Source organism: Rhea pennata, unplaced genomic scaffold, assembly GCF_028389875.1.
Source record: "Rhea pennata isolate bPtePen1 unplaced genomic scaffold, bPtePen1.pri scaffold_33, whole genome shotgun sequence".
NCBI classification, from domain to species: Eukaryota; Metazoa; Chordata; class Aves; order Rheiformes; family Rheidae; genus Rhea; species Rhea pennata.
This window is the reverse complement of record NW_026907680.1, coordinates 3484521-3554415: the sequence shown is the minus strand read 5'-3', so window position 1 is coordinate 3554415 and position 69895 is coordinate 3484521. Positions and strand designations below refer to the sequence as shown.

At 52.6% G+C, this 69895-nt stretch overlaps 1 protein-coding gene across 1 annotated transcript; it reads left to right on the top strand.

Annotated features, from left to right (window-relative positions):
- Nucleotides 1-43028: 43028 nt before the first annotated feature.
- On the top strand, nt 43029-58656 carry LOC134154727 (transmembrane protein 209-like). Its single transcript, XM_062601405.1, has 16 exons — nt 43029-43034; nt 45356-45488; nt 46693-46819; nt 46936-46994; nt 47732-47863; nt 48839-49077; nt 49489-49693; nt 50163-50338; nt 51292-51363; nt 52493-52589; nt 54153-54278; nt 54707-54804; nt 56804-56918; nt 57019-57116; nt 57937-58010; nt 58602-58656. The coding sequence occupies exons 1-16, from the start codon at nt 43029-43031 to the stop codon at nt 58654-58656; spliced, it is 1812 nt and encodes a 603-aa protein (XP_062457389.1).
- The last annotated feature ends 11239 nt before the right edge of the window (nt 58657-69895 follow it).

Genomic DNA, 69895 nt, shown 5'->3' with positions numbered 1-69895 from the left:
GGAAGAAAACACTTCAGAGCAGCATCACGGTGGCCGTTAAAACCGGAGTGGCGTGTAGATCCTTCAACAAACATTACAGGCCTACACAGTCAAGCCAAAGGCCATGCTTAGGCAATGTGTAGGAGAAACACAGAACGGCCTGCTTTGAAGATGGAAGGAAATCTTGGCACAAGTGAGCAGATTGTCAACACCCCATCAGGGCTGAGCTGCCTTGCCTCTAGTGCCTCATGCTACGCGAGCCACGGTGCTGCAGCCTTGGCTCCAATGCCCTGCCAAGGACCAACAAAGGAGAAGGTGCAAAGCCCAGCCAGGCATCAGCCACTCCATTACCTTCCTTGCTGCTGGCAACATCCAGTCCCTTTTTCTCTTCCCATCTGGGCTTCACAGCTCCCACAGATGGTCTTCGAGGGGCACGCTCAAGCACATACCTGTAAACCAGAAAAAGACACCACTCGCAAGGAAGGGCCCCGCGTGTCCTTTGTTGCTTCTGTGAATTCTGGGCGCACAGACACATGGCCCAGCTGCTAGGAAGAGCAGCCTTTCCCAAATGAGGAATATGCAGGACAGATCATCTCCTGCAGGACTCCCTCAGGAAGTGCAGGGACCCAGCATGCCTGCCTGCAGGCCCACAAGCTTCCTCCTCACACTGCTCCAGGCCTTCCCTCTACCCCTGGGGAGAGAGCTCCTTCTCAGCTTTCCAAAGCAAACCCTCCAGGTCAACCCTGCAGCCTGCCTGACAGCTCCTGAGCAGGCTCCTGTGCAGGCACATCAGACAAGACCCCTTTCCTCCAGCTTTCCACCCTCTTAGGAAATTCTAATCTAGACCTCCACAGCCCTTGCAATCCCTCCCAAGCTCAGGGCAGAGCATCTGCAAAGAACAGCCTCCATTCCTGGGCCACTAATGGAACAAAGGCCTTCCCAAGGTGGGAGCCAGCACAGAGCTCAGCAGAACCCCCACACAGAGCCCAAACAAAGCCAGGGCATGGCTGAAGGACATGGGGAACCAACTCCTCGGAAGACTTGCTCTGCAAGCACCTCCTGAGCAGCCTTCACTAGCTCTGGCAACACACCTCGACCAAACCTGCAGTGAGGAGCTGCTCCTTGGGTGAGCCAGGGGCTCAGGTGGAAAGGAGCAAACCAAAGTACTCACGTTGGAAAGACAATGAGAGAGCCAGAATGGATCAGGGAAGCCGCTGTTTGGGTGCTTGCGAGAACTGAATGCCTCATCTCTGGCATCTGCAAAGGGCAGAGACATGGGTGAGATGCTATGAAGAAAAGGACCTTGCTGCCCACAAGGGAAGACCAAATTTCCACTAATCAGAGAAGAAGCTGCCACTCAGAAAGAGGGAAACACCCCTCGCTCTTGCTCACAGCCACCCCACCTCCATTCTACAGACCAGCAGGTGCGGAATAATACAGGCAGATGGCCAGAAACACTGGCAGGCTTCTGTCAAGGGCAAGAGCCAAGAGGCTGATGCAGGAGAGCAGTTGTTGCGTAGTGGAGAAGTCAAGGGAGGCAAGCAGAGGCCTTCTGCACCAGAAAGCCCAGGCTGAATGACACTGGCTGGGACCTGGGCAAAGGCCCTGGCTTGCAATGACTTTGTCTGTGACACACCCCGAGAGTCTTCCGCAACTTGAGGAGCAGCTGTTGGACGCACTGCCCCACAATCCCAACATGGCCAGAGGAGGCCTGGAGACAAATGGGATCCTAACACAAAGACCCCAAGGAAAGGCTGACTTTCTGGAAGACTTCTGGAGGAAGCCTAGCAGGAAAGAACTCCCAGGACCCGGCAGTGGGGGAAAGCGGTTGCTTTGGACTTGGCCAGGCTTGCAAAGGGGTGAGAAGGAGAGCTGTGGAAAAAGGCAGACTTACATCCAGAAGAGCTTTGAGCAGCTGTGGGGAGGCATTCAGCCTGTGCAGAAAGCCTCTGTAAAACCGCATTGTCACCTCTTTGCCTTCGATGAGAAGCACGCCAATGCCCTTGAAAAGAAGGGCCACGTTCTTCCCATTGGCCAGGCAGCAAGACAGAAGGTACACGGTCTCCTCACGCAGGCCGCCACTGTTTTCCAAGGCACGGAGATGGCCACGGCTACGTGAGGATACTTGAGGGTCTCAGCTTTCTGCGCCCTAGGCAACAAGCAAAGAGCAGCACAGTCACGGACGGAGCCCTTCAGCAGGCTCCCACACAGTGCTGGGCGCCTGAAGGTCTTGCGGCAGCACAGAGCTGCAGAGCTCTCTGCTTTAACCCCCACAAAAGCCCCCACAGGAGGCTCCTGTCAGCCCTCCCTGGCCCAAATTCAAAGCACTCTGCAGCCTCCTGGGACAAGGCTACCGCAGGGCTTCCTTCCCTGCACAGACACCAAGAGCGAGCCCTGGCCACCTCCTGGGAGCGGGAGGCAGGAGGGCAGGCCGAGCAGAGCAGCAAGGGGGGCCCCAGCTGCCAGCAGAAGGCAGTGCACAGAGGAATGGTGCCGGCACTCAGGCCTTGCCAGCTTTGACGAGCCTTAGCTGTGCCATGTCACGCTGGCTCCAAAGGAGGAGGAAAACACATGGGGCTGCACAACAGCCTTCCAACTCTGCCTCTTAATCCATCGGTGTTAGGAAGCAATAGGAAGGACTTGTCCTTTTGAGCAGACGGCTGCTGTGGCATCAACAGGGAACGACATGGCAACTACATGGCACTGGAAGCATCAGCCACAAAAGCCACTCTGGAGCCATGCGTTCGAGCCAGTCCAAGAGAGACACACCGAGAGACTCTCCGTTGGATTCTGCATTATAATGTTGTGATAATCAAAACACCCTGAAGCTCTGCTCAGCACCTGGGGCAGCAAGTTTCGATTTCTAACAGCCCCTGGGAAACAGCAGAGAGCCACAGCCCCGCGATGTCCCCAGGGGAAGCCGAGGTTTCAGTCTGCCTTCTTACCAGCAACAGAGGCCTCCTCATGGCTGAGGCCATGAAGATCCACAAGGTTGCTTGAGAGGCGAAATGCAGGTCTCCGAACAGTCAGAGGACCGTTCTTGCCAGCAACGACTTGTTTTGAAACAACACTGAAGGTGCCAAGGGAATAATTCTCACATCCTGCAGCCAGAGAAGTGGAGAGAAGCCTTAGAAGCATGGGAGACAGACAAAGAGAGAGCTGTTTTCCAAGCATGGCCATGGTGCTAGGTGCCCTGCCCATGGCTGGCATGCAAAGGGGCAAGACAGGGACTTGTGGAAAGCTTGGCCGAAGCCCTGGAGAACTCCCTGAGAAGGCCATTCCCCATAGTTTCCTCCCCCTCCTCCTCAGCCTCCAAAGGCAATGTTGCCTCCCCTCCAGCACATGAACAAAAGGCTTTCCCAGAACGGCTCCCTTTCTGGCCTTGCACTCTGCAGGATCTCCAGAGAGGGCCCAGAAGCCTCCCACCCTTCCAGCAACCGCAGCTGCACTGCACATTGGCATCTCCCTTTTGGGAGAAGTCGGTCTGGGGCACAGCTGTCATTTGCAGCATGCTTCTGCAGGGGGGTTGCTTTTGCTTGGAGAGGAGGGGCAGGACTATTGCGGCCCATGGCCCCAAGGGGTCAGTGCTGCTGCCAGCATGGGTGTGGGGAAGGGAGGGAGAGGATGGCACACCCACCTTGTTCAGCACCAGCTTCTCCTGGATGTAGTTGGAGACACCCTCCCAGATGGGCACGGCCACTGCAAAGCAAGGCAAAGACACGTCATGCCCCCCTGCACCACAAGGCACCATCAGCGGAGGACCCTTGGGGCACCCCCAGCCTGCCCAGGCCCCCCGCAGCCCCCGGGCATCTACAGCCCATCTTGGCGCTCAGACTCTCGACAGCGATCCTGGGCAAGGAGGTCGCGAAGGCCTTACCCCGCGGGGGGATGATGGGCACCCGCTGCTCACGCTGCGTGGCACGGCCAGCGTCCCGGAGCTCCATGTCCGTGCCGGGCGCTCAGGCTTCGCTGCGCATCGGGAGGGGCCTGGCAAAGGCCTCCTGGCCGCTCGGCTGCTCCTGCTGCGCCTTCAGCGCAGCCCCGCGCTGCCCGGGTTCCCGTCGCCGGCTCCCGCTGGGGCTCGTCGGCTCCTGGCAGCACAGCTGTGCCCAGAGCAGCCCCAGCGCCTGTGCTGCGGTGGGCTGTGCGGACGAGTGGGGGAGGGGTGCGTGGGCTGGCGGGAGAGGGCAGCGGTGGCTGTGACCCAGCAGGATGTCCCCTGTGACTCCAGCCCATGTCACAGAGGGGACCGGACCCCCAGGGCCCACGGCCAGGGCTGGCCCTGCAGTGGGGAGGGGCTGCACGGGGCACTTGTGGGGCTGCCCTGACCCCCACGGTGGGAGGTCCTGGGGGCAGGGATAACCCCACTGGGGGACCGGCTGGGCTGGGCGCTGCGGCTGTGCTCAGAGCGGCCATGGCCCCATGTGGGAAACCTGGCTGCGAGGGGAGGGGGCATTGGGGCACTGCAGCAGCCTCCCCCCATGGCGACACAGCACAGGCTGCTGCTGCTGCTGCCCGCCTGGTGCAAGGAAGTGCTGAGAATGGACCGACGGCAGGGAAACCTCCAGCAAGGCCTTGGCAGGCAGCAAAGCCTGGCTCAGTGCCGAAGCAGAAGTTTCTTCATGCCAGGCGTGGGCAGCTGTGCATCCTGCACAGCCAGGGAATGTCCCCCAGAGCCCCCAGATGATGCCACACGTGGATCTGTGTCTCTCCACATTGCCCAGGGAGAGCTTGCAGGCGCTTGTGCATGCCCTGGATCACCTCTGGCACCTCCCGTGTCACCCAGTGTTTCCACGGCAGCAGCTGACTCCCACCTTCCACCACCTTGGACTGGAATGGGAGGGGGGACAAGGTGCTCGCACACTTCTGTGCACCTCTTTTGGGCACACGGCAGCTTAGGCAGGATGAATCCCACAACCGTCCTGGGGGTTAGTGGTGTGCATGGGATGGAGGTGTCTGCCCACCACCTGGAGGGCTTCTCCCCAGAGAAATGAGGGGCCCAGGCTGACTCAGCTCACTCACTGCTAGAAGCCTGGGGAAATGACTTCCCTGCTGGGTGCAGGGGCAGCTCCTCTGCCAGGAGCCGCAGTGCTGAGGGCACTGCCTGCCCGCGCTGAGCTGAGCTGAGACAAAACGGAGGGAAGCTCTGGACGCTCAGGAGGGAGGCCAGCAGCTGAGCGCTTCTTGTGGCAGAAATGGGCAGAGCCTTCCAGTGGGAAGTCTCTGGCTGCAGGGCAGTGCTGCTGAGCTGCTCGCGGGTCCTGGGAGACCTCGCGCAGGTGATGGTTGAGGCCATCTTTCCGGAGAGCTCTCTCGGTGGTGCAGCTGGTGCTTTAGGGCAGGGACTTGCTGCCACAGTGTCCGAGGGACAGGGCGGCACAGCTCCCTTCTGCCGGGGAGGGCGGCAGGGCTGTGCGAGCAGGGCGTGCGTGCAGCCAGGTGTGCCCAGGGCTGTGCCTGAGAGCGATGTCCTGGGAGGTCAGGGTGCCCAGGGCCGTGCCTCTGCCACCTGCGATGGTCAGCACTCAGCCTGCCTGGGCAACTGCCCGCAGGGCTGCAGGGAGAAGCCATGGGGGGAAGGAGCAGCCCAAAGAAGGGCAGAATCACAGCGCCCCAGATCGGGGCTGCGTGGGCAAGGCTGCTCAGAGCTGCTGCTCAGCCCCAGGAGCTTGCCCGGAGGAAAGTCAAGGTAGGGATGACTCCACAGGGAAGGAGCTTTCCCGAGTGTTGGCTTTCTGTTCCACGCTGTTGTTTTGAGGGAAGGGAAAAGGAGGTGCCAAGGCTGAGAAGAGCTGGAGACTGGGGAGGCTGCTGAGGGGTCAGCAGGTCTGCGAGGAAGCTCAGAAAGTGCTTTTGCCCCTGCTCTGCCCACGCACAGCAGCACCAGCAGCAGCTGCTCTGCTGGCCCCAGGAGGCTTTGTGCCAGCTGCTCCTTGGCACCTGCCAAGAGGTGGGTGCCCCGAGCAGTGCCCTGCTGCCGGGAGGGATCTCTGGGGCACAGCAAAGTGCCCCGGAGGTGGGCTGGGGTCTGTTGGCTAAGGCAGGCAATAGACGCAGGAGAGGGCATTTGGTGCCAGCAGGAAAAGCTACAGGCAGTGAAGCCATGGTGTGAGAAGGGGAGGAAGCTAGAGCAGAAACGTGGTGGGAGGGGGAATTCAGGAATGCAGCTCTCTTCCCCTCCAGTGCAGATGTTTTCCTCCCAGAAAACCCCACATGGCCTCTGCCAGCCCGCAGAGCCTCTGCCCACAGGCCCCAGGGCCAGGGCAGGAACTACCTTCTCTGCAGACAGACCTGTGACCAAGGAGAGGGTCTGACTCCAACGAGATGTTACTCCAGCCTAGGCCTCTCTTGCAAAGACTGAAGCAGCAGCAAGTAGGTGCAGAACAGCCAAGAATGCACTGATTGCCCCAACAGGGTCTTCTTCCAGCAGCCTGGGGCCTGGGAGCTTCTCAGCCAGAGGCAGGAGGACACAAAGCCTTTGCCCGCTTGGTCCTTCCAGAAGCACACCACCCACCTTGGGCTGAAAGCACACCGTCAATCTGTGGCAGGGTCAGATGCGGCGCCTTGCTTGGCTTCTCTCTTCCTCTCAAAGCACTTCTGCTGGGCTTCTTCTCACCTCTGCACGGCAAGGAGATGAGGCTTTCAGCGACCTCTCTCTTGCCTCTCCTTCCTGACAAGAGCTGTTCGCTCACAGCCTGCCCCGGTCTATGCAAAGTTCAGATGTGGTCATTTTCTCCCCAACAGGCCTCACTCCTCCTGCAGCAAATACCCTGTGGCACTTTATTGCCCCAGCCATTCCCTGTGCTTTGATCCTTCTGTAGCTCTTATTTGGAGGGCCTAAATGACAGGGAGAAAAGAGTCATTTTGGTTTTAGGTTTGTTTGAAACAATGGATTGCTGCCAGAAGCAAGCAAGGCAGAAAGACATCCTGGGCTGGCTTTTTCCTCCAGACCACGTTTGTCACAGCAGAGAGTCAGCTGTCTGTATGTGAGCATGATTTAGATCCGAAAAGGGTGTGGGAACTCGCTCATCACAAAGGCCTTAAGCCATACTGGGGAGCCAAAGCCCTCAGGGAAAGCCCAGAAGCTTTTCATCCTGGTCTTCAAGTATGGCCTCAGAACACAAATGGGCCTCTTGCATGCTGGGCTGCCACCTTCAGCAGGAACTCTCCTTAGGGAGCTTAGTTCTTGCTTTTCTCTTTACTCATACAATTTCAAGAAGAAAACAAGAACTCCCCGGCAGTGTCCCCCTGCCACACTGAGATGACTGTGGCTCCTAAGGGCACCATTTGCACAAGCACAATGGGAAGAGTCAGCTTGCCTGCTGTCAGAGAAGGAAAGCTCCTCAGATCCACTGGAGATGTGGGCCTTCCACTCGTGTATGCAGTGTGCTTCCTATGCAGTGTGCTTCCCAGGCTCTGACACAGGAAAGGTATGGGCAGGGGAGGAGGGGAAACTGGTTCCTCTGCAGTCCCTGCTTTGTGACAGGACCTATTTCAAAGCATGGAGCTCTCAGAGAGGTCCTTTTTGCTCCAGGACGTTTTCCTCACCCAACACTGTGATTTGTTTCTCTACAGCTTTCAACATTTGCTGGCGTGTCCACAAACCTATTGCCTAACACTAGCATTTTTGAATGTCATCCCATGCTGACTGGGAGCAATGTCATTTATTGGCTTCTGAGACTTTATCTGATTGTGCTCGATGCAGGAAGACAGTGAGGGTCTTCTTGGTTGATTTACATAGTCCTGTAGAGGAGCTTCCCTGGAAAAAAGGAAGTTTCGACAGGGCAAGTGGTACCTGTGTGTGTGTTTGTGTATGCATATACATCTCCATCGAGAAGGCTCAGCAGAAAGCGGCTAAAAGATTTGTCCTCCATAAAACTGCCTTTCTGAGCTGTGAAGGAAGATGGGACGCTTGGAGACAGAGAGACCTGCAGGGGTCCAGGTTGGCCAATGGTGTAAGTAGATATGGTCGGTGGGTTTTCTGAAAACGTGTGGGGCATATCACAGAATCACAGAATGGGTAAGGTTGGAAGGGACCTCAGGGGATCATCTAGTCCAACCTCCCTGCTCAGGCAGGGTCACCTAGACCATGTTAGACAGGGTTGCATCCGGGCAGGGTTTGAATCTCTCCAGAGAAGGAGACTCCACAATGTCTCTGGGAAACCTCTCCCAGTGCTCGGTCACTCTCACAGGAAAGAAATTCCTCCTCATATTGAGGCGGAGCTTCCACTGGTTCAGTTTGTGCCTGTTGCCTCTTGTCCTGTTGCATGGCACTAGTGAAAAGAGTTTGGCCCCATCCCTTTGACGGGGATATCCAGTGGAATTTCCTTCACTCTCTTTCAACAGCACATTGAGCGATAATCAAACACAAAAAATCAAATGTCTTCCTCTGTGTGGGCCCCTTTCATTTTGAGTTCCTCTGAGGGCTTTACATCTCTCTACATTTTTGCAACATCCAGTCCCATGTACTATTTATTTCCACAAACGCTTTGGGCTATGTGTGCTGTAAAACTAACACTGGATTTTTCCCCCTCTCCCAGGTGCAGGTGAAGTTGGAAGTGCATGTGTTGGCCTCCACGCATCTACTGAAGGATCTTCAGCAAATGCAGATGTACCCCACGACTCCACTTTCCAGGGCAATACAGAAGAATCGTGATATTCTGAGCAAAAAGGATGTGGCTGGCACAAAACACTGTGCAAAGCTGGTGAAAAATATTTCCTTTACACAGCACGGTAATGGTTTCCCACTAAGTGGTCTGGCTGTGAGAAATCCTTGCTGCAGGCTGAACCTAAACTCCAAGGGTATTCAAAAGTTGCCAGGCACACTGCACTTCCCTCTAACAAGCCTGCAGGGATATGGAGCTTGCCTGGCACCGTAAAGTCCATGTCCCTTCTCGTGCGAGTAACCAACTGGCTAACCTTTCTTCTGCAGCTTGATGGAGCTGCCTAAGTATTTTGTATGGAAGCACATGTGTGGTCTTGCTCAAGTCAGGCTCTGCCTTTTAGCCAAAGCAGTCCCTCTGCTCCCTTCCATTCTCGTCCTGCTACAGACATGTAGCGTTTTCAGCGTTCTCTTAGCACTGAGCACATTGCTCTTGGATCTGTTCTGTGTCCCCTACTTCAGTCCTCATGCACTGGAAAACCCTGTAGTGAAGCCGAAAGCTTTCCGAGGGCTCAGCCGGGGGCGCTGGGCACTACAGATTGCTGCTGCTTCCGTGCGCCTCTGGAGGTGGCTGTAAAAGCACGGTCGAGTGAGAGGAGTGCCAAGACAGCTACAGTGTGGTTTTGTTATTCGAGTTTCACTACGCCACGTTGGTTTGGAGATACCTTAATGTTGCAGCTCTAGAGGCTTTCAGGCACTAGACTAACCATGCTGCCACTCCGGGGACACTTCCTCTGAGAAGAAGTCCAGGGATGTTAAGATACAGGTGTGTCTGTCCCCGCCTCCTCATTCCTCAATCCTTTCTAGAAGCTGGCCTGACAGACGAGCCAAGCTTTCGGTTACTGTGACTTGCTGGTCACGCCAGAGCTGTAGCCCTGCTGAAGGGCAGAGCAAAGGGTGTCTCAGTAACACGAGTTTCTCAGCGAGTTCTCTGCCATCATCGAACACCTGCATTTGTCATCCCACAGCTGCACGCGTGCCCCTTGGAGGGCAGTGATCCCAGGCTGCTGGGACAGGGGAAGTTCCTTCCAAGGGCTGCTGAGGAAGAGCGGTTGTACTGCGGGGAAGAAAGAGCTCAGAAATTCTCTTCTGCCTAAGATTTCTCAGTCCCTGATAGGCAGGAGCCGTCACCTGGCTTCAGCGGTGCTTGGGAGGTGACTTGCGCCTCATCAGCTCCTAGGCCAGCAGCAGGCACGTGGATTTCCTCCTGGTTCTGATGCCACTTCTCCCGAAGAACCACCAGCACCAGGCCCAGTGCCCCTTTGGGAGCTTGCGAGGTCACTTCTGGTAGGCCAGGAGCAGGCCCACTGCTGCTGCTCCACTTCAGGAGGTCACTTCTGCCTCAGGACCTGACAGGTCAGTGGCAGGCCCAGGATGGCAGTGCTGACTGCGAGGCCACTACTCCCTCAGGTCCGGAGAGGCCAGTGGCAGGCACAAGGCTTTGATGCTGAGCGTGAGGGCACTTGTGCCTTGCACCTGGGAGCCTCGCAGCAGGAAAATGGTTGTCAGTGCTGACAGGGAGGTGATTCCAGCCCCACCCACTTGGAAGCCAGGAGGAGGAACCTTGCTGCTGCTTCTGCTAGTGAGCTCACTTGGGCCTCAAGACCTGAGAGGCCACCAGTGGCCACAAGGCTACTGTTAGCACCTGAGAGGGAGCAACCAGCCTGCGGAGGCAGCAGGGGTGTTGGCAAGCTCAGTGCAGGAGGGGAGAGCAGCAGGTGTTGTGCAGCTGCCTCCAGGAGGGCTCCACGCTGTCTCCCATTGCTTCTTCATCAATGTCCTGATGAAGCAGGGACTTGGTGAGTAACCAAGGAGGGGTGCTGATGCCTGTCTTTGCTGGAAAGGAGATTTTCAGAGAAGGACCTGGGGGTTGTAGTGGGCACCAAGCTGACCATGAACCAGCAACGTGCTCTGGTGGCAAAGAGCAGCCATGGTATCCTGGGCTGCACCAGGAAGAGCACTGCCAGCAGGTGGAGGCAGGCAATGCTTCCCTCCTCCTCAACACAGGTGAGGCCACACCTGGAGAGCTTGGTCCACCAGCACAAGAGAAACATGGACCTACTGGAAATCCCATTGAAATGTAAGAAAAGATTTTCCACTGCAAGAGCGATGGAACCCTGGACCAAGTTGCTCAGCAGGACTGTGAGTCTCCATCCTTGCTGCTGCTCAAAACCCAACTGGACACAGTCTCAGTCAGCATGCTCCAGGTATACCTCCAGGTATAAAAGAAAAGAGGGTGGAGGCAGATGTTCTCCAGGGGTGCTTTCCAACTTCAGCAATGCGTTGATTCAGTGATTTGGTGATGCTGCCATTTGTGAAGTCACTTGTGAGCTGCCTAGAGGAACTTTGCTTCTCCATGGAAGAACTCCTCTGTATCACAGAGCAGTCAGTGCCTCTGCAAATTACTTCTCAAGGGCTTCAACGAGGGGTGGGGGCTTTTTCTTCAGGGCCTCGTACAGGCGATCCTTGCACCAGGGAGTCCAGCTCGGCATCAGCCTGAACAGCTCACGCATCATGGTGTTGGATGTTCTCTCCACCAAAATTATTTGGTATTGCTCAAAGTCCAGAACGTCCCCGAGCAGGAGGTCCAGGACACCTTTCACTTCAACAACGCATTCAATGAGCTCCACTCGGTGCCTATTGACAAAGTGTTCCCCTGGGGAAGCCAGAAGCAAAGGGTTAGTCATCTGTGGACACACTGGTGCTCTTTCAGCTGCTTCACAGGTCATGGAGCAGCAGCCACTTCACAGCGGGGTTTGCCTGAGCTAGCACGACCCAAGGAGGAAATGAACGGCACCACGGAGCACCCAGTCCTCTCTGTTATTAGTGAGTGATGGCACCGTCTAGCCGAAAGCTGAAAGCATTCTAGTCTGAATGTAAAATTCAAACTGGGGCTGTGCCGGGGCCAATGCTGTGTTTTAGAGTGGGTGTTTGAGCCGCAGCCCCTGGTTTTGAGGCGTTTCGCCCCCAAAAGTCTCACATGTCACTGCCAACATTTGAGCAGATTTGGGGATTTGTTCTCTGCCCCTAAAGCCTGTGGGACAGCAAAACAGAAAAGAAATGAGAGGGGAAGCAATGGGAGGGAGCTCCAATCTTGAACGGTCGATGGGACGCTGCAGAAGGGAGGGATAGAGCAGACACCTTTCCAAAGGAGGCTCCTTCCCTTAGGAGACCAGAACTCCCAGGCCACCTCCCAGCCTTGCGGGTGACCCTCTCTCACGGCTGCTCCCATCTCTGGCGAGCCAGTGCCATCAAGTGACAGCACAGCTAACTGCAGCCCTATCAGAGACCACCACCGCGCGGTGTGAACTGGCCATGAGAAATGCTGGAGCTACGGATGATGTTCGATGAGCACCTCTGACAGGGAGGAGACATCCCATCACCTGGTTCAACCCGTATGTCTTGCTGGGAACTCACTGCATTGGAGTTTTAAGCTAATTTCAGACAGTGTCATGGCAAATACGTTCAATTGAGCTCATCACCCTTGGTTTGTTCTGCAGCAACCCTGCACACGCCAACATGGCCGCCCCACAAACACACCAACGACACGCACACGCCAACGACACAGCTGCCCCTTTCACAGGCAAAGACATGCACACGGCAGCCCCATGCACACCCATATGTAGGGCAATTGGGACTAGTGGGACAACATCCCCCCTGCTCCCCGCCACCCCAGGGGTCCAGGCACTCCTCTGCCCCCCCTGCACCCCAGGGGCCCAGGCATCCGGGCACTATTCTGCCCCCCTCTACCTGAGGGGCCCAGGTGTCCGGGCACCTCTCTTCTGCCCACTACGCGAGGGGCCCAGGCGTACGGGCATCCCTCTGCCCCGCCCTGACTCCAGGGCCCAGGCATCCAGACACCCCATTGCCCCCCCACACGAGGGGTCCAGGCGTCCGGGCCCCTCCTTCCACGTGCCCAGGAAATCCCCATCCCTTCCCACGACAGGGGCCCAGGTGTCTGAGCACCCCCCCTTCCCCCCGCCCCCCGTTACCCGAGCGCCGGCTCGGACGCCTGGGCCCCTCGCCGCGCCCCCTTCCCTCCCCCAGGCCCAGCGATGCCGCTGCCGCCCCGCGCCGGGAACTGCAATCCCAGCAGGCAGCGCGGCCGCCGAGCCCCGCCCCCTCCCTGGCGCCTCCTCGAGCCCTGACAGAGGGGACGAGAGAGACACGGAGCTGCTGGAGAGAGGGCGGCGTGGGGCTGCGAAGGTGGTCGGGGGCTGGAGCAGCTGCCCTCCGAGGAACGGCTGCGAGAGCTGGGGCTGTTTAGCCTGCGGAGGAGAAGCCTGAGGAGGATCTTATCAGTGTGTCTAAGTACCTGAAGGGAGGGTGTCAAGGGGACGGGGCCAAACTCTTTTCAGTAGTGCCGTGCGACAGGACTAGAGGCAGCGGGCACAAACTGAACCAGCGGACGCTCCGCCTGAATATGAGGAGGAATTTCTTCACAGTGACAGTGACCGAGCACTGGGAGAGGTTACCCAGAGAGGTGGAGGAGTCTCCTTCCCTGGAGAGATTCAAGGCCTCTCTGGATGCAGTCCTGTCTACGATGGTCTAGGTGACCCTGCCTGAGCAGGGAGGTTGGACTAGATGATCTCCACAGGTCCCTTCCAACCTTCCTGATTCTGTGATTCTGCTGAGCCTGCTCGCCTCAAGGCCAGCCTCTGGGCTCCGCTGCTCTCCTTCCTACCTGCCCTCGGTCTCTGCAACTCCACTAGTTCCCGGGTGCTACAGCCCAGGTGGCCATGGACTCTGCTGGCACAAAGCCTCCGGGGTGGCCGCTTCCCCTTCTGGCCCTGGGCACCCGCCTTCTTCCCCTCACACCCACAAAAGCCCAGCACTCAAGGGCACCCAAGACACACACAAGAGCTGGCAGTTCTCTCCCACCATGCAGCCAGCACTGGGCCCGAGCAATGGGGGCCCAGGCTCAAGAACTTGCTCTCCTCAGAGGTGTACAGCAGCTTTTTCCTCCTCTCCCCACAGGCCCCTTGATCCCAGGACATGCGTTGGCCATGGCAGGGCCCTCTCCACGCCTCTCTCCAGCACCAACAAGATGCAGCACACCCCTAGGCCACAGCCACCACAGCTGCAGCCAAAGAGTCACAGCACGACGACGGTGGAGAGCTGCCCTGGCAGCAGCCCCCAAGCCCTGACTCCTCAGCTCTCCTCTGCAGGCCTCTTCAAACCTCCCACACTGCAAACGGATGAACTCACCACACACCCAGCCAAGAGGCACCCGACTTGGGGCAGCTGGTTTAATTCAGCACACAAGAACTTCCTGGGTGCTCGCGCGGCTCACAAGCAGTGCTGCTGCTGCTGCTGCTGCTGCTGCTGCTGCTGCCGCCATTGTGGCTGCTGCTGTGGCCACTGCCGCTGCCCCTGGGGCTCCCACTACCACTTCCCCTCTGTCTGCCACGTGGTCCTCGACTGCTGCCTGTGGGGCTGCCGCTGTGCTCGCCACCGGGGCTTCCACTGCTGCTGCCACCGCCAGTGGATCTGCTGCTGTCCCCGCCACTGCTGCTGCCGCTCTGTCTGACACTGGCACTGGAGCTGCTGCTGTGCCTGCAGCTGGAGCTTCCACTGCCACTGCCAGTGAGGCTGCTGCTGACACTGGGGCTGTCGCTCTGTCTGACAGTGGGTTTCCCAGTGCCACTGGGGCTCCCGGTGGGGCTGCCGCTCTGTCTGCCACTGGGGCTCCCACTGCCACTGCCAGTGGGGCTGCTGCCGGCACTGTGGCTGCCACTGATGCTGCCACTGCCCCTGCCACTGCTGCTCTGTCTTCTGTTGCCACCGGGTCTGCCGCTGACACTGCCACTGCTGCTGCTCTTTCTCCTGCTTGTCCCTGTCTCCGCCCATGGCTCTTCTTCCCCCTGGAGAAGGAGGCAGAAAGGAACAGGCTGTGCCCTCCTGTAGCAGAAAGGCCAAGGCTGTCCTGCTAGGGAGGACAGGGTTGCGCAGTGGGGGCCAGAGCCGGTCTCTTTTCCCGCAAGGGAAAGGCCTGTTCCCTAACTCTTCCCATGAGCCTTCCTGTCAGCACCCCTCTGCCCTGAAGGGAAGCCCAGCAAGGCTGAACATCCCTTGCTTGTTCAGGCCAAAGATCTAACTCATCACACAGCTGAAGAGAAACTCTCCATCTTCTAGCGTGGAAATGCCCTGCAGTTCCACAGCCACCAAGCAGAGAGCCCCAGAGGCTTTGTTGGGTTGCTCACAGAGAGCGCTGGAGAGGCAGATACATTGCAGAAGTAGAGCACAGCTGGTATCTCTGAAAACAAAGCCCTGCGCAAAGCCTTCCAGGGCCCAGCAGGGCTCTTGTACAGCCAGCGCCCATAGCACAAGGCCTGGGCAGAGAGCAGGCTGGCACATGAAGGGCCTCAATGAGGAGCACTTACCACTCCAGACCTCTGACGGCCTTCGCTCAGAGGACACGCAGCTAGTGCTTGGGCTTCTCTCCGTTCCTTCTTCCTGCCCGCTGCTGCACTCTGTGCAGAGCACTCTGAGGTGACGGGCACTGGCCTGCAAATACACACCGCGGAGAGGTGATATGAGCACAGGGGGAGTAGGGTCCCCACCTGGCCCTCACCAGCTTCACACCTGCTCCTGCAGCAGAAGGCAATTCTGCAGCAGAAGCACAGGGCTTCCACTGACTTCAGCCACATCAGAGCATCACCCCCCACCAAAACACCTGAGGCTGCACGTCATGCCTGAAGGAGAGCTCCAGGAGCCCAGGGGAGACTCTCTCCAGGCAGTGAGGAGAGCAGCAGGGTCATCTGCAAGGACAGGCTCCAAGGCACAGCATTACCTGCTGTCCTGCCAACTACACAAGACTGCTCCGTGGCCCCAAAGACTCTGTGTTCAGGGGTGGGCAATAGGTTGTTGCTGGGCACCCAGTATCAAAGAAGGAGAAAGGCATCAAGCATTTACACACAAAGCCCTTAGCAAGTGGACGACATCACAGAGTTCTGCAGAACCCTCTCCCCACCCACAGAGCCCAGATGAAGGCAGAGCATTTGTGCAGGTCACCGGGACCCAGCTGCTGGGAAGACTTACTCCTAAAGCACTTTCACAGCAGCCTGCCCCAGCCCTGGCAACGTAGCCCTAACAAACCTGTGCGGAGAGGCTGCTGCCTTTGTCAGGGAGAGGGGAAGAAGGAAGGCAAAGTACTCACGTTGGAAAAATACTTGGAAGAGGTTCAAGGGACACAATCGAAGCTGCTTTAGTGGCTGTCAGGATTGAATCCCTGCGTATTTTCATCTGCAAAGGTGAGAAAGAGAGGTGAGATGCTGCCAAGGAAAGGCTCTTGCTGCTGGCAAGGGCAGCCCATGTTTCCATGCTCCAGAGAAGAAGCTGCCTCGCAGAACTGCAGGAAAACCTGTTGCTTTTGCTCACAGCAGCCCCTCCATTCCACACAAGAGCAGCTGCAGGGGAATATGGGCAAAGAGCTAAATGTTCTGGCAGGCTTTTGTCCAGGGATGAGCCAAAAGGCTGATCCAGAAGAGCATGAAGGAGTCAAGGCAGGCAAGCACAGGGGAAGGCAGCTCACTGAACTCCAGGGCAATGTGCAGGGCAGTCCTGCTAGGGAGGACAGGAGGGGGCAGTGGGGGCTATGGCAGCTCTGTTTTGCCAGAAGGGAAGGTTCTTCCCCAGCCTCTGCTCTGAGCCTTCCCGGGAGCCTTCCTGTCAGCACCCTTTTACCCTGAAGGGAAGCCCAGCAAGGCTGAACATCCCTTTCCTGCTTGAACCAAGCATCCGAATTATCACAGAGCTGAGCAGAAGCTCTTCACTTTCTATCACAGAAAGGCCCAGCACTTCCAGTGCTACCAGCAGGAGGGCCCCAGAGGCTCTGCTGGTGTGTTCACGGAGAGCAAGGTGCAACAGCGTTTGCATTCCAAAACTACATTCACCACCGGCGCCTTTGAAGGCAGGACTGGGCGATGTCGGGCAGGGCTCAGTGAACCCATGGGAAGGGCTCTTGTAAGCCAGTGCCCATAGCACAAGGCTTTCCCAGGAAGCACGCTGGAAAAGAAGGGCCCCCAGCAGTGACACTTACCGCTCTGGCATTCTCGTCCACTTCATTCCCAAGCCAATCAGTAGGTGCTCCAGCTTCTGATGATGCCTTCCTCCCGCCTGGCACTGCCTTCTGGGCAGAGCACTCTGGGGTGCCTAGGGGTGGACTGCAAATACACACCGCGGGGAGGTGGCATGAGCACAGGGGGAGTAGGGTCTCCATTTCAGCCGGACAAGTTGGGCACCTGCTTCTGCCGCAGAAGGCAGTTCTGTAGCAGAAGCACGTGGGGCCCACTGACTGGGGTCACATCCACAGGAACGGGGATCACCCCCTAACAAAACACCCAGGGCTGCACGTCATGCCTGAAGGAGAGCTCTGGACACAAGCACAGTGAAAATTTCTCTCCATGCAGGAAGGCGAGCAGCAGGGTCATCTGCCTGGACAGGCTCCGAGGCACAGCATTACGCACTGCGCTGCCAACTACATTAGCCACTGCCCCGTGACCCAAGGACTCTGTGTTCCGGGATGGGCAATGGATTGTTGCTGGCACCCAGTGACAGAGAAAGGCGTGAAGGCAGCCCAGAATAATGCTCTTGCATGGTGGGAGCCAGCATAATTCCTGGCCAAAGCCTTCCAACAGAGCCTGTATGAAGGCAGAGCATGTGTGCAGGCCACTGGGATGCAGCTGCTGGGAAGTCTTGCTCCCAAAGCACTTTCAGAGCAGCCTCCCCCAGCCCTGGCACTGCAGCCCTAACAAACCTGTGCGGAGAGGCTGCTGCCTTCGTCAGGCAGGGGGAAAGAAGCAAGGCAAAGTACTCACGTTGGAAAAATGCTTGGAAGAGTACAAGGGGCCTCAGTCTCACTCCTCTGGCTGGCTGCGAGGACTGAGTCCCTCATCTTCAGCATCTGCAAAGGTGAAGAACACTGGTGAGATGCTGCCAAGGAAAGAATCTTGCTGCTGGCAAAGGCAGCCAATGTTTGCACTGCTCAGAGAAGAAGCTGCCTCTCAGAAACTCAGAAACACCCATCGTTCTTGCTCACAGCAGCCCCTCCATTCCACACAAGACCAGCTGTAGGAGAATATAGGCAAAAGTCTAAAAGCTCTGGCAGGATTATGTCCAGGGCAAGCACAAAGAGGCTAATCCAGCAGAGCATTGAGGAGTCAAGTCAGGCGAGTGCAGGGGAAGGCAGCTCACTGAACTCTAGGGCAATGTGCAGGGCAGTCCTGCTAGGGAGGACAGTGGGGGCTATGGCAGCTCCGTTTTGCCAGAAGGGAAGGTTCTTCCCCAGCCTCTGCTCTGAGCCTTCCTGGGAACCTTCCTGTCAGTGTTCTTTTACCCTGAAGGGAAGCCCAGCAAGGCTGAACATCCCTCTCCAGTTTGAACCAAGCGTCTGAATAACCACACCGTTGTATAACTCTCCATCTGCTATAGCTGAAAGGCCCAGCAGTTCCACGGCCACTAGAGCGAGGGCCGCAGAGGCTCTGCTGGGAGACGTTAATGAAGAGTGAAGGAGTCATGAGAGATGCATTGCAGAAGTAGAGCACAAGCAGCGCCTTTGACAGCAAACCCCGGGGACAGTCAGGCAGGGCCCAGCGGAACCCATGGGAAGGGCTCTTGTCCAGCCAGTGCCCACACCACGATGCTTTGGCAGAAAGCAAGCTGACAAAAGAAGGACCTCCATCAGGAGCACCTACCTCTCTTGACTTCTGATAGCCAATCAAGGGCCAGCCAGCTCCCGCTCTGGCTTCGGGCAGCTGCTTCCTCCAGCCCAGTAAATCCTCCTTTTCAGAGCTAGGCTGAATTGCTGGCAGCATGCTGCAAATACACACCATGGGGAAGTGTGACACAGAGACTCCCCACAACCCAAACACCCAGGGCTGCACAGCGTGCCCGAGGGAAAGCTCTGGGTGCCCACAGCAAGACTTTTTCTCCAGGCACCAAGGAGAGCAGCAGGGTCAGCTCCAAGGACAGGCTCCAGCACACACCATTACCCACTGTCCTGAGCACTCCAGTAGCCACTGCTGTGTGGCCCCCAAGGACAAGCTTTCTTGGAAGCTTCAGAAACAAAACCAGGAATAACTGCTCTGTCCCTTGCATTCCTTCCGTCTTCAGGCACTCATGTCCCTCCTTCCTACCTCTTCAAAGTGACCAAACAAATTGCCCTTGCCTCTAAGGGCTGCCTGACCAAGGCCACACCCTCTCGAGCCTGCTGATCAACACCCCTGACTGCTGCCTGGAAATGACCCTCCTTCCTCCTTGCTGCTGGCAGTCAAAGGAAGGGCATTGCCCAAGGGGAAACACCACAGCTTTGGGGAGATATTCACCCAAGGCATTCTCCCCTCCAGCAGCATTCCTTCCAGCATTCCTCTTGCACCTCACGCCGCTTGAGTTTTTCCACTAAGCTGCTCACAAGGCTTGACAAGAGTATGCAGACTCTTCCTCAGCCTCCAAAATTTTCCTGAGACACCCAGCCCTGCTCTCCACAAATGAGCAGCATCCGCATTACTTTCATCTATGGGCTAGGGGAAAAGGCCCTCCTCTTCCCGAAGGACCAATTACATTGACTTGCCCAAAGGTCTGCAAGCTGGAAGCAGAGGCAGCGGGGGCAGAAAGCCAAGAGCAGGCTCTGCCAGGCACTTGCTCTTGTCTGCCCAGCCAGCAGCGGAGGCCTAGTCCTCGTGGCAAAGCATTAATGGCATTCAGAGCTTGTTGGGACCTTGTATCCAAGGGAAACATCACCCTCCAAGACACACAAGGCCACAGGGTCACCCTCCGCCATTCCCCCAAGTGTCTCACCTGCCTCGAGGCTCTTCCTCCACCATGCCTTCCTCCACAGTGGTAGCCACAATTTTTGATTCAGGCTGCCTCTCTCGCTGGAGGAGGCGCTGGCCAGACACATTCTCTGTAATCAGAAGGGAAGAAAACACTTCAGAGCAGCATCACGGTGGCCGTTAAAACCGGAGTGGCGTGTAGATCCTTCAACAAACATTACAGGCCTACACAGTCAAGCCAAAGGCCATGCTTAGGCAATGTGTAGGAGAAACACAGAACGGCCTGCTTTGAAGATGGAAGGAAATCTTGGCACAAGTGAGCAGATTGTCAACACCCCATCAGGGCTGAGCTGCCTTGCCTCTAGTGCCTCATGCTAGGCGAGCCACGGTGCTGCAGCCTTGGCTCCAATGCCCTGCCAAGGACCAACAAAGGAGAAGGTGCAAAGCCCAGCCAGGCATCAGCCACTCCATTACCTTCCTTGCTGCTGGCAACATCTAGTCCCTTTTTCTCTTCCCATCTGGGCTTCACAGCTCCCACAGACGGTCTTCGAGGGGCACGCTCAAGCACATACCTGTAAACCAGAAAAAGACACCACTCGCAAGGAAGGGCCCCGCGTGTCCTTTGTTGCTTCTGTGAATTCTGGGCGCACAGACACATGGCCCAGCTGCTAGGAAGAGCAGCCTTTCCCAAATGAGGAATATGCAGGACAGATCATCTCCTGCAGGACTCCCTCAGGAAGTGCAGGGACCCAGCATGCCTGCCTGCAGGCCCACAAGCTTCCTCCTCACACTGCTCCAGGCCTTCCCTCTACCCCTGGGGAGAGAGCTCCTTCTCAGCTTTCCAAAGCAAACCCTCCAGGTCAACCCTGCAGCCTGCCTGACAGCTCCTGAGCAGGCTCCTGTGCAGGCACATCAGACAAGACCCCTTTCCTCCAGCTTTCCACCCTCTTAGGAAATTCTAATCTAGACCTCCACAGCCCTTGCAATCCCTCCCAAGCTCAGGGCAGAGCATCTGCAAAGAACAGCCTCCATTCCTGGGCCACTAATGGAACAAAGGCCTTCCCAAGGTGGGAGCCAGCACAGAGCTCAGCAGAACCCCCACACAGAGCCCAAACAAAGCCAGGGCATGGCTGAAGGACATGGGGAACCAACTCCTCGGAAGACTTGCTCTGCAAGCACCTCCTGAGCAGCCTTCACTAGCTCTGGCAACACACCTCGACCAAACCTGCAGTGAGGAGCTGCTCCTTGGGTGAGCCAGGGGCTCAGGTGGAAAGGAGCAAACCAAAGTACTCACGTTGGAAAGACAATGAGAGAGCCAGAATGGATCAGGGAAGCCGCTGTTTGGGTGCTTGCGAGAACTGAATGCCTCATCTCTGGCATCTGCAAAGGGCAGAGACATGGGTGAGATGCTATGAAGAAAAGGACCTTGCTGCCCACAAGGGAAGACCAAATTTCCACTAATCAGAGAAGAAGCTGCCACTCAGAAAGAGGGAAACACCCCTTGCTCTTGCTCACAGCCACCCCCACCTCCATTCTACAGACCAGCAGGTGCGGAATAATACAGGCAGATGGCCAGAAACACTGGCAGGCTTCTGTCAAGGGCAAGAGCCAAGAGGCTGATGCAGGAGAGCAGTTGTTGCGTAGTGGAGAAGTCAAGGGAGGCAAGCAGAGGCCTTCTGCACCAGAAAGCCCAGGCTGAATGACACGGCTGCACTGGAGACCTGGGCAAAGGCCCTGGCTTGCAATGACTTTGTCTGTGACACACCACGAGAGTCTTCCGCAACTTGAGGAGCAGCTGTTGGACGCACTGCCCCACAATCCCAAACATGGCCAGAGGAGGCCTGGAGACAAATGGGATCCTAACACAAAGACCCCAAGGAAAGGCTGACTTTCTGGAAGACTTCTGGAGGAAGCCTAGCAGGAAAGAACTCCCAGGACCCGGCAGTGGGGGGAAAGCGGTTGCTTTGGACTTGGCCAGGCTTGCAAAGGGGTGAGAAGGAGAGCTGTGGAAAAAGGCAGACTTACATCCAGAAGAGCTTTGAGCAGCTGTGGGGAGGCATTCAGCCTGCGCAGAAAGCCTCTGTAAAACCGCATTGTCACCTCTTTGCCTTCGATGAGAAGCACGCCAATGCCCTTGAAAAGAAGGGCCACGTTCTTCCCATTGGCCAGGCAGCAAGACAGAAGGTACACGGTCTCCTCCACGCAGGCCGCCACTGTTTTCCAAGGCACGGAGATGGCCACGGCTACGTGAGGATACTTGAGGGTCTCAGCTTTCCTGCGCCCTAGGCAACAAGCAAAGAGCAGCACAGTCACGGACGGAGCCCTTCAGCAGGCTCCCACACAGTGCTGGGTGCCTGAAGGTCTTGCGGCAGCACAGAGCTGCAGAGCTCTCTGCTTTAACCCCCACAAAAGCCCCCACAGGAGGCTCCTGTCAGCCCTCCCTGGCCCAAATTCAAAGCACTCTGCAGCCTCCTGGGACAAGGCTACCGCAGGGCTTCCTTCCCTGCACAGACACCAAGAGCGAGCCCTGGCCACCTCCTGGGAGCGGGAGGCAGGAGGGCAGGCCGAGCAGAGCAGCAAGGGGGCCAGCTGCCAGCAGAAGGCAGTGCACAGAGGAATGGTGCCGGCACTCAGGCCATGCCAGCTTTGACGAGCCTTAGCTGTGCCATGTCACGCTGGCTCCAAAGGAGGAGGAAAACACATGGGCTGCACAACAGCCTTCCAACTCTGCCTCTTAATCCATCGGTGTTAGGAAGCAATAGGAAGGACTTGTCCTTTTGAGCAGACGGCTGCTGTGGCATCAACAGGGAACGACATGGCAACTACATGGCACTGGAAGCATCAGCCACAAAAGCCCCACTCTGGAGCCATGCGTTCGAGCCAGTCCAAGAGAGACACACCGAGAAACTCTCATTGGATTCTGCATTATAATGTTGTGATAATCAAAACACCCTGAAGCTCTGCTCAGCACCTGGGGCAGCAAATTTCGATTTCTAACAGCCCCTGGGAAACAGCAGAGAGCCACAGCCCCGCGATGTCCCCAGGGGAAGCCGAGGTTTCAGTCTGCCTTCTTACCAGCAACAGAGGCCTCCTCATGGCTGAGGCCATGAAGATCCACAAGGTTGCTTGAGAGGCGAAATGCAGGTCTCCGAACAGTCAGAGGACCGTTCTTGCCAGCAACGACTTGTTTTGAAACAACACTGAAGGTGCCAAGGGGAATAATTCTCACATCCTGCAGCCAGAGAAGTGGAGAGAAGCCTTAGAAGCATGGGAGACAGACAAAGAGAGAGCTGTTTTCCAAGCATGGCCATGGTGCTAGGTGCCCTGCCCATGGCTGGCATGCAAAGGGGCAAGACAGGGACTTGTGGAAAGCTTGGCCGAAGCCCTGGAGAACTTCCTGAGAAGGCCATTCCCCATAGTTTCCTCCCCCTCCTCCTCAGCCTCCAAAGGCAATGTTGCCTCCCCTCCAGCACATGAACAAAAGGCTTTCCCAGAACGGCTCCCTTTCTGGCCTTGCACTCTGCCAGGATCTCCAGAGAGGGCCCAGAAAGCCTCCCACCCTTCCAGCAACCGCAGCTGCACTGCACATTGGGCATCTCCCTTTTGGGAGAAGTCGGTCTGGGGCACAGCTGTCATTTGCAGCATGCTTCTGCAGGGGGGTTGCTTTTGCTTGGAGAGGAGGGGCAGGACTATTGCGGCCCATGGCCCCAAGGGGTCAGTGCTGCTGCCAGCATGGGTGTGGGAAGGGAGGGAGAGGATGGCACACCCACCTTGTTCAGCACCAGCTTCTCCTGGATGTAGTTGGAGACACCCTCCCAGATGGGCACGGCCACTGCAAAGCAAGGCAAAGACACGTCATGCCCCCTGCACCACAAGGCACCATCAGCGGAGGACCCTTGGGGCACCCCCAGCCTGCCCAGGCCCCCCGCAGCCCCCGGGCATCTACAGCCCATCTTGGCGCTCAGACTCTCGACAGCGATCCTGGGCAAGGAGGTCGCGAAGGCCTTACCCCGCGGGGGGATGATGGGCACCCGCTGCTCACGCTGCGTGGCACGGCCAGCGTCCCGGAGCTCCATGTCCGTGCCGGGCGCTCAGGCTTCGCCGCGCAGCGGGAGGGGCCTGGCAAAGGCCTCCTGGCCGCTCGGCTGCTCCTGCTGCGCCCTTCAGCGCAGCCCCGCGCTGCCCCGGGTTCCCGTCGCCGGCTCCCGCTGGGGCTCGTCGGCTCCTGGCAGCACAGCTGTGCCCAGAGCAGCCCCAGCGCCTGTGCTGCGGTGGGCTGTGCGGGACGAGTGGGGAGGGTGCGTGGGCGGGCGGGAGAGGGCAGCGGTGGCTGTGACCCAGCAGGGATGTCCCCTGTGACTCCAGCCCATGTCACAGAGGGGACCGGGACCCCCAGGGCCCACGGCCAGGGCTGGCCCTGCAGTGGGGAGGGGCTGCACGGGGCACTTGTGGGGCTGCCCTGACCCCCACGGTGGGAGGTCCTGGGGCAGGGATAACCCCACTGGGGGACCGGCTGGGCTGGGCGCTGCGGCTGTGCTCAGAGCGGCCATGGCCCCATGTGGGAAACCTGGCTGCGAGGGGAGGGGGGCATTGGGGCACTGCACCAGCCTCCCCCCATGGCGACACAGCACAGGCTGCTGCTGCTGCTGCCCCCGGTGCAAGGAAGTGCTGAGAACGGACCGACGGCAGGGAAACCTCCAGCAAGGCCTTGGCAGGCAGCAAAGCCCTGGCTCAGTGCCGAAGCAGAAGTTTCTTCCTGCCAGGCGTGGGCAGCTGGTGCATCCTGCACAGCCAGGGAATGTCCCCCAGAGCCCCCAGATGATGCCACACGTGGATCTGTGTCTCTCCACATTGCCCAGGGAGAGCTTGCAGGCGCTTGCGCATGCCCTGGATCACCTCTGGCACCTCCCGTGTCACCCAGTGTTTCCACGGCAGCAGCTGACTCCCACCTTCCACCACCTTGGACTGGAATGGGAGGGGGGACAAGGAGCTCGCACACTTCTGTGCACCTCTTTTGGGCACACGGCAGCTTAGGCAGGATGAATCCCACAACCGTCCTGGGGGTTAGTGGTGTGCATGGGATGGAGGTGTCTGCCCCACCACCTGGAGGGCTTCTCCCCAGAGAAATGAGGGGCCCAGGCTGACTCAGCTCACTCACTGCTAGAAGCCTGGGGAAATGACTTCCCTGCTGGGTGCAGGGGCAGCTCCTCTGCCAGGAGCCGCAGTGCTGAGGGCACTGCCTGCCCGCGCTGAGCTGAGCTGAGACAAAACGGAGGGAAGCTCTGGACGCTCAGGAGGGAGGCAGCAGCTGAGCGCTTCTTGTGGCAGAAATGGGCAGAGCCCTTCCAGTGGGAAGTCTCTGGCTGCAGGGCAGTGCTGCTGAGCTGCTCGCGGGGTCCTGGAGACCTCGCGCAGGTGATGGTTGAGGCCATCTTTCCGGAGAGCTCTCTCGGTGGTGCAGCTGGTGCTTTAGGGCAGGGACTTGCTGCCACAGTGTCCGAGGGACAGGGCGGCACAGCTCCCTTCTGCCGGGGAGGGCGGCAGGGCTGTGCGAGCAGGGCGTGCGTGCAGCCAGGTGTGCCCAGGGCTGTGCCTGAGAGCAGTGTCCTGGGAGGTCAGGGTGCCCAGGGCCGTGCCTCTGCCACCTGCGATGGTCAGCACTCAGCCTGCCTGGGCAACTGCCCGCAGGGCTGCAGGGAGAAGCCATGGGGGGAAGGAGCAGCCCAAAGAAGGGCAGAATCACAGCGCCCCAGATCGGGGGCTGCGTGGGGCAAGGCTGCTCAGAGCTGCTGCTCAGCCCCAGGAGCTTGCCCGGAGGAAAGTCAAGGCAGGGATGACTCCACAGGGAAGGAGCTTTCCCGAGTGTTGGCTTTCTGTTCCACGCTGTTGTTTTGGGGGAAGGGAAAAGGAGGTGCCAAGGCTGGAGAAGAGCTGGAGACTGGGGAGGCTGCTGAGGGGTCAGCAGGTCTGCGAGGAAGCTCAGAAAGTGCTTTTGCCCCTGCTCTGCCCACGCACAGCAGCACCAGCAGCAGCTGCTCTGCTGGCCCCAGGAGGCTTTGTGCCAGCTGCTCCTTGGCACCTGCCAAGAGGTGGGTGCCCCGAGGCAGTGCCCTGCTGCCGGGAGGGATCTCTGGGGCACAGCAAAGTGCCCCGGAGGTGGGCTGGGGTCTGTTGGCTAAGGCAGGCAATAGACGCAGGAGAGGGCATTTGGTGCCAGCAGGAAAAGCTACAGGCAGTGAAGCCATGGTGTGAGAAGGGGAGGAAGCTAGAGCAGAAACGTGGTGGGAGGGGGAATTCAGGAATGCAGCTCTCTTCCCCTCCAGTGCAGATGTTTTCCTCCCAGAAAACCCCACATGGCCTCTGCCAGCCCGCAGAGCCTCTGCCCACAGGCCCCAGGGCCAGGGCAGGAACTACCTTCTCTGCAGACAGACCTGTGACCAAGGAGAGGGTCTGACTCCAACGAGATGTTACTCCAGCCTAGGCCTCTCTTGCAAAGACTGGAGCAGCAGCAAGTAGGTGCAGAACAGCCAAGAATGCACTGATTGCCCCAACAGGGTCTTCTTCCAGCAGCCTGGGGCCTGGGAGCTTCCTCAGCCAGAGGCAGGAGACACAAAGCCTTTGCCCGCTTGGTCCTTCCAGAAGCACACCCCCACCTTGGGCTGAAAGCACACCGTCAATCTGTGGCAGGGTCAGATGCGGCTCCTTGCTTGGCTTCTCTCTTCCTCTTCAAAGCACTTCTGCTGGGCTTCTTCTCACCTCTGCACGGCAAGGAGATGAGGCTTTCAGCGACCTCTCTCTTGCCTCTCCTTCCTGACCAAGAGCTGTTCGCTCACAGCCTGCCCCGGTCTATGCAAAGTTCAGATGTGGTCATTTTCTCCCCAACAGGCCTCACTCCTCCTGCAGCAAATACCCTCTGGCACTTTATTGCCCGGCCATTCCCTGTGCTTTGGTCCTTCTGTAGCTCTTATTTGGAGGGCCTAAAAGGGAGGAAAGAGTCGTTTTGGTTTTGGTTTGTTTGAAACAGTGGATTGCTGCCAGAAGCAAGCAAGGCAGAAAGACATCCTGGGCTGGCTTTTTCCTCCAGACCACGTTTGTCACAGCAGAGAGTCAGCTGTCTGTATGTGAGCATGATTTAGATCCGAAAAGGGTGTGGGAACTCCTCATCACAAAGGCCTTAAGCCATACTGGGGAGCCAAAGCCCTCAGGGAAAGCCCAGAACCTTTTCATCCTGGTCTTCAAGTATGGCCTCAGAACACAAATGGGCCTCTTGGCATGCTGGGCTGCCACCTTCAGCAGGAACTCTCCTTAGGGAGCTTAGTTCTTGCTTTTCTCTTTACTCATACAATTTCAAGAAGAAAACAAGAACTCCCCGGCAGTGTCCCCCTGCCACACTGAGATGACTGTGGCTCCTAAGGGCACCATTTGCACAAGCACATGGGAAGAGTCAGCTTGCCTGCTGTCAGAGAAGGAAAGCTCCTCAGATCCACTGGAGATGTGGGCCTTCCACTCGTGTATGCAGTGTGCTTCCCAGGCTCTGACACAGGAAAGGTATGGGCAGGGGAGGAGGGGAAACTGGTTCCTCTGCAGTCCCTGCTTTGTGACAGGACCTATTTCAAAGCATGGAGCTCTCAGAGAGGTCCTTTTTGCTCCAGGACGTTTTCCTCACCCAACACTGTGATTTGTTTCTCTACAGCTTTCAACATTTGCTGGCGTGTCCACAAACCTATTGCCTAACACTAGCATTTTTGAATGTCATCCCATGCTGACTGGGAGCAATGTCATTTATTGGCTTCTGAGACTTTATCTGATTGTGCTCGATGCAGGAAGACAGTGAGGGTCTTCTTGGTTGATTTACATAGTCCTGTAGAGGAGCTTCCCTGGAAAAAAGGAAGTTTCGACAGGGCAAGTGGTACCTGTGTGTGTGTTTGTGTATGCATATACATCTCCATCGAGAAGGCTCAGCAGAAAGCGGCTAAAAGATTTGTCCTCCATAAAACTGCCTTTCTGAGCTGTGAAGGAAGATGGGACGCTTGGAGACAGAGAGACCTGCAGGGGTCCAGGTTGGCCAATGGTGTAAGTAGATATGGTCGGTGGGTTTTCTGAAAACGTGTGGGGCATATCACAGAATCACAGAATGGGTAAGGTTGGAAGGGACCTCAGGGGATCATCTAGTCCAACCTCCCTGCTCAGGCAGGGTCACCTAGACCATGTTAGACAGGGTTGCATCCGGGCAGGGTTTGAATCTCTCCAGAGAAGGAGACTCCACAATGTCTCTGGGAAACCTCTCCCAGTGCTCGGTCACTCTCACAGGAAAGAAATTCCTCCTCATATTGAGGCGGAGCTTCCACTGGTTCAGTTTGTGCCTGTTGCCTCTTGTCCTGTTGCATGGCACTAGTGAAAAGAGTTTGGCCCCATCCCTTTGACGGGGATATCCAGTGGAATTTCCTTCACTCTCTTTCAACAGCACATTGAGCGATAATCAAACACAAAAAATCAAATGTCTTCCTCTGTGTGGGCCCCTTTCATTCTGATTTCCTCTGAGGGCTTTACACCTCCCTACATTTTTGCACTCTCCAGTCCCATGTACTATTTATTTCCACAAACGCTTTGGGCTATGTGTGCTGTAAAACTAACACTGGATTTTTCCCCCTCTCCCAGGTGCAGGTGAAGTTGGAAGTGCATGTGTTGGCCTCCACGCATCTACTGAAGGATCTTCAGCAAATGCAGATGTACCCCACGACTCCACTTTCCAGGGCAATACAGAAGAATCGTGATATTCTGAGCAAAAAGGATGTGGCTGGCACAAAACACTGTGCAAAGCTGGTGAAAAATATTTCCTTTACACAGCACGGTAATGGTTTCCCACTAAGTGGTCTGGCTGTGAGAAATCCTTGCTGCAGGCTGAACCTAAACTCCAAGGGTATTCAAAAGTTGCCAGGCACACTGCACTTCCCTCTAACAAGCCTGCAGGGATATGGAGCTTGCCTGGCACCGTAAAGTCCATGTCCCTTCTCGTGCGAGTAACCAACTGGCTAACCTTTCTTCTGCAGCTTGATGGAGCTGCCTAAGTATTTTGTATGGAAGCACATGTGTGGTCTTGCTCAAGTCAGGCTCTGCCTTTTAGCCAAAGCAGTCCCTCTGCTCCCTTCCATTCTCGTCCTGCTACAGACATGTAGCGTTTTCAGCGTTCTCTTAGCACTGAGCACATTGCTCTTGGATCTGTTCTGTGTCCCCTACTTCAGTCCTCATGCACTGGAAAACCCTGTAGTGAAGCCGAAAGCTTTCCGAGGGCTCAGCCGGGGGCGCTGGGCACTACAGATTGCTGCTGCTTCCGTGCGCCTCTGGAGGTGGCTGTAAAAGCACGGTCGAGTGAGAGGAGTGCCAAGACAGCTACAGTGTGGTTTTGTTATTCGAGTTTCACTACGCCACGTTGGTTTGGAGATACCTTAATGTTGCAGCTCTAGAGGCTTTCAGGCACTAGACTAACCATGCTGCCACTCCGGGGACACTTCCTCTGAGAAGAAGTCCAGGGATGTTAAGATACAGGTGTGTCTGTCCCCGCCTCCTCATTCCTCAATCCTTTCTAGAAGCTGGCCTGACAGACGAGCCAAGCTTTCGGTTACTGTGACTTGCTGGTCACGCCAGAGCTGTAGCCCTGCTGAAGGGCAGAGCAAAGGGTGTCTCAGTAACACGAGTTTCTCAGCGAGTTCTCTGCCGTCATCGAACACCTGCATTTGTCATCCCACAGCTGCACGCGTGCCCCTTGGAGGGCAGTGATCCCAGGCTGCTGGGACAGGGGAAGTTCCTTCCAAGGGCTGCTGAGGAAGAGCGGTTGTACTGCGGGGAAGAAAGAGCTCAGAAATTCTCTTCTGCCTAAGATTTCTCAGTCCCTGATAGGCAGGAGCCGTCACCTGGCTTCAGCGGTGCTTGGGAGGTGACTTGCGCCTCATCAGCTCCTAGGCCAGCAGCAGGCACGTGGATTTCCTCCTGGTTCTGATGCCACTTCTCCCGAAGAACCACCAGCACCAGGCCCAGTGCCCCTTTGGGAGCTTGCGAGGTCACTTCTGGTAGGCCAGGAGCAGGCCCACTGCTGCTGCTCCACTTCAGGAGGTCACTTCTGCCTCAGGACCTGACAGGTCAGTGGCAGGCCCAGGATGGCAGTGCTGACTGCGAGGCCACTACTCCCTCAGGCCCGGAGAGGCCAGTGGCAGGCACAAGGCTTTGATGCTGAGCGTGAGGGCACTTGTGCCTTGCACCTGGGAGCCTCGCAGCAGGAAAATGGTTGTCAGTGCTGACAGGGAGGTGATTCCAGCCCCACCCACTTGGAAGCCAGGAGGAGGAACCTTGCTGCTGCTTCTGCTAGTGAGCTCACTTGGGCCTCAAGACCTGAGAGGCCACCAGTGGCCACAAGGCTACTGTTAGCACCTGAGAGGGAGCAACCAGCCTGCGGAGGCAGCAGGGGTGTTGGCAAGCTCAGTGCAGGAGGGGAGAGCAGAGGTGTTGTGCAGCTGCCTCCAGGAGGGCTCCACGCTGTCTCCCATTGCTTCTTCATCAATGTCCTGATGAAGCAGGGACTTGGTGAGTAACCAAGGAGGGGTGCTGATGCCTGTCTTTGCTGGAAAGGAGATTTTCAGAGAAGGACCTGGGGGTTGTAGTGGGCACCAAGCTGACCATGAACCAGCAACGTGCTCTGGTGGCAAAGAGCAGCCATGGTATCCTGGGCTGCACCAGGAAGAGCACTGCCAGCAGGTGGAGGCAGGCAATGCTTCCCTCCTCCTCAACACAGGTGAGGCCACACCTGGAGAGCTTGGTCCACCAGCACAAGAGAAACATGGACCTACTGGAAATCCCATTGAAATGTAAGAAAAGATTTTCCACTGCAAGAGCGATGGAACCCTGGACCAAGTTGCTCAGCAGGACTGTGAGTCTCCATCCTTGCTGCTGCTCAAAACCCAACTGGACACAGTCTCAGTCAGCATGCTCCAGGTATACCTCCAGGTATAAAAGAAAAGAGGGTGGAGGCAGATGTTCTCCAGGGGTGCTTTCCAACTTCAGCAATGCGTTGATTCAGTGATTTGGTGATGCTGCCATTTGTGAAGTCACTTGTGAGCTGCCTAGAGGAACTTTGCTTCTCCATGGAAGAACTCCTCTGTATCACAGAGCAGTCAGTGCCTCTGCAAATTACTTCTCAAGGGCTTCAACGAGGGGTGGGGGCTTTTTCTTCAGGGCCTCGTACAGGCGATCCTTGCACCAGGGAGTCCAGCTCGGCATCAGCCTGAACAGCTCACGCATCATGGTGTTGGATGTTCTCTCCACCAAAATTATTTGGTATTGCTCAAAGTCCAGAACGTCCCCGAGCAGGAGGTCCAGGACACCTTTCACTTCAACAACGCATTCAATGAGCTCCACTCGGTGCCTATTGACAAAGTGTTCCCCTGGGGAAGCCAGAAGCAAAGGGTTAGTCATCTGTGGACACACTGGTGCTCTTTCAGCTGCTTCACAGGTCATGGAGCAGCAGCCACTTCACAGCGGGGTTTGCCTGAGCTAGCACGACCCAAGGAGGAAATGAACGGCACCACGGAGCACCCAGTCCTCTCTGTTATTAGTGAGTGATGGCACCGTCTAGCCGAAAGCTGAAAGCATTCTAGTCTGAATGTAAAATTCAAACTGGGGCTGTGCCGGGGCCAATGCTGTGTTTTAGAGTGGGTGTTTGAGCCGCAGCCCCTGGTTTTGAGGCGTTTCGCCCCCAAAAGTCTCACCTGTCACTGCCAACATTTGAGCAGATTTGGGGATTTGTTCTCTGCCCCTAAAGCCTGTGGGACAGCAAAACAGAAAAGAAATGAGAGGGGAAGCAATGGGAGGGAGCTCCAATCTTGAACGGTCGATGGGACGCTGCAGAAGGGAGGGATAGAGCAGACACCTTTCCAAAGGAGGCTCCTTCCCTTAGGAGACCAGAACTCCCAGGCCACCTCCTAGCCTTGCTGGTGACCCTCTCTCACGGCTGCTCCCATCTCTGGCGAGCCAGTGCCATCAAGTGACAGCACAGCTAACTGCAGCCCTATCAGAGACCACCACCGCGTGGTGTGAACTGGCCATGAGAAATGCTGGAGCTACGGATGATGTTCGATGAGCACCTCTGACAGGGAGGAGACATCCCATCACCTGGTTCAACCCGTATGTCTTGCTGGGAACTCACTGCATTGGAGTTTTAAGCTAATTTCAGACAGTGTCATGGCAAATACGTTCAATTGAGCTCATCACCCTTGGTTTGTTCTGCAGCAACCCTGCACACGCCAACATGGCCGCCCCACAAACACACCAACGACACGCACACGCCAACGACACAGCTGTCCCTTTCACAGGCAAAGACATGCACACGGCAGCCCCATGCACACCCATATGTAGGGCAATTGGGACTAGTGGGACAACATCCCCCCTGCTCCCCGCCACCCCAGGGGTCCAGGCACTCCTCTGCCCCCCCTGCACCCCAGGGGCCCAGGCATCCGGGCACTATTCTGCCCCCCTCTACCTGAGGGGCCCAGGTGTCCGGGCACCTCTCTTCTGCCCACTACGCGAGGGGCCCAGGCGTATGGGCATCCCTCTGCCCCGCCCTGACTCCAGGGCCCAGGCATCCGGACACCCCATTGCCCCCCCACACGAGGGGTCCAGGCGTCCGGGCCCCTCCTTCCACGTGCCCAGGAAATCCCCATCCCTTCCCACGACAGGGGCCCAGGTGTCTGAGCACCCCCCCTTCCCCCCGCCCCCCGTTACCCGAGCGCCGGCTCGGACGCCTGGGCCCCTCGCCGCGCCCCCTTCCCTCCCCCAGGCCCAGCGATGCCGCTGCCGCCCCGCGCCGGGAACTGCAATCCCAGCAGGCAGCGCGGCCGCCGAGCCCCGCCCCCTCCCTGGCGCCTCCTCGAGCCCTGACAGAGGGGACGAGAGAGACACGGAGCTGCTGGAGAGAGGGCGGCGTGGGGCTGCGAAGGTGGTCGGGGGCTGGAGTAGCTGCCCTCCGAGGAACGGCTGCGAGAGCTGGGGCTGTTTAGCCTGCGGAGGAGAAGCCTGAGGAGGATCTTATCAGTGTGTCTAAGTACCTGAAGGGAGGGTGTCAAGGGGACGGGGCCAAACTCTTTTCAGTAGTGCCGTGCGACAGGACTAGAGGCAGCGGGCACAAACTGAACCAGTGGACGCTCCGCCTGAATATGAGGAGGAATTTCTTCACAGTGACAGTGACCAAGCACTGGGAGAGGTTACCCAGAGAGGTGGAGGAGTCTCCTTCCCTGGAGAGATTCAAGGCCTCTCTGGATGCAGTCCTGTCTACGATGGTCTAGGTGACCCTGCCTGAGCAGGGAGGTTGGACTAGATGATCTCCACAGGTCCCTTCCAACCTTCCTGATTCTGTGATTCTGCTGAGCCTGCTCGCCTCAAGGCCAGCCTCTGGGCTCTGCTGCTCTCCTTCCTACCTGCCCTCGGTCTCTGCAACTCCACTAGTTCCCGGGTGCTACAGCCCAGGTGGCCATGGACTCTGCTGGCACCAAGCCTCCGGGGTGGCCGCTTCCCCTTCTGGCCCTGGGCACCCGCCTTCTTCCCCTCACACCCGCAAAAGCCCAGCACTCAAGGGCACCCAAGACACACACAAGAGCTGGCAGTTCCCTCCCACCACACAGCCAGCACTGGGCCCCAGCAAGGGGGGCCCAGGCTCAAGCACTTCCTCCCCTCAGAGGCGTACAGCAGCTTTTTCCTCCTCTCCCCACAGGCCCCTTGATCCCAGGACATGTGTTGGCCATGGCAGGGCCCTCTCTATGCCTCTCCCCAGCACCACCAAGACGCAGCACACCCCTAGGCCACAGCCACCACAGCTGCAGCCAAAGAGCCACAGCACGACCATGGCGGAGAGCTGCCCTGGCAGCAGCCCCTGAGCCCTGACTACTCAGCTCTGCTCTTCAAGCCTCTCCAAAGTTCCCATGCTGCAGACGGATGAGCTCACCACACACCCAGCAAAGAACCACCTGACTTGGAGCAGTTGGTTTAATTCAGCTTCAGAGAACTTCCTGTGTGCTCGCGTGGCTCACAAGCAGTGCTGCTGCTGCTGCTGCCGCTGCCGCCATTGTGGCTGCTGCTGTGGCCACTGCCGCTGCCCCTGTGGCTCCCACTACCACTTCCCCTCTGTCTGCCACGTGGTCTTCAACTGCCACTGCCAGTGGGGCTGCCGCTGTGCCCGCCACCGGGGCTTCCACTGCTGCTGCCACCGCCAGTGGATCTGCTGCTGTCCCCGCCACTGGAGCTTCCACTGCTGCTGCCGCTCTGTCTTACACTGGCACTGGAGCTGCCGCTGTGCCTGCAGCTGGAGCTTCCACTGTCACTGCCAGTGAGGCTGCTGCTGACACTGGGGCTGTCGCTCTGTCTGACAGTGGGTTTCCCAGTGCCACTGGGGCTCCCGGTGGGGCTGCCGCTCTGTCTGCCACTGGGGCTCCCACTGCCACTGCCAGTGGGGCTGCTGCCGGCACTGTGGCTGCCACTGATGCTGCCACTGCCCCTGCCACTGCTGCTCTGTCTTCTGTTGCCACCGGGTCTGCTGCTGACACTGCCACTGCTGCTGCTCTTTCTCCTGCTTGTCCCTGTCTCCGCCCATGGCTCTTCTTCCCCCTGGAGAAGGAGGCAGAAAGGAACAGGCTGTGCCCTCCTGCAGCAGAAAGGCCAAGGCCGTCCTGCTAGGGAGGACAGGGGTGTGCAGTGGGGACCAGAGCCGGTCTCTTTTCCCGCAAGGGAAAGGCCTGTTCCCTAACTCTTCCCGTGAGCCTTCCTGTCAGCACCCTTCTGCCCTGAAGGGAAGCCCAGCAAGGCTGAACATCCCTTGCTTGTTCACACCTAAGATCTTACTCATCACACAGCTGAAGAGAAACTCTCCATCTTCTAGCGTGGAAACGCCCTGCAGTTCCACAGCCACCAAGCAGAGAGCCCCAGAGGCTTTGTTGGGTTGCTCACAGAGAGCGCTGGAGAGGCAGATACATTGCAGAAGTAGAGCACAGCTGGCATCTCTGAAAACAAAGCCTTGTGCAAAGCCTTCTAGGGCCCAGCAGGGCTGTTGTACAGCCAGCGCCCATAGCACAAGGCCTGGGCAGAAAGCAGGCTGGCACATGAAGGGCTTCAATGAGGAGCACTTACCACTCCAGACCTCTGACGGCCTTCGCTCAGAGGACACGCAGCTAGTGCTCTGGATTCTCTCCGTTCCTTCTTCCTGCCCGCTGCTGCACTCTGTGCAGAGCACTCTGAGGTGACTTGCACTGGCCTTCAAACACACACCGTGGAGAGGTGATATGAGCACAGGGGGAGTAGGGTCCCCACCTGGCCCTCACCAGCTTCACACCTGCTCCTGCAGCAGAAGGCAGTTCTGCAGCAGAAGCACAGGGCTTCCACTGACTTCAGCCACATCAGAGCATCACCCCCCACCAAAACACCTGGGGCTGCACGTCATGCCTGAAGGAGAGCTCCAGGAGCCCAGGGGAGACTCTCTCCAGGCAGTGAGGAGAGCAGCAGGGTCATCTGCCAGGACAGGCTCCAAGGCACAGCATTACCTGCTGTCCTGCCAACTACAAGACTGCTCCATGGCCCCAAAGACTCTGTGTTCAGGGGTGGGCAATAGGTTGTTGCTGGGCACCCAGTGTCAAAGAAGGAGAAAGGCATCAAGCATTTACACACAAAACCTTAGCAGGTGGACGACATCACAGAGTTCTGCAGAACCCTCTCCCCACCCTCAGAGCCCAGATGAAGGCAGAGCATGCCTGCAGGCAGCTGGGACCAAGCCGCTGGGAAGACTTGTTCCCAAAGCACTTTCAGAGCAGCCTCCCCCAGCCCTGGCAATGCAGCCCTAACAAACCTGTGCTGAGAGGCTGCTGCCTTTGTCAGGCAGGGGGAAAGAAGCAAGGCAAAGTACTCACGTTGGAAAAATACTTGGAAGAGGTTCAAGGGACACAATTGAAGCTGCTTTAGGAGCTGTCGGGATTGAATCCCTGTGTATTTTCATCTGCAAAGGTGAGAAAGAGAGGTGAGATGCTGCCAAGGAAAGGATCTTGCTGCTGGCAAGGGCAGCCCATGTTTCCATGCTACAGAGAAGAAGCTGCCTCGCAGAACTGCAGAAACACCCGTTGCTCTTGTTCACAGCAGCCCCTCCATTCCACACAAGAGCAGCTGCAGGGGAATATGGGCAAAGAGCTAAATGTTCTGGCAGGCTTTTGTCAAGGGAAGAGCCAAAAGGCTGATCCAGGACAGAATGGAGAGAAGAGAGAGGCAAGCACAGGGGAAAGCAGCTCACTGAACTCTAGGGCAATGTGCAGGGCAGTCCTACTAGGGAGGACAGGAGGGCTCAGTGGGGGCTATGGCAGCTCTGTTTTCCCAGAAGAGAAGGTTCTTCCCCAGCCTCTGCTCTGAGCCTTCCCGGGAGCCTTCCTGTCAGCACCCTTTTACCCTGAAGGGAAGCCCAGCAAAAGCCTCTGCTCCTTAGGAAACCAGCCCTGCTCTGGCAAAGGTAGCAACACGCTGACATCATGGAAGGTTTTCTTTTTCAAAGGCAGATTTGCTCTTAGAAAGGAGAAACTGGTACTTTAAGACAGCCTTGTTTGAAAATGATGGAGCCAGGCCTCCAGCAACAGCAGCGGCAGCCGAAGACAAGCAGGAGCCTGGGCAAGCAAAGCCTGGAGTAATTTATCCCCCTTCCAGCTATGTGGCAGAGCTAGGTCCCAAAGTGGCAAAGGTCACCCAGCTCGTGTGCGCCAGCAGGAACCTTGAATCATTCAAATAGTCAAGATGCACAAAAGCATTGCCTTACCTAGCAGCAAGCCCTCAAACCAGAGCTGCATGCTCTCCAGCGCTGCCTCTGAAAACAAGTCAGTTGTGGGGTGAAGCAGCAAGGCGCTTTACTCAGCCTTCAAACACTTGTCCCCATGCTGCAGCAGCCACCCCAGGGCTCTGGGAGGGGAGGGATGACCTGCCCCACACACAGGCTTAGAGGCTGCTGTGTGTTCATGCACACATGATTTTGGCTTTGCACTGTTAGCAGAACCCCACCACCACCGCCCTGAAGATGGCTGCAGCTTATTTTGGGGGATGCTTTTGAAGACAGAAGGGTGCCTCCCATCACTAGGAAAGATTTGTATCACCTTTTATCAGCAAAGCAAGTCACTGACTGTTGCTCTGTAACGTTCGCAGCCCTGATGTGTAACACAGGCTATGACGCATGGCTAGAGCTCTGCCAGCAAAACACTTGAAGGCAGCAGGGTGGCTCTACTGAAGAGGTGAGCTATGAGCAGTTGATGGATGCACCAGCAGCTGCTGCTGGAGGAGAGGGCCACTCTCCAGGCTCACAGCACTTGCTGCCCATTAAAGCTCCAGTGAACAGAAGAGGTTTGGGTGCAGGTAGATGGGTACCATGTCATGGTGAGCTAGTGGTAAATAGGTACCTTGCAAAGTCTTCCCCAAGACCTGGTCCCCTCCCACCTCTGCAACACTGAATATGGTGCAGTTCAAGTGTTGAAGACAGAATTAAGAAACTATGACAGAGGGAGAAAGCAGCCAGACATGTGCCCTGGCAACAGAGTGAGACCCTGACACCTTTCCTCTCTGCTTTGATCCTGCCTTAACACAACAGCGGTGTGGCTGTATCCCAGCTTAGGCTGTCCCTTGTAGGATGACCTCGTAAGGCCACCGGACCAAGGAAGACAGGCAGCAAACCATTGCCCATCCTGGAACAGAGTCCCTGGGGCCACGGAGCAGTGGCTAATGTAGTTGGCAGCACAGCGCGTAATGCTGTGCCTTGGAGCCTGTCCTGGCAGATGACCCTGCTGCTCGCCTTCCTGCATGGAGAGAAATTTGTGCTCTGCTTCTGTCCAGAGCTCTACTTTGGGCATGACGTGCAGCCTTAGGTGTTTTGTTAGGGGGTGATCTCCCTTCCTGTGGATGTGACCCCGGTCAGTGGGACCCATGTGCTTCTGCTACAGAACTGCCTTCTGCTGCAGAAGCAGGTGCCCAACTTGTCAGGCTGAAATGGGGACCCTACTCCCCCTGTGCTCATGCCACCTCCCTGTGGTGTGTATTTGCAGTCCACGCCTAGGCACCCCAGAGTGCTCTGCCCAGAAGGCAGTGCCAGGCGGGAGGAAGCCATCTTCAGAAGGTGGAGCACCTACTGAGTGGCCTGGGAATGAAGTGGACGAGAATGCCAGCGCGGTAAGTGTCACTGCTGGAGGCCCTTCTTCTGCCAGTGTGCATCCTGGAAAAGCCTTGTGCTATGGGCGCTGGCTCACAAGAGCCCTTCCCATGGGTTCACTGAGCCCTGCCCGACATCGCCCAGTTCTGCCTTCAAAGGCAGCAGTGGTGAATGTAGTTGTGGAATGCACACGCTGTTGCACCTTGCTCTCCGTGAACACACCAGCAGAGCCTCTGTGGCCCTCCTGCTGGTGGCACTGGAAGTGCTGGACCTTTCTGTGATAGAAAGTGAAGAGTTTCTGCTCAGCTCTGTGATAATTCAGATGCTTGTTTCAAGCAGGAAAGGGATGTTCAGCCTTGCTGGGCTTCCCTTCAGGGTAAAAGGGTGCTGACAGGAAGGCTCCCAGGAAGGCTCAGAGCAAAGTCTGGGGAAGAACCTTCCCTTCTGGGAAAACGGAGATGCCGTAGCCCCCACTGCCCCCTCCTGTCCTCCCTAGCAGGACTGCCCTGCACATTGCCCTAGAGTTCAGTGAGCTGCCTTCCCCTGTGCTTGCCTGCCTTGACTCCTTCATGCTCTTCTGGATCAGCCTTTTGGCTCTTCCCTTGACAAAAGCCTGCCAGAACATTTAGCTCTTTGCCCATATTCCCCTGCAGCTGCTCTTGTGTGGAATGGAGGGGCTGCTGTGAGCAAAAGCAACAGGTTTTCCTGCAGTTCTGCGAGGCAGCTTCTTCTCTGGAGCATGGAAACATGGGCTGCCCTTGCCAGCAGCAAGAGCCTTTCCTTGGCAGCATCTCACCTCTCTTTCTCACCTTTGCAGATGAAAATACACAGGGATTCAACCCTGACAGCCACTAAAGCAGCTTCGATTGTGTCCCTTGAACCTCTTCCAAGTATTTTTCCAACGTGAGTACTTTGCCTTCCTTCTTTCCCCCTGCCTCACAAAGGCAGCAGCCTCTCCGCACAGGTTTGTTAGGGCTGCATTGCCAGGGTTGGGGGAGGCTGCTCTGAAAGTGCTTTGGGAACAAGTCTTCCCAGCGGCTGGGTCCCTCTTCTAGTTAGATTCCCGGGGGCCAAATGTCCGGGTTGGCAAGCCGGCACAAACTCACTCACACACACACGCACACAAACACTCTTTAGGAGCAAGCAGTTTATTAGTAGATACTTACGAACAGACCGACCCAATGGTAATCTCGAGGACCACCTCAATGCTTGTCCCAATCATCTGCATGATGAGAGAGCGAGAATCGGCAGGCACAATCTTTTCGGATGTCCCCGAGGAGGCAACGTGGTCCTCTGTTGTGTAGCAGCCTCTCTCTCCTTCAGAAAAACTCCGGTATTTATGATTACTTGTGGTAGGCGGGAGTCCCCGCACCTGGGGCCAGCAAGTGCAGGGAGTCTAGCCCAACTCCGCCCCGGTTGCATAACCGGGCTATGATACTGCGCACGCATGCAGACTTATTTCGGGGGCCACATTTGGCTTTGGGGGTTGCTATTTCACTACTCTTCAGCTTCTGACCTTCATGTTGACTGCTTCTCATGGTGATTCTGTGGCTGGAAGCCACCGAATCTACATGTAACCAACCACTGTTCTTTCTCACAGATTCCCAAGACCTTGTCAGTTACTTATTTGTATCCCGCTTAACACAGCGGTATTGTTCAGGCACTGAAAAGTTACAACACTAGACTATTCCCACCAAGTATCAGGTAGTACAGATACAAAAAGTTACAACACGGACCATTCCCATCAAGTGTCAGGTAGCAGGGATACAGTCGCAGTGACCTGCATGCATGCTCTGCCTTCATCTGGGCTCTGTGGGTAGGGAGAGGGTTCTGCAGAACTCTGTGATGTCGTCCACCTGCTAAGGGCTTTGTGTGTAAATGCTTGATGCCTTTCTCCTTCTTTGACACTGGGTGCCCAGCAACAACCTATTGCCCACCCCTGAACACAGAGTCTTTGGGGCCACGGAGCAGTCTTGTGTAGTTGGCAGGACAGCAGGTAATGCTGTGCCTTGGAGCCTGTCCTGGCAGATGACCCTGCTGCTCTTCTCACTGCCTGGAGAGAGTCTCCCCTGGGCTCCTGGAGCACTCCTTCAGGCATGACGTGCAGCCCCAGGTGTTTTGGTGGGAGGTGATGCTCTGATGTGGCCACACTCAGTGGAAGCCCTGTGCTTCTGCTGCAGAACTGCCTTCTGCTGCAGGAGCAGGTGTGAAGCTGGTGAGGGCCAGCTGGGGACCCTACTCCCCCTGTGCTCATATCACCTCTCCACGGTGTGTATTTGCAGGCCAGTGCCAGTCACCTCAGAGTGCTCTGCACAGAGTGCAGCAGCGGGCAGGAAGAAGAAACGAAGAGAAGCCCGAGCACTAGCTGCGTGTCCTCTGAGCGAGGGCCATCAGAGGTCTGGAGTGGTAAGTGCTCCTCATTGAGGCCCTTCATGTGCCAGCCTGCTTTCTGCCCAGGCCTTGTGCTATGGGCGCTGGCTGTACAAGAGCCCTTCCCATGGGCTCTGCTGAGCCTTGCAAGACTTGGCCCAGGGCTTGCCTTCACAGGCACCGCTTATGCTCCAGGTTTGCAGTATAGCTCTTGCTGCTGCGCCCTCCTTGAACACACCAGCAGAGGCACCGGGGCCCCATTCTTGATTGCCTCTGAACTGCAGAGCCTTTCTGCGATAGAAAATTCAGTTTCTGCTCAGTTGTGTGATTAATGAGAATGGGATGTTCCGTGTGGCTAGTCTTTCCTTCAGGGCAGTAGGGTGTTTGCAGGAAGGCGCATAGGAAGGGTCAGAGTAGAGGCTGAGAAATAATCTTCCCTTCTGGGAAAAGAGACCTGCTGTAGCCCCCACTGCCCCCTCCTGTCCTCCCTGGCAGGACTGCCCTGCACATTGCCCTTGATCTAAGTCAGCAGCCTTCCCCTGTGCTGCCCTCCCTCAGTCTCTCCCTTAGGCAAGAACTGCTCTCCTGGATCAGCCTCTTGGCTCTTGCCCTTGACAAAAGCCTGCCAGAGCTTTTTCCCATTTGCCTGTATGTCCAGGGAGCAGCTATTGTGTAGAATGGAGGGGTTGCAGTGAGCAAGAGAGAAGGTTGTTTCTGCTGTTCTGAGAGGCAGCTTCTTCTCTGAACAGTGCAAACATTGGCTGCCCTTGTGAGCAGCAAGATCCTCTTCTTGGCAGCATCTCACCTGTGTTTCTCCCCTGTGCAGATGCTGGAGATGAGAGACTCGATCCTTGCAGCCACCAAAGCCCTCGATGTCCAGGCCCGTACTCCCCGCCGCCATATGTTTCCAACGTGAGTATATTTGTTGGCTCCCTAGCCTCCAGTTTAGCAAGGGAGCATCTTCTCGGCGCGGGTTTGTTAGGGCTGCAGTGCCAGGGCTGGTGAAGGCTGCTCTGAAAGTGCTTTGGGAGCAAGACTTCCCAGCGACAGCGTCCCTGTGACCTCCGGGCATGCTCTGCCTTCATGTGGGCTCTGTGGGGGGCTTTGGCCAACTCTGTGCTGGCTCCCACCACACAAGGGCTTTATTCTGGGCTGCCTTCATGCCTTTCTCCTTCTCTGTTGCTGGGTGCCCAGCAGCAATCCATTGCCCATCCCGGAACACCGAGTCCTTGGGGCCACGGAGCAGTGGCTAATGCAGTTGACAGGACACAGGTAATGGTGTGAGTTGGAGGCTGTCCTTGTAGGGGACCCTGCTGCTCTCCTTGCTGCCTGGAGAGAAAGTCTCGCTGTGGGCACCCGGAGCTCTCCAGCGGGCACATTGTGTAGCTGTGGGTGTTTTGGCGGGAGGTGATTTCCGTGTCTGTGGATGTGATCCCCGTCAGTGGAACCCCCGTGCTGCTGCTGCAGAACTGCCTTCTGCTGCAGAGGCAGGTGCCCCCCCTTGTGAGAGCTGCATGGAGCCCAAACTCCCCAGCTTCCCCGGGCTCATGCCACCTCCCTGGTGCCTATTTGCAGGATGTTTTCCACCACCCCAGAGTGTTTTGCCAGATGGCCGGCCCCAGGCGCCTGTCAACAACTGCCACGCGCTAGAGTGCGAGCTGTGTGGGCTGTGAATGAAAGCGCTCCGAAGGCAAGACAGGTAGGTGCTCCTCACTGAGCTCCTTTGTCTGCAGAAGCATTCTTCTCTGGGACAAGAGCCCTTCCCATGGGCTCTGCTGAGCCCTGGCTGACTTGGCCCAGGGCTTGCCTTCAAAGGCACTGCTTGGGCTCTAGTTTTGCAATATAGCTCTTGCTGCTGCACCCTCCTTGAACACTCCAGCAGAGCCCCTGGGGGCCTCTCTTTTTTTCTGGCCATGGTAGTGCTGGGGTTTTCAGTGAGAGACCATGGAGAGTTTCTGCTCAGCTGTGTGATTATTGAGATGCTTGGTGCGAATGAGAAGGGGATGTTCAGCGTGGCTGGTCTTCCCTTCAGGGCAATAGGGTGCTGGCAGGAAGGCTCAGGAGAAGGTCACAAAGCCTGGGACATGTTGCGGTGCCCCTTGCTCTTCTGCCGCTGGGGCTGTGGAGCCCCTGCCTGCAGCAGCCGTTGTCCAGCGGGGTGCCCCAGGCCAGGTCAGAGCCAGCGTCCTGGTGATTGCCAAGGTCCCGCAATCCCTGGATGCTGGCAAGGAGCATGTGGAGAGCAATGGAGTGGACTTGGAAGTGGGGCACATTGCACAGTGTGGAGTTGTCTTGCAGGTGCAGCAGGGTGCTGAGAATCTGGCTGAAGAAAAGCCCAGTATTCAGAAGATTGTCCGATACCAGCTGGGAGAAGACAAGCAAGTGACCCTGAAGGTCTACTTCTCCTGCCTAGAGGAAGAGGAGGAAGGACTGGACAGTCAAGAGGGGCCTTGCAAGACAGGGCAGGTATGTGGCAGCTCCAGGAGAAGCCTGGCAGAACTGAGGGGCAGTGAGGCAGCAAGGGGTGCCACTTGTAATCCCGGAGCCACTGTGCTGCCTAGAGCGTGCTGTGACTTTTTCTGACATGAGATTTACGTGGCTTAAAGCGTGTCACTAAGTCCCTCCCTGCAGCCCCCAGCAAATGCCCAGCACTGCTGTGGAGCTGAAGGGCTGTGGCTGCATATGGGAGCAGGGTTGAGGGAGTAGAGGAGGAGAGAAGCAGGAGTGCTCTGAGGCCGAGCGAGAGAGACAAGGTGTCAGTGCGGCTGCAGCCCCATTGCCCCATGAGCAAGCCACAGGGCTGGCCTGGGCTCAGCCTTGCCTTCCAGCCAAGGGGCAGCTGTTGAGTGCTGAGAATGGCCTCCAACAGTGGCACCTGCAAGATCTGAGCAGCTGAGCGCAAAGGGATGCTTCCAGCGTTGGTGTGCCCCTTTGCAAAGCTCTCCCTGACTGCTGAAGCCAAGACGACACAGGTACCCGCCAGTCCTGGCACCAGCAGCCTCAGCCGCAGGCTGATGAGCTGTGTGCAAACAAGCTCCCATGTCCCATGACGGTGAGCCTGGCAACACCCTCAGAAGCTCCCGCAAACATCCCTGGCCCTCACGAGTCTGCAGTCTTCCTTGGCTTTTCTGCCGAGGCAGAACACAGCCTGTTCTTTCTGCCTCCTTGTGCAGGGGGAAGAAGAGCCGTGTGCGGAGACACAGGCAGGCAGAAGAAAGAGCAGCAGCAGTGGCAAAGAGACCAGCAGAGCCAGTTTCAGCAGAAGACGCAGCAGCAGTGGCAGGGGCAGTATCAGCGGCAGTGTCAGCGGGAGACCCAGAGGCAGCGGCAGTGGAAGCCCCACTGCAAAAGAGAACGGCAGCCCCAGTGTCAGTAGCAGGCAGCATGGCAGTGGCAGCGGGAGCCCGAGTGGCAGGCAGAGCGGCAGCCCCAGTGGCAGTGCCGGACAGAGTGGCAGGGGCACTGGAAGCCCCACTGTCAGAGACAGCGGCAGCCCCAGTGGCAGTGGCAGTGGCACTGGAAGCCCCACTGTCAGAGACAGCGGCAGCCCCAGTGGCAGCTGCAGGGGCAGTGGAAGCCCCACTGTAAGACCAAGTGGCAGCGGCAGTGGCAGTGCCGGACACAGCGGCAGCGGCACTGGAAGCCCCAGTGGCAGACGCAGCAGCAGATCCACTGGCGGTGGCAGCATCACTGGGAGCCCCAGTGGCGGGCACAGCGGCAGCCCAAGTGCCAGCGGCAAACACAGCGGCAGTGACAGTGGGAGCTGCAATGTGGACACAGCGGGAAACCCGCTCATAGCAGCAGTGGCAGCGGAAGATCCAATGCTGGACTCAGCAGCAGCCCCACTGGCAGTGGCAGCGGCACATGAAGACCCAGTGTCAGAAAGACCAACAGCAGCAGTGGGAGCCACAGGGGCAGCGGCAGTGGCCACAGCAGCAGCCACAACGGCAGCAGCAGCAGCAGCAGCACTGCTTGTGAGCCACGCGAGCACCCAGGAAGTTCTCTGAAGCTGAATTAAACCAACTGCCCCAAGTCGGGTGGCTCTTGGCTGGGTGTGTGGTAAGCTCGTGCGTTTGCAGTGTGGGAGCTTTGGAGAGGCCTGAAGAGGAGAGCTGAGTAGTCAGGGCTCAGGGGCTGCTGCCAGGGCAGCTCTCCGCCGTGGTCGTGTTGTGTGACTCTTTGGCTGCAGCTGTGGTGGCTGTGGCCTAGGGGTGTGCTGCGTCTTGGTGGTGCTGGGGAGAGGCGTGGAGAGGGCCCTGCCATGGCCAACGCATGTCCTGGGGCCAAGGGGCCTGTGGGGAGAGGAGGAAAAAGCTGCTGTATGCCTCTGAGGGGAGGAAGTGCTTGAGCCTGGGCCCCCCTTCCTGGGGCCCAGTGCTGGCTGCGTGGTGGGAGGGAACTGCCAGCTCTTGTGTGTGTCTTGAGTGCCCTTGAGTGCTGGGCTTTTGCGGGCATGAGGGGAAGAAGGCGGGTGCCCAGGGCCAGAAGGGGAAGCGGCTGCCCCGGAGGCTTGGTGCCAGCAGCGTCCATGGCCACCTGGGCTGTAGCACCCGGGAACTAGTGGAGTTGCAGAGACCGAGGGCAGGTAGGAAGGAGAGCAGCGGAGCCCAGAGGCTGGCCTTGAGGCGAGCAGGCTTCCCCTTCTGCAGAGACCTGCTAGGGGGACGCCAGGGGAGGCAGCTCAGAAGGGCAAAGGAGCTCAAGAAAGCTGGCAGGCCTTTAAGCTGCTGAAGGAGAGCCTCCTCCAAGTGCCACACTGCTCCACCTTGACACTCTAGCAAGCCCAAGTCAGGGCAAAGCCTGCGGCCCCTCACTAGCAATGGCGATTCTGGAGGACCAGGCTTCATCGGTCCATCTGGTACATGCGCATCTGCAAATGCAGGAGCTTTGCTTGAGCGCCTGCTCAGGGAGACTTTCATCAGCACTTCATGAGCATCGAGTCCCCTTCTCTCTGCAGACTGACAAGCCTCGGTAAGGATCTGCACCTCAGACCAGCTTCTAGCCTCTTTGTCCTCCACACACTTTCCATTACCCCCACAGCAGGAGCTGCGAGAGAAAGCGCCCATCACAGAATCATCGAAGGGTGGAGGTTGGAAGGGGCCTCTGGAGATCATCTCGTCCAACCCCCCCTGCTCAAGCAGGGTCACCTACAGCACACTGGACAGAGTGGCCAAGCGTTAGACGCTGTGTTTATCGATAACTGTGCGGTCTAGGCTTGTAGTTAATCTCCTTTTTTAGGCTTTCTTGCTTTCAGGTTGGTGCTTGGGAACTGAGGCAAAGGCAGGAAGGGTTTTGGAGCAGCTGAGGTTGTCCATTGGCCCGCGCTCACAGAGCGGTCTGCTGTAACTCGTTGTGCTCCCTTTCTGCGGCCAGCGGTGCTTTTATTCCTCCCTGCTCCTCGTGGTGAGGTTTTCAGGCAGGAGCAACACATTTGGCCAGGCTCTGGCGTGGGGCAGCCGGGGGGTGTGCCCGCACGCGGCCGTAGTGGGAGCCGAGCAGGGGAAGGGTACGGCCGGGTGTGGGCACAGCCGGTGGCGGCCAAGGCGGGCGGCAGGGCGCGGGGGGCGTCACGGCCGCCGCGCCGGGGCCGCCATGGCGCCTGGCGCCGCTTGCGGCCGGGTCGGGCAGGCGCCATCGGCCGGGGCGTCCGGGGCGGCTGCGCGAGCGTTACCCTGCAACGGCGTTCCTGGCCCCGCGGAACTGCCTCCGGTGACGTCACGTCCACGTGACCAATCGTTGGAGGCGGCTGCGGTGAGGGCGGTGGGCGGGGCCTGGGCCTGGGCCTGGGCCGCGGCGCCCTCGGGGGCGGAGCGGAGCGGAGCGGCGGTGTCGCTGCCGACTCAGGGCCTGGCAGCGAGGCCTGGGAGTGCGGCGGGCTGCCGGCGGGTGACAAGCGCGCCCGCGTGTGTGTGTGTGTGTGGCGTGGTGTGTGCTAGAGTGTGGTGTGTGTGGGGAGGGTTGTGCATGGTGGTAGGGTGTGGGCGGTGTAATTTTTCTTGGTAGGGAATAGCCTTATTTCAGTTAAAGTCTTTGTACTAGGAGGCTCGTGGTTTGTGTTTGTCGTCAGCGATGAAGTACCTGAGAAGTTTTAAAGTGGGTGGCTAAGGGAGGGGCATGATAGTTTCTTGTGATGAGAAGAGTAGAATATGTAGGAAGCGTTATTTCTGTTACATAGGGCATTTTGTGGTGTAAAGGGTGGAGGGTGTGGGGAGGGTACAGAGCTGTCCTGAGCTGACAGAAGGAGATAGGTGGGTGTTTTCAGTAGGAAAACTGCCAGGTTGTGCAAGATGTTTTCTTGGTCTGTTTTCCTTGCTTGGAGAAGGCAGTGTTGCCTCAGCATTCCGAAAAATGCTATTTCTCAAAAACGCTGTTGGAATCTGGCTCTCTTTTCTGTCCTCTGTACCTCAGTGGAGAAAATGGAAACTGTTTCACTGTGAAGAGGTGACAGTGCTTATGCAGTTTATAAGAGGAATATTGTTTTGGGTTTTTTTTTTTTTGTTGTTGTTTTTTTTTTGTTTTATTTTTAAACCACTGAAGCTCATTCTTAACACCACACACGATTCGGTACCTCAGTGTGAAGTCCTTTTATGTAATTTCTTTTTGCTTTTTTACTTTTTTAAAGGTCTTGTACAGAGTGAGAATCTAACTGTATATAAATTTTCAATCTTTAACTTTCTTTGTGTGCTTCCTGTTGCAGACAATGGCGGCAGAACAGATTTCTGCAGCTTCGCTCCTTGACAGGACTGTGAAGATTAGGAGGGAGGCTGAAGAGCGGAAAGTGGTCTGGGCCTGGGGCCTCCTTAATATGTCTGTTGGGGGGATGATATATACTGACATGTATGTTGATTGTTATATCTGACTCAACTAAGTAAAGCATTCTACTTTGTGTATGCTTAAATATTTCATAGAACCCAATTACTGTTAAATTGATCACTTCTTCCTTTTCTTTTTAGGACTGGAAAACTTATAAGTTCCTATTACAACATCGCATTTTGGCCGCTCTGGTATATTGGTGAGTTGTCACAGCATATGAATTAGTTTTAGGGAGGAGGGAAGGTTTCAGCCTTCATTCTTCTTGCTGGGGAAAGCATTTTTAAGGTTTGGGGTTTTTTGTTGTTGTTGTTTTTTAATAACCAAGCTTCATTTTGTTTTCCTTTATCCCTTTTGGTGCTGTTGGAATTTCATCGTTTTAGTGACAAGTAAGAAAGAGTGTGAAGAACAGGTTTCCTACCTTAAATGTGTTTAATGTGTGCAATAAGGCTTTGGGGAATAGTTGAAATAATAGTGTTGTGTTGTATTGTAGGGCTGCAGGACATTACCAAATAATCAAATTTGGTTTCAAATGAGTAGGCTCAAAAGTAATTGTATCTAATACTATTAGCGGATGAAAAGGAAGAAGAGTGAGAGCAATGTCAGGTAACGAGTGACGGAAGGTTTGGCAGAAGACACTTGATAAATAGCATGAAACTTCATTGCAGTGCTTTGTATCCTGCCTGGAAAATACCTTTCGCTTTTACAAATACATATTGTAGCAACAGAAATGAATTTCAATATAGAAAGGAAATTTATCTCTAATGGTTCTTGCATGAAAAGGAGAAGTTGTCTTACGTCCGTGCTCAGACTGGCAGTTATTGGTAGCCCTAACAATAAACTATTCTTGATTTGTGTATAAACTTGTTTTCTCAGATCATTTACTGTTACTCCTGTTTATGGTGCCTAGCATGATAAAAACCTTTGTGTTTGTTCTAGAGCTTGCGCTTGTATCCCTGTTCAGTCTGAATGCCTTATTTGATTTTTGGATGTACTTCAAGTACACAATGGCACCAACTACCTTGGTCATGACTCGTAGACAGCAGATCCTTCTAGGGATGCAGAATGCAGGTAGGTGTTATAAATTATAAATACTTTTTTTAAAGATGATATCTTTCTCAAGCCCATGAATCTTTAGTGAAGTGAGTTCTCAGTTACCTCATCTGACAAGAGCAGTAAGATGAACTAACTGCAGCCTATAAAAATTCAAAATAAAAGTGATAAATTGATGAGCAATTAAGGGGAGAAGTGGAGAGGAAGCAACCAATACAAAAGGAGAGTGGGCTGTTAAAGGGCAGTGAGAGAGACTTAAACTTTATGAAGCTGGACAAGGAATTTGTAACCTATAAATGGGATTGAGAACAAGGCAGAGTGTATAGGTTTGTATTTAAATTTGGTATCCTACTATCATCATACTGACTGGAGAGCGCCAAATTAGAAAGAGAAAAGACCTTAGTGTGCAGTCTGAAAATGACAGACTAGAGAGCAGTTGCTCTGAAAAGTTCTGAACGTCTAAGTGATGTTGTAAAATATAGAAAAACTTGGCAGAGTTTGAAAATACAGCAAAAGCAAGGTGCTAGTACAATGTGTTACATACTACTAGGCTGCCTCCAGAGAAAGAGCGGCAGATACGGGAGTAGGGTTATATCACCGCAGCTGAGGAGTGTAATATCTGGGTTTGCACAGGTAAATGAGACATTAGATGTGCTAAAGACACATGAAGCAGGCAGGTAGAGAAGCTGACCAAATAAGTTAAATAATTGCCTCGGGCTATGCAAAGGTGCTTGGTAGAATTTAACTGAAATTTTAAATTGTAGAATTTGTATTGAATTATGATCACGTGTCCCAGTTTTCTGATTTTTATGTCTTTGGGGTTGACTGCTGAATCCTGTAGGGGTCAGACTAGAATAGTCTTTTTAGTGTCCTAGAATTTCCTTAAGGGAAGAGAGTTGTGTATGTGTGTTTTGCTGTGTATTTAAAGTGAGGAGGAGAGTTCTGGGCTGCTGCATGTACAGTGCTGATTGTGGTTTTTTTTGCTTATTGCAGCGGTACAAATAATTCCAGCACATGAGCTGGCAGCGAAGAAAGTCCCTTCTTCTATGCCTTCTCCTAGAGTCCAGGGTCAAACTGTGCTGAGTTACAGCCCATCCCGGCCCTTCAGGGCCAGTCCAAAGTTTACTTCTGGTTGTATCTCAGGGTACAGCCCTCAGCGGCAGGCTCTGTCAAGCAACAGCGCTTCTTATAGCAGTGCTTTAACCTATTCACCAAGCAGCAGCTACAGTAAGGTAATGACCAAGGTGGCTTCAAGGGGAACGGTTTGGCTTTGCTTATCGTGTCCTTGTGTTGTGCTGTAAGCCATTGGAGGTGTGCGGCCGGCAGTGGAGGGTCCTGTGTGTGTGTTCGCTTTGTTTGCAAAGCAGATGAAATTTGTCTTGTCAGTATTCATCCTCTTTCCCTGGTGTTAATTTATTTGTTTTAGAGTAGCTAGCTTGTTTCAGAGCAAAGCAAAAATAAGAAAATAGAATGTAACTACAAAATAGCAAAAAACTTCCCCAAAACGAGAGCATATTTTATAGCAGCAATCAGCAGAGTAATCAATTCTTATGTTGAGTCGATCTATTCATTTAGTTTATAAAGTCAAAATGGAACTCTCACTTTCCTCATGTGACGCAACTGTATGCTTTTGTTTCCCAAAGCTTTCCAGCTTCAGCTCTTCTCCTACTGGTTCACCATATGCCTCAAGTGTTGGGCCAGTGGAAAGCACCGGGCTAAGGTCTCATTGCCACTTTTCACCAATGCGGTATAATTCCCGTATGAGTCAAGATGATGAAATCACAGACCGCAAGTCACTGCAAAAGTACCTTCGAAGGGAAGAAGAGAAACAGTGTAGACTTCAACTGGGTACATAAATAACTTCATGTAGCCTGAAAAGCTTGGCAAGGAGGGGATGTTGGTTTTATTTGAGAGTGGATGAGAAAAGTTGGAAAAGATTCCTGCACAGAAAGAGAGCTGCTGAAGTACTAGTCTATATTATAGATATACTAATAATCTCTGTAGCATTTGTTGTCTATAGTGGACTATAATGAGTTGAAGGGCTTTATCACCTCGATGAGAAGGATATTTTGTGGAGAAGACAGTTTAGCTAAAGGTGGTGAATTACCTGCAGGCAGTTTTTGTCTGGGATAGGGACAGTGCCTTATTAATATAAAGATGAAATCAGTGTTTATGCAGACAGATTTTGGTGTATGTATTTATGATAATTCATGAGCACATCTCTCCTGTCAAAGCCTTAATATAGTGACCTATTGCCTGCAGTGTTGCTTCTGTGGTTACTTGGTGATAATTTTATGGCTGTTCAATGTCATTTCAGCAAGTTCATGTTCCAGCTCTCCTTCCAGCAGCCCAACCTTTTGGAACTACAGCCATTCCTTAGTAGAGCAAGCACAGGTGCTGAGAAAGTACCAGTATCAGGTGGCTTGCATGCCCCAAGCTCCATCAGCACACAAGGACGAAGCTCGTCTGAGCTCTCCACTGACTGCAGAAGAAGTAAGCTCAGCACCAAAGGAGCCAAGAGAGAAAAACAGGGCTCTAAAATATGTGGCTCCATCCAAATGTGAACTCCGTCAACGGTGCTAGAAAGGGAGAAATCCTATAGCATTTAACCATCTTCATACAGCTTGTAAGACTTTTTGCCACAAGGGGTATACATTTCAAATTCCGGACTGTAAAATTTTACAATTGTAAAATTGTAAAATGATTTCTTCCTTGGTGAACAAGGTACCTGTGTTTAGGTGGAAAAGTGACTCCTGAGAGAATTTCAGGTTTCATGCTTTGTGGTCTTTGTAATTAACTAATACTCACCGTGTGGGCCACGGTGGAAAGCTGGAAACTTCTGTTGGTTTGGCCAACTCTTCAGAATTATTTTATCTGAAGTTGTTTAATATTACTGTGTGTCTGAGAACAGACAGACTTTGAGTTCAACTCAAGAATGGTGGTTGTGGAACTTTTTTTTTACCATTTTGTCCTCTGGATAAAATAAACTTGTGACATAAAAATTGACTGGAAACTGACCTGTACCTAATGTAGTGAAATAGTTGAAGGTGTGTAAAATTGTTCTCCTTTACACTTGTGTCTGGAATAAGTCTGATTCAAATGAATGTCATTAACGTAGCTTTTAATTAAATTTGATCTGTTTTCTTTATGTCGTACATTAACTTAGTCTACCCTGCAACTTGGACCAATTTTATCCTAACAGAGCAGGGAACTCAAAACTGTGCGTTTGGACTCACGGGAGATTTAGTGTACTGTGTAAAGAGAGTAGGAGAGTAGTATGGTAAGCTACTGTAGAATTCACATGATACAGCCATTAGATGAGAGTTCTGGAACAAATGCAATTTGCATTATGTGCTGTGGCTGCGGTCAGAAAACGTCGTAGGCCCTAAAAACTCTTTAGTATTCTGTTAGGTTGCTGTATGTAGGTAATAATGTTCTTTCCATAGGTTTGGGCAAGTGTGATTGTGAATCGACGACAGCTTGATTACCTGGATTCCTGGACCACTAGGTTCAGAAGTGTAAGTCCGGTCCCTGTGAACTGCCTGTTCTTTCTATTAGAATAGGTACAGCAGAATGAAAAAGTACCTCAGTGCTCCCTGTATACCTAAGGAAGTGAAAAGAATTACATATTTGAGTCTATTTGAGGATTAGGGTTGCCTTGGACATGGAGACTAAAACAGCATGCTTGTAACAAAGAAGTATTAAGACACATTTTCAACCTGAACTTTTGCACTTGCTGGCCTAGGTGTTTTCTGTTCTGAAAACTTTACAGCTGTAAAGTTCACCCACCTTTGAATGAAGACACGTGCATCTTAACACACAGTGGATGTGAAAAGACTTGGTTTTTCTTTCTACAATCCAAATTTTTGAATTTTTTTTTTCTCCTGTATTTCAAACTCCTTCTGGACTCAAATAAAGCATGGGAAATGCCAGCCCATTGACTTTTTCCAACAGCCTTGAGGAGTGTAATAAGAAAACAAAAAGAAAATTTTGGTCTTAGGCAATTGCTTTGGCAAAGGAAATACAATCACATACTATGACAAAATAATTTGTAAGCCTAACTTTGAATTACCCCTTCAGTCAGCAACTATCACGTATGTAGTTCTTCTAAGTAATGGGACGAGTGAAAAGTAAAAGATTTCTATGAGATGTGGGATTATGACTGTTCTGTACCAGATTCCTAAGCATCTGTTCATAAACCTACAGGCAGCTTGGCTTCAGTTCCCAAACTGTGTCACATACAAGTGTCACATACTGTGTTTATCAGGCCCTTGATTTCCTGAAAGGGTTTTGAGAGGGAGTGGGCCCATGAAAGTTTAAATTACCACTATGAGTGACGTGCAGTGCCTCAGAATACCCCTTTTCTCATTGTTCAGGAAAGCTTTATCAGTATCACTGCTTTCTGGAGATTTGTTTTCCCAAGTCCTCTATAGTGAATTTTTGGCATTTTAGAGGGTCTTCATAGAGCCAATCACCCCTATCTAAATTGATGCTCTTAATTATTTTTCCTCCTTGGTTGACTTCAAAGTTCCTGTTGTTAAACTCCTTTGTGATTGTAACAGTGATGCTGACTAGAGAGTAAACTAACATTTTTGTCACATTCTTGTTGCTTCTAAGCTTTTTAATTTTTGCATTTCTCTTTCCTAGTGGATTAATGAGACTATTTTAGTGCCACTTGTACAAGAGATTGAGTCTGTGAGCAGTCAGCTGAGAAGAATGGGGTACCCAGAAATGCAGGTTGGAGGTATGATGATAGAGTAACTGGGGGGTTCGCTGTGGTGGTTGGTAGCAGGCCACCCCATAGCAGTGCACTGCATAGGTAGTATAGAAAACAAGTCTGCTAAGAATTACAGTTCCGTTTCCTGTTTGTATTGGTGTGATCTTTGCTTCATGTAATGCATTTTACTAAACTGGAAGGATTCTTCATAGGATTTCTGGAAATACTGATAAAGGCATGCTGATGCTGCAATAGCATAAAATTCTTAAGCCTCTTGTTTCCTCTGAATTCATTCCTGGAGAGTTAAAGGCTCAGATTAACATCCTTGTATCTTAAACTGTCAGAAAACTATCACACGTTGCAAGGATGGTTGCCTGTCAGCCCTCTCTGTCTACGTTAGTATGTGTCTTTCCAAACTTCCTTAAAATCAGCTACTTCCTGAAAAACCTATTGCTGTTACTTCCTTAAATTGTTACCTGCTATCTTGTCTGAAAGCAAACAGGCCACAAAAAGTTTTATGAAAACTTAGATGTGATACAATGTATACAAATAGTGTTTAAGAACTGAGAAGTCATCTTATGACTGTGATAATAATAAATCTATAGACCTAGGAAGTATTTATTTATTTATTTATTTTAACTTAAATTAATTCTGTTATCACAGGCGATTAATCGTTTGCATTTAAGATCTAAGATCATTTTAAGGTTAAGATACATTAAAGTTTATTTATTTATTTATTTTAACTTAGAATAGTTCTGTTATCACAGATAGGCTATTAATCGTTTGCATTTAAGATCTAAGATCATTTTAAGATTAAGATACATTAAAGATTATTTAAGTACTAGGTGTAGCACTAAGTGGGGTTGGGGAGGATAATCTCAGGTGGATTTTGGAGAGCTATGGGCATTAGAAGAAAAGATCTTTTGGTTGGGGCAGTTGATTTTTGCTGTTTTGGGGTCCCCCCCCGTCCTTTTTAAGCATTTTGATGAGCTAGAATTCTAGCTAAAATTTCATAGTGCAACTCTGAAGGAACTCCTTCCGTTGCCCTATCACATGCATATCCCCCTCAATCAAGAGCAGGATTTGATAGGCTTCATTTAAACAAAGCCTACTTTTTTTTTTCCTGTTTGTAGTCTGTCCTCAAGATCTGCATCTGTTGTGGTGCCTGTGAAAAACTGATCACTTACTGACCTCATCTCCACCTTGCTGCCCTCCTACTGCTCTGTAAAATGGATGTTACTTCTTCCCTTTTTCACACTATAGGTTTCTGTTTTCTTTTGGAATGCAAGCCCTTCAGATAAGGGTCTGTCGTCTTTTGCGACCGCACAGTGCTGCATAGCGTTTACGTTCTGTGGTTTAAGGGAGACAGCTAGTACTTCACTGGGATTGGAAACAAACATTTGGAGTATTGGATAAGCTGTTAACTTTGTATAAATCTTAGTAAATTATCTTAGTAAGTTACCTTAGTAAATAGTGAGACAAAAAAGCCAGTTCCTCCTTGTAACATTGCATTTGTTAACGTCTTGTAAGGGAGAATGTTCAAATTTCTGTCGTGGATGCAGATGTCGTGCTGGCTCTTGTCGCATGCAGAAGCCAGCGTCAGCAATCTGAAACAAGCAGCGCTTGTTAAAGCTCCAGTCATGCCAACTCTGTATGCTATAATGCAGTATTTGGATATTGCAGCGAACCAAGAGTATTTGGTGGAAAGGATCAAAGGTATGTGGTCAACCATACTGACTTTAAAACGTTTCCGTTAGCTGGGTCAAGCGTCGGTGGTGTCAGATACCCCGTCAATTAAGAGGTTTGAACTACAGTCACAGCAGGGAGAAGAGCTGCTTTTCAAGTAGCAGAGGTAGTTTTTGCAACTTCCTCTTTTCAGACCAATGTAATGATGTGGGACTTGGCATGGAAGTTTTTATTTCTTCTCTCAGTTTGGGGTGTGAAGTGTCCTATTTAATCCCTTCATTAATTACCAATAAAAAATACCTTGTAAACTCCACTCCCCTAACTTTATAAGCACTTCCTTAGTTTAATTTTTCCTATTTTGTGCACTGAAAATACATGCAGTGTTCTTGAAGCTAGTGTTAAATATGTCCTCCTTGCACCTTCAACCTCCAGTAGCTGAATAAATTTTGTTTTTTCAGAGCTTTCTCAGGGAGGATACATGAGCTCATTCCGATGGAACAGAGGAGGAGATTTCAAGGGCCGTAAGTGGGATGCTGACTTGCCCACTGACTGTGCTGTAAGTTTTCAAAGAAGGCTTAATATAACTTCCTAAAGTGTGTCTTTCAGGGTAGATTTTTGTGTGTGGTAGCAATTAAGTCTTTTGAGGAACATGGTCAAAATCCTGTTTGCCTCCCTATCCTGATAATCCCATTGTAGTCAGTGAAATTATGCAAGGAATAATGCCAATGGGATTGGACATTGTGCAGATCACAAAAATGCGATTTCATGTCTTAGTCTTAAGCCGGCCTCTTATTTAGACTCATCTGAGATGTCAGTCAGGTAACTGTTTTGGGAGCAACCTGACAGAAGGTTGCGGATTTGTTAGAGCAATATTCTTACCTTATTAAAAAAAAAAAAAAAAAAAAAAAAGAAAAGAAAAAAAGTCTGCTTTAACCAAACCTCATAATTTCTCATGCAAGATGAACCTTAAAATTTTCCTGTGCTGTAATGGTTAGAAGAACGAACGGATTAAGTGGCGTGTCTTGATGTTTATTTAATTCAGTAATATTTCTTGAGAGATCCACAGGCATTACATTATCTTACTTGAGAACAGACTTGTAGTCATGCTTAGCCAATTAATGCAAAAGGTCAGGAGAAAGCACTTCAGTGAATACAGTGACTTGAAAATTCAACTGAAATAGTTAAAAGAAAGGCCACAAGATAATCCAGGGAGTGGAGAACAAGCTTCATGTGTGACTCTTCAGTTGAACTCTGTATTTGAAAGGAGAGTTCAGGTGACTTGATTCCCTCTATAGATGTTCAGTTACTGGGGAGAAGCAGAAAGAAGATTCATATGCAAGTTTTACAACCTTGCTGACAAAGATGCAACAAGATTGAATTGCTGGAAGCTAAAGCTGAGCAAAATCTGTCTTGAAATAAGATTTGATTTTCTAGTTGTGAAGATGACTAAATATTTGGGACTGACAAGCTGGGAAGCAGCTCTGGCTATCTTGGTAGACAGCAAGCTGAGCAGTTTGAAAGTATTAAAGACCGTAACACAGACCATCACACCCTGAATTCATTGTCTTTTAATGAAACCAGCTAAGAGAGATAGTACTGCACAATGTACTAAACTTGTAAAGATTCTGGGAAAGAAGTTCTGATATAACAGATGAAATTAATATTGAACACTTGTCTCGAAGCTTTGGCATTAACTTAAGACAATAAGTGCCAAATGAAGAGTTTTTAACGGTAATGTTAGTCTCATTGCGTGCAACTTAAAGCAATAATTTCCGCTAGACCTCTTGAGGCTTTGGGCATTTAGCCCATAGAAATTCTTCTGTCTGCCAAACAAATCCTATGTTGAACACAGGAGGTATCATACTACAGAGTAATTTGGTTACGCTGCACCCAAAGAATGTTGAGAAGTCTACTGTAAGAGTTAAAACACAACATGCAGTACTGCGATTTTCTCGCTGTTAGCTAAGAAGATACTTGTTCTAGGACTTTCTTCCAAAATGTTGAGAGCTGGTAAGATTCATGAGCAGTCCAAGTTTTTCCATTGATTTTGTTTTGCCATTTTTGACAAGAGAGGAGCAACTTGCTGGGTAAGTGTAGTGTTTGGAAAAGTTGTCATTAGATCGGATCGGCCTCTCTAAGCCAAATCTTTGCAGCTAGCGTAGAAACCATCATGAAATCAGATATCTTGTAGTTTGTCCTACATATGCTATTCAGATCTGTGACTTTGCAAATTCTGTGAGATGTGAAGATAGTTACTTGTATGTCAGGAGTTCAGTTCACATGCAGCACCTTTTTAACGTGTTGTGACTGAAAGGGTTTCATTTACAGGAAGAATAAACTTGTCTTGACATCTGTGGCGTGCCCTGGACCATTGAATTCAGTGCTCTAAGTGTTAAGCTGCCTTGGGCTTCTAAACATAGTGGGATTAATTAAGTCCATGATGCAGCAACAGACTCTCAAATACCCTAACTAATATCTGAGATTATGGAAAGAAAGCTGCTGTCCTGTCAGTCTTCTTAATGATACTAAAATGAGATTTGTTTTTGTTTGCACAGATCCTTATGCACATATTCTGCACTTACCTCGATGCCAGACTGCCCCCTAGCCCCAAATACCCCGATGGCAGAACCTTCACTGCCCAACACTTTGTTCAAACACCAGATAAACCAGGTATTGGCATTCTTGGACTGCTTGTTTAGCTGCTGTTTACTGCTTGGATCCCATCAGCGCTCTTAAAATCCCTATCTTATTTTAAAACTTTAATTCACAGACATTACAAATGAAAATGTATTTTGCATCTACCAAAGCAACATCAATCCACCCCACTATGAGCTGATCTACCACCGCCAAGTCTACAATCTGCCCGAGGTATGATCGCGTTAGTTTTTTCTGCTGTCAGGAAACCTTGAGCAGACCTGATCTGTTTCTTTTTCATTCTTCCTTTTCCTTTGGAACTAGCCACATCTATTGAATATGTAGGCTGGCTCGGTGCAGAAAGCAAATGTTACCACGATCTTTGACCATCGTGTGGTATTTAGTCTGCTGCTGAATGATAGCTTCAGTGCCTAACTTAGGTACATCAGTGCCCAGGCAGCAGCTTCCTCTTGTTGTTTATTTTCTGATGATTTATTCTAAAATCCTAATTTATGTAAGCTCTGAGGTGTGTTGCTATTCCTCAGTGCCAACGAGACTGATGCTTGTCTGTAAGAGTTTTTGGAGGGAAACATCTAATCTCAATATCAAAATACTAGACTTTTCCTGTACATCTTGATTTTATGATTGAGCCCCGATTGTGACTTGATTTTCTGATTTCAGAAAAGCTCTTTTAAAAAGCATTTTAAAATATTTGAGGGTGATAATCCATCTAGAAAACAAGCTTGGTCTTTTTCTGATGTTTGCCTAATTGAAAGATAAGAATTGAGGCAAAACCCCAGCAGTCTAAGCTGTAATACCATTTCGCGAGGTCTCTGTTATAGTTTTTTCTCATCTCTGATGATATAACAGGCCGACAGGGCGCACACTGCAGTATATGTATCTTGCAAAACGTTTTGAAGGAAAAATTGTGCTGCTCCACCTAAGATCAGGACAGGGGATGACAGTTGTTTTAAATAAGACATTCTAAGATATTAGTGTGGTTGTTTGCATGTGATTTCATTTCCAAGTTTTTTTCTCTTCCCGTGGTATTCAGGGCAGAAACAACATGTTCCATACATTGCTTATGTTTCTGTACATCATAAAGACAAAAGAATCTGGGATGCTTGGGTAAGTGTCAAACGTTCCGTATCATTGCGCTGCGCACGAGATCTGAGCAGGAGCTTTCTGTTTTGAAATACCATAACTGAAGTTGCTATCATAGGACGATACTGATGGAATTAAAATGCTCTTCTCATTTTAAGTAATGGCTGCCTTTTTACAAAATCATGTCGGTTTTGTGTGCACGAGCATGCAGGAAATGTTTTGTGCTTTTCTTTGGTCTTGTGCTGGCTGAAAAATCCTGTGGAGTCCATGCTGCGGAACAGTGGCCTTGGCCAGACAACCAGGTTGCTACCTTCTTGCTAGAAGTACTGTGCTATTTATAAACAGGAGACAGACACTGCCATAGTGCTGTAATCTCTTGGTTTTGGCATAACAAGAGGAGTTTCGAGTGCACAGTGAAAGCTGCACTGACATAAAAGCAATGTCCGGACTTTTTTGTTCTGAAAGAGCTGTCTTTAATTCGAGGTGAAACACGATACCTACATAAATGTTAAAATGCTGATGTGTGGGATTGGCAGTTTTTCTTGTAATGAAGATTTGTTTTAAATAGGAGCTTTAACTTACTTGTGTCTTATCGTTATAATGCTGTTTTTGCAGGCAAGTGAATTTTGGTGCATCAGGAGTCAACGTTCTAGGGGTGTTTGGAGAGTAACATCTCTAGCAGGACTGCAGCTCAGAAGAACGATCCTGCTTCTCCGACAAGACGAACTGAGCAGCATCGTTTCACTTGTTGCCTTGAATATGGACTATGAAATGGGATAATTTAAACTCTGCTTTATGGACAGAGGGGAAATGTTTGTAATTTCTGTACAGTTTTGGGGAGGATACTCTGTAAAACGTTGTATTGTTTTTTACTGATGAAATGTATCTAAACAGGAACTCCAGGCAGGTCTTTTCTATTTGGCTCCTCACCTTAACAAATCATATTTAAAACCCCCTTGCTATTTCTCTTGCATTTACTCTTCAAGCACTCTAAAGAGCTTAACTGACTGCAGGGCTCAGCAATGAACCCGCGCTTGCCGCGTTTGGGGGTGGAATGCAGCAGCGCAGCTGGGACGTGTCTCCCGCAGTTGTACCCAGCCGCTCGCTGGCGAGCAGTCCCTTGAAAAGACAGTTACTGCAACGCGGCCAACTGCCGGATTCACAAGATCCAAGAGATTCCAGACGGGCATAACAGGCGCCAAGTTAGCGCTTACACCGATTTTTGGTTAATTTAATTACATGCGATCTGAAAGGACGTTGTCTTTTATCCCTGCTCATTGGAATAATTGGATTTTGTGACCTCTCTGGATGCTTCAGGTGTCTCCACCGCAGATATAAGGGAAAGAGGAAATTTTTTGACTTGCTGGTTTCAGTAGGTATTTTTAAAATAGATTTAAAACAAAACAAAATAACCATACCATTCAAATGTGACCATCTTACGAGACAGAAGATGTTGTGGGTGATTGAGTACGACTAGAACATTACCCTGCCTTTGCTTTTTAATTTTTTAAAAATTCTTTTATTTCTCATGTTAGCTTTTCTGCTAGCAGCTCCTTACTTTTAGGGCCTTGCAGACTGGCATGTGGCTTCAGCATCCCTGCATGAAACCAGAGTGGATACACCTGCGTGGGCTTATCCCAGGAACTTCGGGGAACATCCCGAAGTTCCTGCTGCCTTGCCAGAGCGTGCCCAGAAATGGCTTTTTTCTCTTTTTTTCCCCTGGGGGCGAGCGGCCGCCGCCTGGCCAGAGCCTCCGGCTTCTCGGGAACGAGTCAAGCTCTGGGGCCGCCGGCCAAGCTGCGGTTCCCGTTGCAGTGACAGTCTCAAAGCTTGGGCAGCAGTGGAACGTCCCCGCTGCAGAACGACGCCTGCGCGAGCGTCTCACCATGCCTGCGCCTGCCACCGTTCCCCTTCTGCGGAATTGTCTTTTGGGGGAAAACACTTGCCTTTGTTTCAAAGAGCGGGCCCTGCTTTTTAAGGGGGAGGGATATTTCTCTAAGAATTACCCCCTCTGAGACTTGTTAATATCACTTATCTAGCAAGTCTCATTTAAACAACTTCAATTATTCTTACATGAATGTTAAGTTAATTCTAAGTATTTCCCATGGCATGGGTAATCCAGGAGATTTGGGGAATAGAGAAGCAAGCAGTAATCTGAGTCACTTTTTCTGAAGGCCCGTATAAGCTACAAAATCAGGTTAGCTGTACCAATGAGCGTGCATAACAAAGTTAACAATGTCCTCATTTTCCATCTTAACTCTATAGCAAACAAATTAAATTAAACAAATCAATATTCTTGTAAATCAGCTCTATCTATAATTAACAATACTATCAGAATGCAAAATAACACCTAGTAACACTTAAGAGCACTCTATTTCCATATAAAAGAGTTCAATTTTCCAAGTGCAGTTCATCACTTTTGTAACTTCTGTGTTCTTCTCTTGGGAGCTATCTTGTGGGTGTGGCAGTCCACGAGTCATTCAAAGGTGCCTTCTGTATTCGGGAATAGTGGGTCCAGGAACTTATTCCCTCCACCTTTACTGCAGTAGGAGTTGTCAGAAGCACCAGGTAAGGTCCTTTCCACTTTTCTCTTAGTGGTTCTTCTTTCCATGTCCAAATATGAACTAGATGCCCAGGCTTGAAGTCATGCACAGGGGAGTCCAATGGAAGGGGGGTACGTTGATTAAGGTACCTATGTAAAGATGTTAGTACCCGAGACAAAGGCAATAAATACTCTCTCAACATTTCTTCCCCTCTTACGTGCATTTGATCACTTCGTCCCCCTATTTCATTAATTGGGTAAGGTTTCCCGTAAAGTGTTTCAAAAGGGCTTACTCCCTCTTTTATTCTTGGGGTTATTCTTATTCTCATCAAGGCCATTGGTAATACATCTACCCATTTAAGATGGGTTTCCTGACACAGTCTTGATATATGTCTTTTAAGTGTTTGGTTCATTCTTTCTACCTTACCGCTAGACTGGGGTCTCCACGGAGTGTGTAATTCCCATTTCATCTGTAAAAATCTGGATGTTCCTTGAACCACCTCTGAAATAAAATGAGGTCCATTATCTGAGGATATACCTTCAGGAATCACAAATCGAGGAACTATCTCTTTTAGTAAAATCTTAATTACCTCTTTTGCACGATTGGTGGAGCATGGGAAGGCTTCTGGCCAACCAGAAAATGTATCTACCAAAACAAGTAAATATTTAAACCGACCACATTTAGGCAATTGAGAGAAATCGATCTGCCAGTGTTCCCCTGGGGTTAATCCTCTTCTTAGTTCTCCCATAGGTGGTTTCTTCTGAATTTTGGGGTTAGTTGCACAACAGGTGGGGCATCTCCTTACAATAAGGTCAGCATTTGATAGCATCTTTGATCCCATGGCGTATCTTTTTTACGCTGCTTGTCATAGCATCTGCTCCCATGTGAGTTTCTTCATGCAGTCTCTTGAGGAGCACTTCCATCATTTTGGCTGTAGTTAAAACTTGTCCATTTGGGGTGACTCACCACCCTTTAGCATTTTTTGTACATTCTAGCCTTTATGCCAACTGATTTTCTTTGTCTGAATATTCAGGAGGTGTCATTTGCATTTTTCTACTGGGTAATAAAGCCCCAATCACCTGTCCTGCTAGTGCTGCCTTTTTGGCTGCCATATCTGCTCTCCTTTTTCCTTGTGCCACTTCACTATTTCCCTTCTGGTGGGCTTTGCAATGCATTATAGCTACTTCTTTGGGTTCCACTATTGCTTTGAACAATCTTAATATCTCTTGTCCATACTTGATATTACTTCCTTGAGAATTTAAGAGCCCTCGTTCTTTCCAAATCGCTGCATGAGTGTGAACTACCCCAAAAGCATACTTTGAGTCAGTATCTATATTTACTCTTTGGCCCTTTCCGATTTCAAGGGCTCGTAAGAGGGCAATGATTTCAGCCTTTCTTGCTGAGGTGTTTTGTGGCAATGGTTTAGCTTCTACTTCTTTCCACTGAGTCACTACTGCATATCCAGCCTTTCTCTCTCCATTCTGTACAAAGCTGCTACCCACAGTCAATGTGCGGGCCTCTTGTATTAATAAAGACGGTGGCTGCTATAGCCCGGAGGCAGGCCGGCCATCCTTTACTTACTTTGTCTAATTGTTTAGAAAGATATGCCACCGGTCTTTTCCGGCTCCCAAGCATTTGGGTCATTACTCCCGAGGCCACCTGCTGCCACTCATGCACATGCGATTGAAAGGGTTTAGCCATATCTGGGAGTCCCAGTGCTGGAGCTTCCATCAATTTCTTTTTTATTTCATCGAAACTAGCACGGCATTCTGGGGTCCACTCTAACCATTCTCCCGGACCCTTTAGGGCTGCATATAAAGGTTTAGTTATCAGCACAAAATTAGGGATCCATATACGGCAAAATCCTGCCATTCCCAAGAATCCCCTCAGCTGTCTTTTTGTGCGGGGTCCTGCAATTCGGCATATAGCCTCTTTTCTTTCCGCTCCTAGTGCACGTTCTCCTTTTGATATTTTAAATCCAAGATATTGGACTTCCTTCTTCGCAATCTGAGCCTTTTTCTTTGAAACACGATACCTGGCAAGTCCCCAAAAATAGAACAGACTCACTGTCGCCTCTAAGCATATTTGCTCTGAATCCGCTCCACTCAAAATGTCATCCACGTACTGTAAAAGAGTGACATTTTTGTTACCTTCCTGCCATTGGGCTAGTTCTTTGGCCAAGATCTCACCAAACACGGTAGGGCTGTCCTTGAATCCTTGAGGAAGAACCGTCCAGCATAACTGCTCCTTCCTCCTCGTAGTGGGACTTTCCCATTCAAAGGTGAAAATTGTCTGGCTTTGTTCTTCTATAGGAATACAGAAAAAGGCATCTTTTAAATCTAGCACTGTAAAACAACTGTTAGTCTCAGGCACCGAGGCTAAAAGAGTATATGGGTTTGCCACACTTGGATGGATATCTTTTGTTATTTGGTTCACTGCCCTCAGGTCCTGGACCAGTTGATATTCTTGGGAGCGCGGTTTCCTTACCGGCAGGATTGGTGTATTGAATTCAGACTGACACTCTCTAAGCAAGCCATATTGCAAGAAGGCATTAATTAGGGGTTCCAATCCTCTACGTGCTTCTAGCTTGATACGGTACTGATGCACCCTAACTGGCTTCGCTCCTGGTTGCAGCTCTATTTTGACTGGAGTCGCGTTTTTTGCTTTGCCTGGCTTTGTTGAGGCCCAAACCAAGGGAATCACCGCATCCAATACACTTGAAGGGATACTTGCACTGTTATCGTCTGGAGCGGATCCCATCAAAAGGCAGATTTGTGCTCTCCATGCCAATTCTGGAGGGCTGTGGAGCTGCACGGAACTCTCAGAAAAAGTCACCTGTGCATTCAGTTTGCATAGGAAATCCCGTCCTAATAAAGGGAGGGGACATTCTGGCTTATAGAGAAATTCGTGAGTCAATTTAGTACCTCTAATTGTGCACTCCATTGGTTGCAAAAATGGCCTCAAAGCTTTCCTTCCTGTAGCCCCAACAATGGTGGTAGCAGTCTTACTTAAGGGTCCTTTACAAATAGTTATCACCGAATGAGTGGCTCCACTATCTAATAAAAAATCTATAGTTTCATTCCCCAGCTTTACTGGAACCAGGGGATCAGCTGAGGAAATTCTGATTTTCTCCCCTGGTCCCCTTCATTCCATATGTGACTCCTCTGACATAATTAGGTCGGTGCTTGCTGGGCTCTGTAGCTTTGTTATCCTTCTTCGATTGGGACATTCATCTTTCCAGTGCCCTTCCTGCCTACAAATTGCACATTGATTTGGACCCAAAGCGGGTCTAGGGAGGCCTCCTCCTGGACTCCCTCCCCTTCCACCTCTTCCTCCTCTGTTACCTCTCCTGCTTCCCCTGCCCCTGCCTTGGAATTCATTCCTCTGGACAGCTGCCAGGAGAGAAGCCTGCAGTTTCATTCGATTTTGTGTTTCTCTTGTTCTCTTTTCATCTCGATTATTCTATACCTTATACGCTATTTCTATCAGCTGTGAAATAGACATTCCCCCAGCTCCATCTACCTTCTGCAGCTTCTTTCTAATATCCTGAGCTGACTGGCCAATAAAGAGCATATTAAACAGCCTTTGATTCGCTTCCTCATTTGGATCCAGGTCTGTCCATTTTCTGGCTGTTTCGCATAATCTTTCATAAAAGGCCGAGGGATTTGCTTCAGGCCCTTGCTTTACTTCATACAACTTTGACGCATTCTTTGGTTTCAGAACTCTGTACCGAAACCCGTATAAGATTAGCTGTTGATACTGCCTCAATAACACTCTACTCCCGTTCCTATTTGGATCCCACTCTGGATCCTTTCTGGTGGGTAAATAGACCTCAGGATCCCCCTTTCTGTCCCTTCTCTCACCCTCTTCTTTTGCCTTAGCAACTACCAGCCTCCTTTCTTCTCCCATCAGGAAAGTATTCCACAGCGCCTGCACATCTCCCCAGTTCGGATTATGAGTTATCATAATAGTCTCCAAAAGCTGATGCAGCTTCTCAGGATTTTCCCTATATGATCCAACAGACTGCTTCCAGTTTAGTAAATCCGAGGTTGTAAAAGGAACATGTACAAATACTGGCAGCCCTTCTGGTCCCACCGCTTGTCTCAAAGGAGCCTGTAGAACAGGTTGTTTCGGTCTCCTAGTTCGGCCAGAAATAGGGCTGGACTCTTGGCTTTCTAGCGGGGGAGGCCGATGCTTCAACTGCGGTGGAATCGTTTCCACAAGAGGGGGGCACTGTCAGTAGTTGTACATCCTCCTGCTCCTCTCCATTCAGAATTTGTCTGTTAGCACAATACCCGCTCTCTTCCTTCTTTCCTACTGCAACCATTACAGATTCCTCCTTACTTATAAGCTCACAATCCCTCTGCATTTCTGCTTCCCTATATAGTGACACAAAAGCCTCCACATAGAGTATCTCATCCCACTTCCCCTTCCAGCAACAAAACAGCAGTAACTGTAATATAGTGTTATAGTTCATTTTTTGGCCATTTCTTATCACATTCCAGCTTATACATTGGCCACCATTGATTACAACATCTTTTCATTCTTTTTTTTTTTTTGTCATCCGATCTCCTCCAAAAATATTCCAGTGTTTCAAAATACAACCCAAAGGGCTACAGGGAGGAATCATGGATTGGCTTGATCCCATGTTAATTACCTAGAAATACCAACCTTATTACCTAGAAATACCTTTTTTCCCGTACCTTTGTGCGCACTCTGCTCTGACCCCTCTGGTCAATTTAAGGCAACCCTTGCCAAGCGTCTACGTGTGACATAATTCAACATAGTCTTCCGCGGAAGTAAGTAAATTTGATACTCACCAATCCAAAGATTCACCCCCCTTTCGCCCTGGCACAAATATCTCTGGTCGGCGTTGCACCTTTTAGCCTCTTGTCGTCCCGAATTCGGTGGGAGGTCAGAGGACTCCCCGATCAACAGGTCGGTGCATCCTGGAGCTCGATCCGATCCAGTCCGCTGTCGGGAATGGCAAGATGATCCGGGCAAGGCCTTCTGGCAAGTCCCACCTGCGTCGCCAAACTGTTGTCCCAAAATCTGGGTTCTGTTACCCGGTGTGCAAGCAACCAATGACACACAGGGTCGAGATATTTGTTGATTTCATTTCTGCGCAGAGATGGGGGCTAGCTGGTAAATCCACAGAGCTAGCACACTTTCTCCCCTTCTCGTTCTTTGTTTATACACGCTTTTCAAAGAGTACTCCATGCAAGTTTTCCTGTTGGTTACAGTTTCATTACCTCAGGTAATCGCTCTGCGCTTGCGCTTTCACATTCTTGTTAATTAGCACAGGAAGAGAAGAAGAGGCGGTAACATCATTATCATGTCATTTCCATCTCATTATTCATTTAGGGGTGTGAAGTTCAATATGTTAATAAGCCTTAATGAACCTCAGGTCACTTCTGGGTTATTCTGATCTTTTTGTCTTACCTACTCCTCGCAATCTTTACAGCGCTGTGGTTTCATGAAGGTCATTTAGCTGGAGCTGGTTATCCTTTGCAGTACTGTTTTTCTCTCCCCCGTGTCCTTGAGTCTTGTTAACTATTTGCAAGGTTTTTCCCACAGTATTTCTCTAACACCAACACCCCTGCTGCTTCCTCAGGCTGGTTGTGCCCTCCCAGGCACTAACAGCAGCCTTGTGGCCACTGGTGGCCTCTCAGGTCTTGAGGCCCAAGTGAGCTCACTAGCAGAAGCAGCAGCAAGGTTCCTCCTCCTGGCTTCCAGGTGGGTGGGGCTGGAATCACCTCCCTGTCAGCACTGACACCATTTTCCTGCCTCGAGGCTCCCAGGTGCAAGGCACAAGTGCCCTCACACTCAGCATCAAAGCCTTGTGCCTGCCAGTGGCCATTCTGGGCTGCACTACAGGGTTTTCCAGTGCATGAGGACTGAAGTAGGGGACACAGAACAGATCCAAGAGCAATGTGCTCAGTGCTAAGAGAACACTGAAAACACTACATGTCTGTAGCAGGACGAGAATGGAAGGGAGCAGAGGGACTGCTGTGGCTAAAAGGCAGCGCCTGACTTGAGCAAGACCACACATGTGCTTCCATACAAAATACTTAGGCAGCTCCATCAAGCTGCAGAAGAAAGGTTAGCCAGTTGGTTACTCGCATGAGAAGGGACATGGATTTTACGATGCCAGACAAGCTCCGTATCCCTGCAGGCTTGTTAGAGGGAAGTGCAGTGTGCCTGGCAGTTTTTGAAACCCCTTGGAGTTTAGGTCCAGCCTGCGGCAAGGATTTCTCACAGCCAGACCATTTAGTGGGAAACCATTACCGTGCTGTGTAAAGCAAATATTTTTCACCAGCTTTGCATAGTGTTTTGTGCCGGTCACATCCTTTCTGCTCAGAATATCACAATGCCTCTGTATTGTCTGGGAAAGTGGAGTCGTGGGGTACATGTGCATTTGCTGCAGATCCTTCAGTAGATGCATGGAGGCCAACACATGCACTTCCAACTTGCACCTGGGAGAGGGGAAAAAAAATCCAGTGTTAGTTTTACAGCACATGTAGCCCAAAGCATTTGTGGAAATAAATAGTACATGGGACTGGAGAGTGCAAAAATGTAGGGAGGTGTAAAGCCCTCAGAGGAAATCAGAATGAAAGGGGCCCACACAGATGAAGACATTTGATTTTTTGTGTTTGATTATCACTCAACGTGCTCCTGAAAGAGAGTGAAGGAAATTCCACTGGATATCCCCGTCAAAGGGATGAGGCCGAACTCTTTTCACTAGTGCCATGCAACAGGACAAGAGGCAACAGGCACAAACTGAACCAGTGGAAGCTCCGCCTCAATATGAGGAGGAATTTCTTCCCTGTGAGAGTGACCGAGCACTGGCAGAGGTTTCCCAGAGACATTTTGGAGTCTCCTTCTCTGGAGAGATTCAAACCCTGCCCGGATGCAACCCTGTCTAACATGGTCGAGGTGACCCTGCTTGAGCAGGGAGGTAGGACTAGATGATCTCCTGAGGTCCCTTCCAACCTTACCCATTCTGTGATTCTGTGATATGCCCCACACGTTTTCAGAAAACCCACCGACCATATCTACTTACACCATTGGCCAACCTGGACCCCTGCAGGTCTCTCGGTCTCCAAGCGTCCCATCTTCCTTCACAGCTCAGAAAGGCAGTTTTATGGAGGACAAATCTTTTAGCTGCTGTCTGCTGAGCCTTCTCGATGGAGATGTATGTGCATACACAAACACACACACGGGTACCACTTGCCCTGTCGAAACTTCGTTTTTTTCCAGGGAAGCTCCTCTACAGGACTATGTAAAACAACCAAGAAGACCCTCACTGTCTTCCTGCATCGAGCACAATCAGATAAAGTCTCAGAAGCCAATAAATGACATTGCTCCCAGTCAGCATGGGATGACATTCAAAAATGCTAGTGTTAGGCAATAGGTTTGTGGACATGCCAGCAAGTGTTGAAAGCTGTAGAGAAACAAATCACAGTACTGGGCGAGGAAAAGGTCGTGGAGCAAAAAGGACCTCTCTGAGAGCTCTGTGCTTTGAAAAAGGTCCTGTCACAAAGCAGGAACTCCAGAGGAACCAGTTTTCCTTCCTTTCCCGCTCATACCTTTCCTTTGTCGGAGCCTGGGAAGCACACTGCATACACGAGTTGAAGGCCCACATCTCCAGTGGATCTGAGGAGCTTTCCTTCTCTGACAATACCTATGCAGACTCTTCCTGGGCAGTTGTGCAAATGGTGCCCGTAGGAGCCACAGTCGTCTCAGTGTGGCCGGGGACACTGCCGGGGAGTTCTTGTTTTCTTCTTGAAATTGTATGAGTAAAGAGAAAAGCAAGAACTCAGCCCGTCCAGGAGAGCTGCTGCTGAAGGTGGCAGCCCAGCATGCCAAGAGGCCCACTTGCCTTCTGAGGCCATACTTGAAGACCAGGCTGAGAAAATTGTGGGCTTTCCCTGAGGGCTTTGGCTCCGCAGTATGGCTTATGGCCTTTGTGATGAGGAGTTCCCGTGCCCTTTTCCGATCCAAATAATGCTCCGTACATGCCCCATACAGGCAGCTGACTCTCTGCTGTGACAAACGTGCTCTGGAGAAAAATGCCAGCCCAAGATGTCTTTCTGCCTTGCTTGCTTCTGGTAGGGATCAATCTTTTCAAACAAACCAAAACCAGAACCACTCATTCCTCTGCATGTTATAGGCTCCCCAAATAAGAGCTACAGAAGGATCAAAGCACAGGGAATGGCTGGGCAATAAAGTGCCAGAGGGTATTTGCTGCAGGAGGAGTGAGGCCTGTTGGGGAGAAAATGACCACATCTGAACTTTGCATAGACCGGGGCAGGCTGTGAGCTAACAGCTCTTGGTCAGGAAGGAGAGGCAAGCGAGAGGTCGCTGAAAGCCACATCTCCTTGCTGTGCAGAGGCGAGAAGAAGCCCAGCAGAAGTGCTTTGAAGAGAGAAGCCAAGCAAGGAGCCGCATGTGGCCCTGCCACAGGTTGGCGGTGTGCTTTCAGCCCAAGGTGGGGGTGTGCTTCTGGAAGGACCAAGCGGGCAAAGGCTTTGTGGCTCCTGCGTCTGGCTGACGAAGCTCCCAGGCCCCAGGCTGCTGGAAGAAGACCCTGTTGGGGCAATCACTGCATTCTTTGCAGTTCTGCACCTACTTGCTGCTGTTCCAGCATGTGCAAGAAAGACTGTGCTGAAGCACCAGCAGCTCTCGGAACGCTGGCCTCAAGCACTTAGTGAGCTGCAGTCTGCAAGCAGAACCTCCATGTACTTGCTGCTGCTCCAGCCTTTGCAAGAGAGGCCTAGGCTGGAGTAACATCTCGTTGGAATCGGACTCTCTCCTCAACCAGAGGTCTGTCTGCAGAGAAGGTAGTGCCTGGCCTGGCCCTGGGGCCTGTGGGGCAGAGGCTCTGCGGGCTGGCAGAGGCCGTGTGGGGTTTTCTGGGCGGAAGACATCTGCACTGGAGGGGAAGAGGGCTGCATTCCCGAATTCGCCCTCTACCACGTTTCTGTTCTAGCTTCCTCCCCTTCTCACACCATGGCTCCACCGCCTGCAGCTTTTCTTGTTGGCACCAAATGCCCTCTCCTGCGTCTATTGCCTACCTTAGCCAACAGACCCCAGCCCACTTCTGGGGCACTTGGCTCTGCCCCAGAGATCCCTCTGGGCAGCAGGGCACTGCCTCGGGGCACCCACCTCCTGGCAGGTGCCAAGGAGCAGCTGGCACAAAGCCTGCTGGGGCCAGCAGAGCTGCTGCTGCTGCTGCTGCTGTGTGAGGGCAGAGCAGGGGCAAAAGCACTTTCTGAGCTTCCTCGCAGACCTGCTGACCCCTCAGCAGCCTCCCCAGTCTCCAGCTCTTCTCCAGCCTTGGCACCTCCTTTTCCCTTCCCCCAA

Bases quoted from the DNA above. Each gene is read 5' to 3' on its own strand.
- LOC134154727 (XM_062601405.1), top strand. The intron at 47,864-48,838 runs GTAGGTGTTATA...TGCTTATTGCAG, and splicing joins TCTAGGGATGCAGAATGCAG to CGGTACAAATAATTCCAGCA. The intron at 52,590-54,152 runs GTATGATGATAG...TGTCGCATGCAG, and splicing joins CCCAGAAATGCAGGTTGGAG to AAGCCAGCGTCAGCAATCTG.